The sequence below is a fragment of the Erpetoichthys calabaricus genome, chromosome 2 (genome assembly GCF_900747795.2).
Source record: "Erpetoichthys calabaricus chromosome 2, fErpCal1.3, whole genome shotgun sequence".
In the NCBI taxonomy this organism is placed as follows: domain Eukaryota; kingdom Metazoa; phylum Chordata; class Cladistia; order Polypteriformes; family Polypteridae; genus Erpetoichthys; species Erpetoichthys calabaricus.
The window spans coordinates 45,219,584-45,275,282 of NC_041395.2; the positions used below are offsets into that span (position 1 = coordinate 45,219,584).

The 55,699-nt window shown below is 39.8% G+C and overlaps 1 protein-coding gene across 1 annotated transcript; it reads left to right on the forward strand.

Moving 5' to 3' along the window:
* The first annotated feature begins 2,540 nt into the window (after positions 1-2,540).
* fen1 (flap structure-specific endonuclease 1) lies at positions 2,541-54,950 on the forward strand. The gene is made up of 11 exons (XM_028793696.2): positions 2,541-2,942; positions 20,055-20,157; positions 22,271-22,373; positions 22,453-22,516; positions 22,587-22,696; positions 29,939-30,075; positions 32,164-32,230; positions 36,370-36,501; positions 46,226-46,377; positions 48,854-48,971; positions 54,770-54,950. The coding sequence occupies exons 1-11, from the start codon at positions 2,861-2,863 to the stop codon at positions 54,845-54,847; spliced, it is 1,146 nt and encodes a 381-aa protein (XP_028649529.1). The 5' UTR covers positions 2,541-2,860; the 3' UTR covers positions 54,848-54,950.
* The last annotated feature ends 749 nt before the right edge of the window (positions 54,951-55,699 follow it).

The following is a 55,699-nucleotide window of genomic DNA, read 5'->3' on the forward strand; positions in this document are numbered from 1 at the left end:
TTGGTACAGGGAGACTTATAATACATTACAATTGCAACTAAGCTGCTCTCTGGGAGCCTCTGACTGAAAAATCTAAAAAAACATAAAAAAAAACATCAGTAGAATTGTTAATAATGAATTTTTTTCTGTTAATCAAATGAAGTGTAACTTGCTGAATAAAATGGTTCAGTCTGTATAATTAGAAACATAACATATAAACCTCACAAGCTTCAGTTAGATATGTTCTCTACCACAATCAAGCTCAGGTTTTTGTTTTTTAAAATTTATTTAAATATTGTTTAACAGGACTGATGTGCACAATACCAGAACGGAAAAAGATAAAGTTGCTCTGTTGGTTGTTGTCATTACTGTTTGACCACAAGAGGCTGACAACACTGTTCCAGTCTCTTAAGAATAAAAGAATTCTTAAAATGAAGAGAAAATGAATAAGAAAAGGAGTCCAAATCTTTTATTATACAAAAACAATACATTAGCAATTTTTATACCTTCTAATCATAATCCAAGATACCATGCAACAAAAATAACTCTACATGTCTTATACAGATTAATAAATCAATGTTGATTGTTTCACATTGGTGGTGTGTAAGCAGAAACGCAGAAATCTAGTTAAATAAAGGTAAAGAGTATATTGGGAGGTGGGGGATTGACTTGTAAATTAGTAAATAATGTGCTGGAAGATCAGCACGCGCTCGCTAAAATCGACAAGGTTACTGGTTTTTACTTGCTAAAATTGATAAAGTACTGTGACGACAGCAGCAATCATAATCATCAAGTCTGACACACCCTACGACTAGAAGTCAAATACTGTGACACCAGCTTTACATATTTATTATACAAAGTCAATCGGTCATTTAAGTCTTTTTAATATTTTTAAGGACTTTTGTAGGGGGAATGGCTCAAAGGCATTAAAAGTTTCTCTCTTTTCAACAACAGGTTTGCATAAAAACTAAACGTGTATCTGCTCTTTTGAGTGCAGAATTCAAACTTGAGAATAATAGAAACAATGCAAAAATAACATGAACCACTTAAGTGAATGTTAAAAGTATATTGTATTTTTCAGGTTTTCTTTTCTTCATGCTCCTATAACATATTTACATTATAGTGGCGCAGTGGGTTGTGATGCCAGCCCATTGAAGAAGTTCGGATAATGAACTGATAGAGCAGGTCGCTACACCAACCACGTGACGAACCACCTCAGGATCCCCAAATTAGGACCCGAGCGAAGCCGAGAAACAGGTGATACCTCAACGCCACACTATATCGAATGGAACGGAACAATGTGAGGCGTTTTACAGTGGCTGGAGTGCCAATCCTGCCACCAACCCATTGATTTATTGAAAAACCAAGCATCAATAAAGACGTACGCATTGCAGCCTAATGGATAAAGCTTGAACTTCTCACATGTAGAAATGCAAAGGCAAGTGTACTGTAGATATATGATCTGCAAATAAAGTAACAATTGAAATGCTAACTTCATGAGGGTGGCGCGATGGTGTAGCGGTAAGCAATGGTGTCTCAAAATCCCAAAGTCTCGGATTCAAGTCGCAGGACCAACCGTTGTCCGGGTGAACTCTGCACGTTTTCGTCCCATATTTCCAAATACGTGAGTGGGAGACTAATCGGCAATTGTAAATTAGTCATGTATAAATGTGGGTGATACAATTCTCGTTTTCCGAGACGCTCCTTAAAACATATCATACAAATATCTGCAGCTTCGCACACACGGGCTTACTGTCTACAGGCAGAATTATAAAATATGTAAACATATAGCTACACACAGATATTTACCCCCTTTTCACGCGTCGTCATTTTGTGCAAGATGCATTATGGGACACAATTTCTATAGCAATCCCAATTAACAAATGAGCTGACTCCGCAAGCGTTCTCGCAAGCGAGCGCACGTGATTCTGCCGAATATGAATGTTTCAATGGCGTGTCTTCACATATGCTTAATTTTCGCATCAACTACCCACCACATTATATCGGGACAGGCTCCAGTCCCCTAAATTAGATTACTGTATGTTGTGTCACATTGGGGACGATGCCTACTCCGTTGGTTCACGTCACAGACCTGCAATCAGTAACATTAATCAGAACAAATTCAGATTGTCTCCTTGAAAATCATTTAAATCGTCAAAAAATCCAAATAGATCAATTTTCTTTCTGAATTGCCACCAAATTCGACAAAATGTAAAAAAAATAGTTTCCAGTCCTTTTCAAAATACTGTATCTTTTCCAGCAATTCCATAAAATATGACACAATTTACAAAAAAAAGAAATGTAATTGTTAGGTAACAGTTTACCTTGTAGGATGTAAAAAAACGACATAAAACAGGAAATTAACATTTTCAGGTAGTATACGAAAAATCTAGAAAATAGTACGCCGATTCCATGAACACTGCCCCATTTAGTCACACAATCTAGACAGTACCAATCAACAACTATCCATTCACAGCCGTGCAGTAAATGGGCAACACGAACATTTTCATTGCGCCTGGGCTCTCCCAGACACGAGTAATAGAACAAGCATTGTCGTAGGTTCTTGCATAAGCAGAACACTTTGGCAGATTGATTAATTTAGTCTACCCGAGAAATTTCGCGCCGATTTTTTTGAGGCATGGGTGATAGCAAAACAAGCATATTTACTGTGCAACAACATATAGGGAAACGAACGCTTTAAAGTAACAAAAAAGTTACATGCATTTGAGTATTTATAACAGCAATTTAGTAAAAATATCACACAATATATTTATTTCCAAAAATTCATAGGCTTCAGGGAATATTTAACACCGGTGCTGCGTAGGAAGGTATTACAGGACACAGGCCATTTTCAGTGCTGCTTTCGAGTGTCTTATCTGCAATGGGAATCCACGGTTTGGCAAAGCTGATCGCTGATCAGGCTCCTGGTGCGATTAAGGAAAATGACATTAAGAGTTACTTTGGTAAGTATGTATTATAAAAAGAAAAAGTGTGCCGAAATAATGATGGCAAAACTGCTGTAGTTTGCCTTTTGGAAAGTGTAATGCATTATAATAGCAGCAATCTTGCAATTGGAGTGCCCGGTTTTTACGTATTTTAAGCATGTTTACTATTACAGTAGAGCTGTGCAAGTGGACTTTTGCAGGAGGTTTCAGCAACAGATATATATTAGGTAAATGTTAAGCTTAATATCCACGACCATGAACTCGATTAAGTAGGTTCGATATTGGACGGATATAAAATGAATTAAATACATTCTGAAGAAGTGCTATTCTCCGAAGACGGTCTCGCAGACCTTACCAACATCAATTGATAAAAATACACAAAATCGTCAGTGTTTGGCATAGCTGTGCACATGTGTTTTGAGTATTGTAAGATGATAATAGAATTAATAATTGATATTATTTGTACAGAATGTTCTTAAAGGGAAATTTAGGCAGTGTTCTTTCATTTTTTTTAACCACCGTATCCTGTCAGTACTGGGCACAAACCTACACACTTGAGTACCCATCCGTGTGCCGGACATTTTCACTTTAACCAGTCAGTCAGCCTGCCTTCACAATTGCAATGAAAACTGAGGACAGGGAGAGAATGTAAAGTCTCCACACAGACAGTGGTCCGGCTCGGGATTTGAACCCAGAATCCTTAACCTGTTATACAGCACTAATATAGTGGCACTTGATTAAGAGATGTCTTGAAATTAAATAAGATCGAAAGGATTATAAACAGTGCCTAGGGAAGTGAGTGATCATTAATCAGAACAGTTCTTTGCTTTTTCTTTTATCATATAATGCATTTCATGTTAACAAAATGGTTTGTATGCCTATTGCATTACAATAATACTTTCAACATATGTTTATATGTTTACAGTATATAATTAAAAAATAATAAGTTATTTTTGGTGCCATGATCAGTAAGTATTACTACCTTACCTCAAAACTTCGGTCTTCCTTATCTGAGAACAATGTGTTGCTACTTACATGTGGCATCAGATATTGGCACAGTTATACAAAAATGATTTTAAATGAAGATTTTCAAGGTGCTTTTTCACAGATATAATTTTTTAGAAACGGGGAATTCAATAATTGTAATAAATTACTCTGCTCTTTATTCTTCAGTTAAATGCTGGTATTGGACCATGTTATCTCATGGTTTAACTATCACGTCAAAGTTTTATAAAGTTTTATTTGACAACTTAGAAAATCCTTAATTTTAAAAATATGCTTAATTGATAAAAGGACACATTTTGTTTGTGACACGCATTATAACACTAAATTTTTCCAACTTAAAATACAGGAATATTAAGACTGTGAAGCATACATCAATGTAAATTTATGCAATTATTTTGGGCAGAAATGTCTATGGCTGTTCAAATAATTGCATTTTTAGCTTTCATTTAATTTCAAAATGCTGCTGGCAAGAATCATTATTAGAACTAAGGGGTCCAACCACAACTCCTGTTTTTAAGTCTTTATGCTGGCTTCACATTAAGTTTAGGGCTGATTTCAAAATCCTTTTTTTTTATATTGACACCTTTAAATGGCCTGGGTTTGTCACTTCACTTGTAGTAAGAACCCGCTGGAGAGGTAAACACAAGGAGGCAACACCGTATTAGAAAAATGTTCTAACATAAGTTGTTTATTTTTAGGGGGACTATTCCGTAATTTCTGAAAATATCCAAAAGAAAGGAAACAAAAGGTCACAAAAGTAAAATCTTTTTAATTTTGGGCCAGCTGTCGGAGAGTGTAACATCTTCCTCAGTCTGGCTTTGTTTCCCTTTTTGGACAAAGAAATTCTTGATAAAAAGTAAGTTAATAAGTAAGAACTCTACATGTAAAAATAAAAATTGTAATTCCCTTAGACCCCAAAAGGTCAGAATACTTTTATAGGCTGTGATGGGCTGCCATTGCCATTTCTTGAGCTGTGACACTAGGTGAATGGAAGGACCGGGGGAGAGAGCATCTACAAGACACTACTTCCCCCGTGACTCTAGAGGGCAGCCCTCCTGGGCGGCTGTGGCACCATGGATTCCCACAGGGCTTGTTGGGAATTGGAGTGTGGCACAGCCCTAAATGAGGCTTTCACCACACCTGGAAGTAATTCCAGATCTAAGTAATGAGGCACCTGGAATATTCCCAGGGTCTGCTTAAAAGGAGCTGCCACACTCCATTCGGGAAGCCAGTGTCGGGAGGAAGAAGGGCGAAACTTGTGAGGAGGAGTGGAGGCGGAAGGACTGACAATAGGAAAGAAAGAAAAGGACTGTCTTAGTCTATTTAGTGCTACAGTGCATCTGGAAAGTATTCACAGCGCATCACTTTTTCCACATTTTGTTATGTTACAGCCTTATTCCAAAATGGATTAAATTTAATTTTTTTCCTCAGAATTCTGCACACAACACCCCATAATGACAACGTGAAACAAGTTTACTTGAGGTTTTTGCAAATTTATTAAAAATAAACAAACTGAGAAATCACATGTACATAAGTATTCACAGCCTTTTCTCAATACTTTGTCGATGCACCTTTGGCAGCAATTACAGCCTCAACTCTTGTTGAATATGATGCCACAAGCTTGGCACACCTATCCTTGGCCAGTTTCGCCCATTCCTCTTTGCAGCACCTCTCAAGCTCCATCAGGTTGGATGGGAAGCATCGGTGCACAGCCATTTTAAGATCTCTCCAGAGATGTTCAATCAGATTCAAGTCTGGGCTCTGGCTGGGCCACTCAAGGACATTCACAAAGTTTTCCTGAAGCCATTCCTTAGATATCTTAACTGTGTGCTTAGGGTTGTTGTCCTGCTGAAAGATGAACCGTCACCCCAGTCTGAGGTCAAGAGCGCCCTGGAGCAGGTTTTCATCCAGGATGTCTCTGTACTAGTGCTGGGCGGTATACCGGTTCATACCGAAAACCGTTTTTTATTTTTTTTATGATATGGATTTTTCTTATACCGCAACACCGGTTTAAATTGCCTAAACGACGTTCGGAACGTGGCGCAGCGGGAAACTGTTCAAGTGGGGACCTTTTTCACTGCTACACCGCTAAACACAGATTTGTTGCACTAGGGCTCTTTTTCACTGCTACACCACCAAATAGTGGGCGGTAGCATAGGTATGCCGCGCGGGTGAAAATGGACAGAGAGCATTCCGAAACTGAACTAAAAGTTGAACATGATGAACAGAAGAACTTTTGCCAAAAAAAAGGAGTCGCGTCCGTCGCCTGGAAATACTTTAGTTTTAAAAGGTCAGATGTGTAAATACTGTTTCTATACTACTGGATAATACTGCAAGCCAAGTTGTACTTGTTTTTGTACTTGCTAGTGTATGTTTTGCTTGTATTTATCCTGTGCTGGCGACTCGTTCAGAGATGGGCGCAACTCTGAATGGATGGCATAATTAAACATGTATAACGAAGATATTTTTAAAGTTCTGAACACTCCGTCGGCTAAGTTAATAACTAGTTTTAATTTCACAAAGACGTTTATCGTGTGGTGATTGGTAATGTGGAGAAAGAAAAAGGAAAGATAGGAACTGGGGTTTTGGTAGCAGGAATATCATGAAGTGAATGGATTCTGTGCGGTGATTGCTGCAGGCGCCTGCTCTTAGTGAGGAGGAAGTCAGTTTAAGAAGCGTAGTGATTAACGACTGGGTCGGGGAACACTTAACACAAAATATTTGATGTGCTACATTAACTTGTGACGGGGTTTGAGAAAATCTAGTAAATTAAACATTGATTTTAGGATGAAGTTTAGTTTACAACATTCTACTTTAATTATAAAATAAAATATGAGAATAAAGTGGAAATGTCGACTTTAATCTTGACATAGTCAACATGTCGAATTTATTCTCGACATATAGTTTGTTTTTTTCTCCCGTGTCCATATTTTTTTTTCTTCACAGTGGCCCTAATGCGCTTCCATAGGGCTATACCACAAACAGCATTATAAATGCAAGTTGCAGTTTTTATTATTTATGTATATAGCTTAGCTTGAAGCAAGGTACATATTAATGCGGTTTGCCTAAATGATGGTACAGTTGGTAAGATGTCATCACCAAGTTGCACTTGTTTTTTTTTTATTTTAATTTGGTGAATACTGTGTAATGCACCTGGGCTTGAAGCTTTGAAGTAATGGTGCAACTATCAGTAATACTATTATGTATTTTATTGTTATTATTTATTAGTTTAAATATTATGCATTTTAATGATGGTAAAATTGTTTAAAAAGTCACTTTAACGTGTCAGTGGACAGAGATTGTTAACATTAACAGAAAATGTAGTTGGTTTACAAAAAATATTTACTATTTATTCCTTTTCTAAGACGTGTTCAGTGCAATCCAACTTTTGACAAACACCTGTGGATATTTTACTAAGTCTAAATGCCTCTTTGGATGGTTGAAAATATGTTGTCAAAATCATAGTTTAAGCTTTTGCAAAATCTGTGCAATTAAAGGTTCTATATTTTAACTGCATCTGTCATGCAATGTGCTTCCTTCTCTTTGGTGCCACCCCCTTGAAAACTATCACTTTATGGGGCCTTGCAAACCTGGATTAATACTTGTGTGCACATTAAAATGTCTTTTTGTACAATGTACAATTCTCATAACAGTCTAATAGGTTATTCTTAGCCAGTCTACTGCAGTAATTGCAGTGGAAAATGTGGTTAACATCCACTCATGCATGGGGAAAAAAATACTGTCTAATACCGTGAAACCAGCAGAATTTAGAAAAATACCGTGATATAGAATTTTGGTCATACCGCCCACCTCTACTCTGTACATTGCTGCAGTCATCTTTCCCTTTATCCTGACTAGTCTCCCATTCCCTGCCGCTGAAAAACATCCCCACAGCATGATGCTGCCACCACCATGCTTCACTGTAGGGATGGTATTGGCCTGGTGATGAGCCTGGTGATGGCGTCCAAACGTGACGCCTGGCATTCACACCAAAGAGTTCAATCTTTGTCTCCTCAGACCAGAGAAGTTTCTTTCTCATGGTCTGAGAGTCCTTCAGGTGCCTTTTGGCAAACTCCAGGCGGGCTGCCATGTGCCTTTTACTAAGGAGTGGCTTCCGTCTGGCCACTCTACCATACAGGCCTGATTGGTGGATTGCTGCAGAGATGGGTGTCCTTCTGGAAGGTTCTCCTCTCTCCACAGAGGACCTCTGGAGCTCTGACAGAGTGACCATCGGGTTCTTGGTCACCTCCCTGACTAAGGCCCTTCTCCCCCAATCGCTCAGTTTAGATGGCCGGCCAGCTCTAGGAAGAATCCTGGTGGTTTCGAACTTCTTCCACTTACGGATGATGGAGGCCACTGTGCTCATTGGGACCTTCAAATCAGCAGAAATTTTTCTGTAACCTTCCCCTGATATGTGCCTCGAGACAATCCTGTCTCGGAGGTCAACAGACCATTCCTTTGACTTCATGCTTGGTTTGTGCTCTGACATGAACTGTGAACTGTGGGACCTTATATAGGCCGGTGTGTGCCTTTCCAAATCATGTCCAATCAACTGAATTTACCACAGGTGGACTCCAATGAAGCTGCAGAAACATCTCAGGGATGATCAGGGGAAACAGGATGCACCTGAGCTCAATTTTGAGCTTCATGGCAAATGCTGTGAATACTTATGTACATGTGCTTTCTCAATTTTTTTATTTTTAATAAATTTCAAAAAATCTCAAGTAAACCTTTTTCACGTTGTCATTATGGGGTGTTGTGTGTAGAATTCTGAGGAAAAAAATGAATTTAATCCATTTTGGAATAAGGCTGTAACATAACAAAACTAGGGGGCTCCGCCCCCTGCTCGCTTCGCTCGCCAACCCCTGGTGTTGGGAAATGACAAAGAGCGTGATGTATGAATGAGATATAGAATAGTGTGAAGGTGTAGATGATGCAATTAGAAAGCAAACAATAAAGTGTGTGTGCACAGTGTAAAGGGTTATTGGAAAATTTGTTTGTACACGCCTTTTAAGTGTAAAAGGTAATTTCAGGTCAGAACTTGTAAGGTCAATGAAGATGGTCATTGTCGTGATCAGAGTCAACTTTGTCAGAGCTTAGAAAGAGTTGTGTCTGTCCAGGAAGTAATGAAATGACTTGGGCATTTATGTTTTTCACATTAATATTGTTTGGACATAATATAGCGCGTTGTGTTAAAAGGGGCATTTGGTCTAATGAGATTGCTGTTCCAAATATCTCTGTAACTAAGTCGTCGCAGATAAAGGCTTGAGGAATTGTACTAATATCTGGGTGAAGTCTATCTGTATTGGTGAGTGTACCATCTCCCAGATGTAATAACCAATTGTTATGATCTGGATCATGTTTTATACTAACTGTATCTTTTGAAAGCAATGCCAATTTTCTGCGCATTTTAAGGTGCACTGAACAATAGCTGAGCGCATGGCATGTGGAACAATAGCTAAGCACTGTCTAAAATCTCCTCCTAATAAAAGTACCTTTCCTCCAAAGGGAATATTATTATTCATCAACGTTTGTAGAAGTTTATGAATGGTGTTGAGTAAGTGACTGGATGCCATTGTACATTCATCAATAATTAACAGTTTCTTGTTATTGGACTTCTGTGCTCGTCACGGATTGTCCATAACGAACACCATGTTCAAGCATAGGGGTGTTCATATGTGCACTTGGCACCAGGACACCCTAGGCCTCAGTTCGATGATCGACTTTGTGGTCGTGTCGTCGGACTTGCGGCCACATGTCTTGGACACTCGGGTGAAGAGAGGGGCGGAGCTGTCAACTGATCACCACCTGGTGGTGAGTTGGCTTCGATGGTGGGGGAGGATGCCAGTCAGGCGTGGTAGGCCTAAACGTGTTGTGAGGGTCTGCTGGGAACGTCTGGCAGAGCCCCCTATTAGAAGTAGCTTCAACTCCCACCTCCGGCAGAACTTCGACCACATCCCGAGGGAGGTGGGGGACATTGAGTCCGAATGGGCCATGTTCCGTGCCTCTATTGTTGAGGCAGCTGACCGGAGCTGTGGCCGTAAGGTGGTCGGTGCCTGTCGTGGCGGCAATCCCCGAACCCGTTGGTGGACACCGGCGGTGAAGGATGCCGTCAAGCTGAAGAAGGAGTCCTACAGGACCCTTTTGTCCTGTGGGACCCTGGAGGCAGCTGATAGGTACCGGCAGGCCAAGCGGAATGCGGCTTTGGTGGTTGCTGAGGCAAAAACTCGGGCGTGGGAGGAGTTTGGGGAGGCCATGGAGAACGACTTTTGGATGGCTTCGAGGAGATTCTGATCCACCATCCGGCGTCTCAGGAAGGGGAAGCAGTGCAGTGTCAACACTGTATATGGTGGGGATGGTGCGCTGCTGACCTCGACTCGGGACGTTGTGGGTCGGTGGGGGGAGTACTTCGAAGACCTCCTCAATCCCATTAACATGCCTTGCAATGAGGAAGCAGAGCCTGGGGACTCAGAGGTGGGCTCCCCCATGTCTGGGACTGAGGTCACCGAGGTGGTCAAAAAACTCCTTGGTGGCAGGGCCCCGGGGGTGGATGAGATACGCCCGGAGTTCCTCAAGGCTCTGGATGTTGTAGGACTGTCTTGGTTGACACGCCTCTGCAACATCGCATGGACATCAGGGACAGTGCCTCTGGATTGGCAGACCGGGGTGGTAGTCCCCCTCTTTAAGAAGGGGGATCGGAGGGTGTGTTCCAACTACAGAGGGATCACACTCCTCAGCCTCCCTGGAAAAGTCTATTCAGGGGTCCTGGAGAGGAGGGTCCGTCGGATAGTCGAGCCTCGGATTCAGGAGGAACAGTGTGGTTTTCGTCCTGGTCGCGGAACAGTGGACCAGCTCTACACCCTTAGCAGGGTCCTGGAGGGTGCATGGGAGTTTGCCCAACCAGTCTACATGTGTTTTGTGGACTTGGAAAAGGCATTCGACCGTGTCCCTCGGGGAATCCTGTGGGGGGTACTCCGAGAGTATGGGGTAGCGGCCCCCCTGATAAGGGCTGTTCGGTCCCTGTACGATCGGTGCCAGAGCTTGGTCCGCATTGCCGGCAGTAAGTCGAACCCGTTTCCAGTGAGAGTTGGACTCCGCCAGGACTGCCCTTTGTCACCGATTCTGTTCATAACTTTTATGGACAGAATTTCTAGGCGCAGCCAGGGCGTTGAGGGGGTCCGGTTTGGTGGGCTCAGGATTGGGTCACTGCTTTTTGCAGATGATGTTGTCCTGTTTGCTTCATCAGGCCGTGATCTTCAGCTCTCTCTGGATCGGTTCGCAGCCGAGTGTGAAGCGGCTGGGATGAGAATCAGCACCTCCAAATCCGAGACCATGGTCCTCAGCCAGAAAAGGGTGGAGTGCCCTCTCAGGGCTGGGAGCGAGATCCTGCCCCAAGTGGAGGAGTTCAAGTATCTCGGGGTCTTGTTCACGAGTGAGGGAAGAATGGAGCGTGAGATCGACAGGCGGATCGGTGCGGCATCCGCAGTAATGCGGGCGCTGCATCGGTCAGTCGTGGTGAAAAAGGAGCTGAGCCGCAAGGCGAAGCTCTCAATTTACCAGTCGATCTATGTTCCTACCCTCACCTATGGTCATGAATTTGTGAATTTCCCATTGGGATTAATAAAGTATCTATCTATCTATCTATCTATCTATCTATGAACTATGGGCAGTGACCGAAAGAACGAGATCGCGAATACAAGCGGCTGAAATGAGTTTCCTCCGCAGAGTGTCTGGGCTTTCCCTTAAAGATAGGGTGAGAAGCTCAGTCATCCGGGAGGGGCTCAGAGTAGAGCCACTGCTCCTCCGCATCGAGAGGAGTCAGATGAGGTGGCTCGGGCATCTGATCAGGATGCCTCCTGGACGCCTCCCTGGTGAGGTGTTCCGGGCACGTCTAACCGGGAGGAGGCCCCGGGGAAGACCCAGGACACGTTGGAGGGACTATGTCTCTCGACTGGCCTGGGAACGCCTTGGGATTCTCCCGGAAGAGCTAGAAGAAGTGGCCGGGGAGAGGGAAGTCTGGGCATCTCTGCTCAAGCTGCTGCCCCCGCGACCCGACCTCGGATAAGCGGGAGACAATGGATGGATGGATGGATGTAATGCAGTTCATAAAGTTTTCACTTTCAGGTACATCGTTAGTTAGAAGGTTCTGTAGATATTCAGGATATGAATGTAAAGGAGGCAGTCTAATTTGACCCTTTTGACAACAACGTGTAAATTCATTACTTGTATTGTGAGTTGTTTCTTCAGGGAAGTTAAGTGAATGACAATGATTGCAAATGATATTCATTAATCCCAATGAATTTTCCTGAATAGTGGACTCATTATTGAACGCGTTGTCAGCTAACTGGCGCAAGTGTTTAGCAGGTGTCTGTCGTTGATGTCCGTGACGTGTATCTTTTGCTTGTGCCGTTTGAGAGGTGCGTTGTTGTATGTGCAATATTTGGGACGTGTTGTTTTGGAGCTGTAATCGATTTGCCTGTGCTGTGTGAGAAGCCCGTTGTAGTCTACTGCGTGCATTGTTTGTATTGAGCCTTGCTCGTTTTTGTATGTCGGTCAGTTGAGCTTTCTCTTTTTGGAGCCTTGCCTGCTTGTTTTCCGGTATTGCAGATGCGCGGTGTAGATGTCTGTGTTTATTTATTTTGTCCCTTCGCTGCCGTTTCTGTATGTCTGAGAAGGGAGGTGTTTCGTTTTGAATCCGTGCCTGTTTCGATGCAGCACTTTGAGATGCGTGCTGTATGCGTGTACGTTCATTGTGTTTGTCCATATGCGCTCGTTTCTGTTAATGTGTTAGTTGAGCTTTGCGTTTTTGGAGCCGAGACATTTTTTCTTCCGGAGTTTCAGAAGAGCGTTGTAGCCGACGTGTATTGTTTTTTTTCATGCAGGTTCGTGTGTTTGGTCCCGTCACTCGAGCCGTATTGTTTTGTACCTGTGATCGTGAATTCATTACTTGTTTGTTCTTCAGCGTTAGAGATATGGATAAGTAATAAGGAGGATCGCACTCACTGTTAATATGGAGCCTTTTCTGTGGTTAAACGGTTAATAGTGGATCAGTATAATGAGATCGACCTATGCTGCCTAATTTGAATGTGTTGAGATGACGTATGTTTAATACGGACGGTTCGTTCAGTAATGGGCAGGGTTGCCACCCGTCTTGTAAAATACGGAATCGTCCCGTATTGGAGAATGAAATTGCGCGTCCCGTTTTGAATCAATACGGGACAGGTTTTGTCCCGTATTTTTTTTATCATTTTTTTTAAAGCAGCGTCTCATGCAAATCATCCCACACGCATTTTATGAAGATGCCTCCTTTCCTACTTTTGATTGGGTAATACTTGATGTCATCGTTAGTTTGATTGGTCATTTTAACTGTCCAGTGAGGAGGGCGGGTCTTTTAAGTAGAGTCTGCAAAGTGTTGGCACTGGGATGTGGCCCCCGCTGCAGTATGCGTCCCTTATTTTTTTTGTATTAAAAGTGGTAACCCTAGTGGGGCTTTGTGTCTCATTTCTTATTTATGTTAGTGTGGTCGTGGGTCCGAATCCTCCTTTTTGTGTATGTTTCGTGTGCTATGTCCGTAGTCTGTCCCATTTTGTGTCCAATGGGTTTGTGTGGCGCTCGCGTCTGACTTCTTTTTTTTTTTGTGTGCTAGGGGCGCGTTGCCTCACTTTTTTATCTCTGTTAGTGGAGGGGGTGTTTGTTTGTAGTGGGTCTGAATCCTCTTCTTTGTGTGCGTAGCGTTTCGTGTGCTATGTGGCGCTTGCGTCTGACTCCTTTCTTTTTGGTGTTCTAGGGGCGCGTCGCCTCATTTCTTATTTCAGTTACTGCAGGGGGGCTTTGTGTGTTGTGGGTCTCAATACTCTTCTTTGTGTGTGTTCCGTTTCGTGTGCCATGGGCTTTGTGCGGCGCCGGCGTCTGACTCCTTTTTTCTGTGTGCTATGGGCGCCTCATTTTTAATTTTACGTTGCTTTCCATCCGGTTTCCGTTGCTTGGAAGGGGGGTTTTATGGGAGCGCCTACGCAGTACGTCTTTTGCGTCCACGGCCCATGGCCGGATGTCCCTGCGTCCATCCGGTTTACCATTCTCAGTTAGTAATATGGATGTGGAAAAAGTGATGAAGTGTGAATACTTTCCGGATGCACTGTACATTGTGCTGTGCTCTAGGGAGCGAAGAAAAGCATTTCCCATCTCAAAATAAAGTGTTATTTGTTGCACCTGCATCTCTGCCTGTCTGTGTCGGGGTTTATGTGGCTGTACGCCCCCTGTGTTTCCACAAGGCATATACTGTAGATGAGTAAAGCAAAATCCATTGATCCTTTTGGTTAACTATTCTCACTCTGACTGGTGCCCTGACCAGGGTTTGTTCCCTGCGTTGCAGTGTTATGCTAGCTGGGATAGGCTCCAGCAGACCCCCATGACCCTGTTCAGAACAAAGCAGGTTAGAAAATGACTGACTGACTCTGGATAAGGAGAGAGAGGCTTTTATATATTCAAATGGCCTCTATAGCATTGACATTTAAAAGAGTACTCCCTGAGAGGGTCATTTCATAAAGGGTGAAAAATTATTTAAAAAGTGCCTGTATATTTAACAGACCTGTTCTGAAAGTAATTTTTCTCTTTATATAGGCAATAATACTTTTAAATATATCATATATTTTACTATGAATGTTCAGTAATACATGGTTAGAGGATTTATATAATTTAAAATATGTTTTTGAGAGGTTAAAAAGCACTGTGTTATGTCCTGGCTAAACAGGACGTACAATGTATAGGATATGTTCTTGGAAGAGGGCTCCTTAAATGACAATTGAAAAGAATAGAGGTAAAATTTTCTTTGGTTTTCTCAAAGAAGGCTATATCGCTATATAAGGCCGTATCTAATCAGTTTAAATTGTGTTCTAAATGTGAAGAAAAGAAAAGAAAAACTGAATAGCTCTGCCTTAGAATAGGTGGTCCACTGGCTCTACTTGCAGTTGTGCTAAAAATATGAATATAATATTCGATCATTTTCCTTAATAAATAAATTACCAAGTATAATATTTCTGTTTCATTTGTTTAACTGGTTTCTTTATCTACTTTTAGGACTTGGGTGAAAATCTGATGATGTTTTAGGTCCTATTTATGCAGAAATATAGAAAATTCTAAAGGGTTCACAAACTTTCAAGCACAACTGTACCTTATACAGTAGAGTCCCGCTAATCCGAACTAATTGGGACCGAACCCTGTTCGGATTAGCGAAAATTCGGATTAGGCGGAGTTTTGTCATATAATGCCATATATTGACTTTATGAGGCGTATTAAGCGTCTGATGTGTCAAGAATTAAAGGTAAGAAATTGCGTATTCTAGTACACTGCAATTTAAACTGCATTGTAGTGTGACTGTGATCGGAGGTAAAATCGATATGACGGGCGGTAGGTGAGTAGTAGCGGAAGGGCAGTGACCTAGATCCCCCGCCTAGAACTATGCATTCCTCTTGATTTCCGTTCCCAAACTATGAGTCACTGAGTCAGTGTGCCACCTGCTACTGCTGAGTGATGTGTTTTGTGCAATGTTATTGTTCGTGTGCGCGCACTTGCCCTGTGTTTTGTGAGTCCTTGTGAGTGGTGTGTAGTGTGGTTTCTTTACATTCTGTGCTTGTCCCTGCTGTTAATCATCATGGCAAGCAAACGTAAACATAAGTCGTGTACATTAAAAGAAAAACTGGAAGTGTTGAAAAGACTTCACAAAGGTGAAAGTGCCACTCAGTTATCGAAGGAATTTGGTGTCGGGAAAGCAACAATTTCTGATTGGAAAAAGAACAGAGGTAAAATTGAGCAGTTTTGCACTACCACAAGTGAAAAAACGATTGAAAAACGTAGCAAGACGACAGTGTCTTCTTACGAAAAATTGGACGAAGCACTTTTCTTATGGTTTACACAAGAAAGACAGAAAGGAATCTCTATCACTGGCCCTCTAATTCAAGAAAAGGCGCTTCAATTGAACAAGCTCATGGACGGTGACGTATCATTTACGGCTAGTTGTGGTTTCTTAGACCGATGGAAGAAAAGACACGGAATCAGGCAGCTTACAATAACTGGGGAGAAATTGTCAGCGGACAACGAAGCAGCTGTTGAATACCTTGAGGAGTTCAAATGCATCATTTCTTCCTACTCGCCCCAGCAAGTTTACAACGCAGATGAGAGAGGACTTAACTTTAAAGCATTGCCTACCAAAAGTCTTGCATCACAAGAGGAACGATCTGCACCAGGGTTTAAAATGGATAAACAGCACCTAACTGTGTTGGCCTGCAGCAATGCTTCTGCCACAAATTAAGCTTCCACTGATGGTTATCGGCAAATCGGCAAAACCACGATGTTTTAAGAACATGAACATGAACTCTCTCCCTGTTTTTTACAGAAATCAAAAGAAAGCTTGGATGGATCGTGCCTTGTTCAAAGAATGGTTTGACAAGCAATTTGTGCCAAAAGTAAAGACGTTTAACAAAGAAAATGGATTGCCTCCTCGTGCTTTGTTACTTATAGACAATGCTCCGTCACATCCAGAAGAAATGCAACTTGTTTGCGATGATATCAAGGCCATTTTTCTCCCACCAAATGTCACATCAATTTTGCAGCCAATGGACCAAGGGGTTTTGCAGGCTTTGAAACAGAATTATAGAAAAATGCTTCTTCGTAGCCTACTTGAAGATAATGAAGAGCTAACAATTTTGGATAAACTCATGAAAATGAACATCAAAGATGTTATTTACTGGGTTGCTGAAGCTTGGGAAAACACATGCAAGGAATCCTTACAGAAGTCTTGGAAAAATCTCTGGCCTGAGCTAGAGTTTGTCCAAACAGTTTTCCCCCCCGACAAAAGAAAATTGCGAACTTCTTCAATTGGTGAAAAGAATGCCAGGTTGTGAAAATGCAGAAGAGTGCGTGGAAGAGTGGACGGCCGTTGACGACTGTGGCCATGAAGAATACACAGATGAGGACATTGTGGCAGCTGTGCAGGGAACGTCAGCTGATCTCAACGCAGACGACAGTGAGGAGGAAGGGGACGCGCCGACTGATGTTTTTCCACACACTGCCGCAGCCAGTGCCCTTGATCTCGCTTTGCGCTACGTTGAGCAACATGCCGATGCAACCCCAACAGATGTTATGTTTATGCGGCGTTGGCGAAACATTGCTTCTTCAAGCCGTTTTAGGTCGTTGCGTCAGAAGGTGATCACTGACTTTATCTCTTAGATAATGGTTTGCTTTTTACGTTTTGTGTAAATCTGTACAGAACATGGATTCTACATATGTGAGTAAATTCGAACTTGTTTCAATTTTAAGTAAGGCTGTATTTTGGATTTTTAGTTAGACAGCGAAATTGAAAAATTACAAGTTTCTTAAATGTACATTAAACGTACGACATAACTTGAAAAAACTTGTTTTCTTTACTTTTTTTTCCCTAGTCCTGTTCGGATTAGCGGGACTCTACTGTATAAGCTTATCAATGCATACATTACAACTTTGAGATGACTGTCTACAAAGTATTTGAAAGTTTAACAAAACAGAAGCTGGGGAATCCATTTTCTTACGACTGGGCCTCAAAGCTGTGGGTTGATCTTGAAGGTTGCATAAGAATTTGGCCTCCGCATTTAAATCCAGGCTGAAGACTCCCAACTTTAATATAGCATACCCGGACTTGAACGGCTGATTAGTTGTGCAAATTGCACCTCTCGCTGTTTGTTAGTTCTTTGCAAAAAATAAATAAACATCAAAGTTATTATAAATTTTTACTGACCCCGTATTCTGATTCTAATTTAGTGTCTAGTGCCACAGTTGCAGTATATTTTGTCCAACCTCTACTCTTGCCCGTGAAAATGACACAGCCTTGGAATCCAGTGATACAGGTCTGCCCTGGGCACAGACGCATAATATTGTAGAATTCCGAGGATGGGCCGGGTGGTCACTAGAACTGTTATTTAATCTAAATTTAGTTGAACTTTATCTCTTATAAATGATAGTAGACTGAGATATTTATTTTCTTTGGGAATTCTGTTACCTGGAGTTTTTGTTTTCTTTCCCTCCAGTCAAAAGCGGCTATATTAAAGAGTATTTTAACAATCTTATGTTGGTGTAATTTTTGTTAATCAGATTGAAATTTGAGTTGTTCATCCACAGGTCTACCTTAATTTGTGTGTCCTGGTATGTAAATGTTGTCTCATTATAGCATTAAGTTTACCAAAGATCAAATATAATATCAATATTAGGAATCATTAAACAAAGCAATTAGCTTTAATTCACAAGACTATGACATTGTCTTTCCAGTCAATTTTAAAAAGACCTGTGATCAAATTTTTGTAGTTTCTTTTTACAGCTTGTATTTATCAATTTATGCTAAAAAGAAGTAGTTTTAAATTCAGAAGTACAAATGCCAACTTTAAATATGTAATTTGGCTTTTCATATAATGTATCACACATAAACTAAGCTGATAATATACTTTGGAGATTGAAGGGTGGGATATTAAAGAAATTAAAATGACAGGGTTGTAATTTAGCTTAATTAAAAGTATAGATTGCTAACGTACACACAGATGTCTCCTCTTGACATTCCTAGGAGAAAAATGGTGGGGTTACATGCATTAATGATGAAAAATATATAGAATAGAATATAAATAGAAGCCCTCTCTCTTTCTGCATAGGTTCATGCACATATTTATCAGATACAGTTAACTAGCTGAAAGTTCAAATAAAATTAGCAAGTCATATTAAAGTGAGTCTTTGGTTTGATACATTAATTACATCCACAACATGATAATATGTTGTAATTATAACTTTTAAGCTAAAATGCTATTAGTATTTATGTAAATATATTGCTTGTATGAAATTCTGTTTTTTGTTTTTATAAACTTTTTTTTTTTTAATGAAGAAAGCTGAAAATCAAGCATCACGCAGCCTTGTATCCTCCTTTTGTGTTATGTTATGAGCCAAAAACATTGAGTTTTTTCAACAAAAATGTTATGTGTAACACAGGTAAATATTAAAAGGTCAACATAAATGCAGTTGAGAAGGTATGTCTAGTGTGTACTGCTGTACTGATGCAGATTTAGTACACGTCCTTTAAGAAACATATCGCACCAACACACAACCCAAAGCCACAATTGGGACTGTATATGTGTGTTTCTTTGTGCGCCTTTCTTATAATGTTTTTCTGTTGCTTGCATATTAGAGGGTAGAATGTCTGTGCCTGAACTGCACAGCCAACCTGCCCCTTGTGTTATTGTAAGCCACCAAAGCGCAAGGTTTAGTGTCTCACATTTTCGCTGAAGCAAATGTTGATAGTTGCAGCATTATGAACAGTGCTTACGGGGCTAACATCTGTCTTGTCCTTCTTCTTGATTGCAGTCATTTTCCCTTTTTTGCACCATGGTTAGGCTTCACAGGGCCAAATTCACCACGCATATCACAGTGGTTCGGTCATCTGTATACATCAGTTTTGCTATCCGTGTGAATGTCTGGTGACTATTTTACACTGTTATCACTATTGTTTGATTCAACTAATGGTTTCTTCTAAAATTGACTTTACACTTTCTCATTTACACACCATTGTGTTTTGGTTGATGGTTCCACCCCATTTATGAAAATTGATGAGTTACCATAGAGTGGCAAAACACATTTAAAAAATTCTTTTTTTTGCAGCATAATGTCATTTCACCCACTTGATGGCAGAAGAATACTGTCTTAAGAGTTATTCAGACCTTACACTGTAAACCTAGTTTTGTTAAACTTGACTTGTTTGTATGGAATTTTATTTGATTTTAATAAAATGCTTAAAAAAAAAAAAGACTTTACGCTGTAAAGCAGATCATTAAATGCCACCCTGGGTCTGACTCGGGTTAACGGTAATAAGATTGAATTCCAAACCCAAGTCACATTCAAGGTTAACTCCAAGGAGTTGAAGCCAAGACATATTGTATCCTAATTTTAAACTATTAGAAAAGGAAACTTGTAGGGACACGAAATATATTTCATAGCTAAGAGTAGAACTATATGATCCTTAAGATTTGAAGAAATGAATAACAAATCATAACACTGAAATTTATTGTCTTTATTCCACCTAAATGCATATTTGTTTTTCTGTCCTTTTCTTATATTTAGGTCGAAAAATTGCTATTGATGCATCAATGAGCATTTATCAGTTTCTAATTGCTGTTAGGCAGGATGGTAATGTGCTGCAGAATGAAGACGGTGAAACAACCAGGTATGCTTGTGTTTTCCTTTCATTAGATACAAAGTCTCCAATTTCAAATGTTTTATTCTGTGCATATTGGGAAAAATGCTCCAGTTTTAGCTCTTGGAATAGTTAAATAATGATGGCAATGTAAAAGCCACCATTTACATAAAAAATGTTTTCTGCAGTTAAAAAAAATACCTTTCCAACAGACTTTGTGACATTGAGAGTTATGATATTGAATTATTTATTTTTTGTATGATTAGTGCTACCAATTCACAAATTGAGCATCCTTGAATCCTTCACCCTGTGGAATCTGCACTTTCTGGCTGGATTGACCTCTGGGTGCTCTGGTTTTTCTCCTACATCCTCAAGATGTGTTGCATAGGTTAGCTTGTGATTGCAGACTGGCCCTTGCTTGACTCTTAATGGGTCCTGTGATGGACTAACATCCTCTTCATGGCTGTTTGCTGCCTTGTGTTCATGGCTGACAGGATAGGCTCTACCTATCTACGGCCTTGAATTGTATTAAATGCATTTTAGAATATTATGTTGTTCTATTGTTATGCTATATTCCTCACACATAAAAACTCATATTCAACATTACAGTTCTTTACTAGTGTGTTTAAAATATTTATATTGTTTTATATTATATTGCCATGGCATCATTTAATCATTTTTTATTTTATGTAAAAGTAAATCAATGTAGATTGCAAATAAATTTCATAAATGTGAAACATTATTAACACAATTCCAATTAACATGTTATTGAACCAGACAAAACAGTGTCATAGTGGGTAGATTTGCTGCATCATAGTATTTGAACTCCAGTTTGATTTCTGACTGACATAACGTCTATCTGGAATTTGCTTATTCCTCCTGTGTTTGTGTAGATATTCAGCAGATGATATGGCTGGCCTCAACAGTCCAAAAAATGCGGTTAGGGTTGTTGGTAAATATAATTTGTTCTGGTACATTTAACTCTGGAGTTATACCGGACTTGTTCCTGCCTTGTGCATGTAGCTGTTGCAATGGGCTGTAGTCCTTGAGACACTGTTCACAGTCAGAGGATTAGAACATCATCTAGACAGTGTTTTTAGCCCTCACTATCTTCGAATGCTGAGCACATATCTTTCCTAGAAATCCAGAAGAATGTGGTGGACTAAGGTCACTGCATTGAAAGAGAAGCTGCACTTGACCTTATCCAAAGAAATGCCTTTCGAATACCATATATACATATTTTAGGAACTGAATATTTAGGATATCCTCCATAATGCATCTCGTTATTGTTGTGGGGAAGAGAGAAAGGGTACCTCTGTAATGGCAAACTGCATTGGTGGTTCCCTTTTCTGTCTGACCATGCCAGGATATCTGAGGGATCATGAAAGTTATTTAGTGGACTTATCTATCTATCTATCTATTGTACGTAAAGTTTACTTAGGAATGGGGTTCACTATACAAATGTTATTTATAAACTATTTTTTATTGATTGCTTAAGAATATAATCTCATGCTTTGTAGTCCAGACTTTTTAGCTACACATCCTGAAACAGACAAAAAATGAAGCAAAAGTCTTTCTAAAAAATTGTAAATTTTTCATTTTTGGAGATATTTTTTTAATCCTATTAGGTTCAATCTTTTTTGTAGCATGGAATTAAAATAATTTTATTTTTGATGTAAACTATTGTCTTTCATTTTGCCTTCAAAGTGATTTCAGATGCTACAAATTAAAATGTTCATATGTGTACATCAGCGTTGTGTCGTGATATTATTTTTTTATATGAATTATGCACCAACAATTCACTTCTTCATATACAGTATACATTTTTGTTTGATTCTAATATCAAATTGAATTAATGCAGCAGTCCTACTGTCCTTAAAAGTACCATTAATCCTGAATTCCTTTTCACATTTTCGATAGTCTTGAGCATTTCTTGGGTTGAGACGTGCTCTCCTCATGTCACCCAACAACATCCACATCCTTTTCAACCTCCATTTAAGTATCATCCTCAACACTTCCATCACAGGGCAACTCTTTACCCTTTTTTAACTCTTTCTTCTTCCTCTGTCCACCTTATACTTGCTTGTTATCTTTCAGACAGAGTTGAGTTTTGTATTTTTATAGGCAACTGTTTGTTTTGCAGTCATCTTATGGGCATGTTTTATCGCACAATCCGTATGTTGGAGAATGGCATTAAACCTGTGTATGTGTTTGATGGCAAGCCACCACAGCTAAAGTCTGGAGAGGTGAGTCTAAGTTATAGTGTGTAAGGTAAATAATGGTTTACATAAGTGAATTAAATCAATAAATCTTTCTGTCTATCAGCTGGAAAAGAGAAGCGAACGAAGAGCAGAGGCAGAGAAGCAACTGGCACAAGCCCAGGAAGCTGGTAAGTAAAACTAGGATGTACGTGACATATTTTCTTTTATATCATAGATAACAAAAATTTATTATTACAGGAGAGGCAGAGAACATTGAGAAATTCAACAAACGTCTTGTGAAGGTTACCAAGCAGCACAATGATGAATGCAAGAGGTTACTGACTCTTATGGGTGTGCCTTATGTAGAGGTGAGCCATTTATTTCGCTGTAAGAAGCCACTTTGTGAATATTTGTTTGTTTTAAATGCCTCGTTTTTTTGGTATTATTCTTCTATTTGAGCAGCTTATATTTTTATGGGTAGTAATTCATTCATTTTTCTAGTAGAATGTTTAACACAGTGATCATGATAGTGGATATATAAAAAATGAAAGCAGGAGAAATCCTGTCAGAATTTATTCCACCTTTATTGCAAAATTGAGATCTATACAAAGAAGGTGAATACAAATCAAAAACTGTTTAGTGAAAAAAGGAAAAAATAAAATCATATAAAAACCTAGCTGCATTAGTGTGCAAACCCATAAGCTAATACTAAGTTGGTAAACCTTTTGATTTTCTTACAGCAGTCATTTTGGTTAAGAGTCTTATCAGTTTGGCACACCTGGACTTGGTGTTTTTTTTTTTTTTTTTTTTTTTGTCCCCGAATCCCCCCTCCCAACTCCTCCTTTCAAAAAAAAAATCCAGATCTGTCATATTACGAGGTCACAGCTCCCTTCAGGTCACCATACAGATTTTCAGTTGGATCAGGGTCTGAGCTCTGGCTGGGCCATTCCAGAATATTGATCTTCCTTTGAGGCCATTGATTTGTTGATTTTCTCTTGAAGGTTTTGTGCCAAAATAGACTAGTATGCATCTAAGACTGCCAGTAGGCAACTGCTTAAAAAAATGGCATTTGCTAGCTATTGAACTTTTCATCTTCCTTGAGCTTCACCGAACTTTCTTATTTTACAAAGTGATCACATTAATACTGCAGTGGGTTGGCACCCTGCCCAGGATTGGTTCCTGCCTTGTGCCCTGTGTTGGCTGGGATTGGCTCCAGCAGACCCCCGTGACCCTGTGTTCGGATGCAGCGGGTTGGGAAATGAATGGATGGATCACATTAATAATATTAATAAATATTGACAAATTCAATTTTATTTCATTTTTTTTAAAAAATGTCTCCAAATTTCAATTAGATCTGTCAGGGAATTTTTGAGATTTTGGGGTATTTATTGTTTCTGTTGTGGGGGAGAGGGATTAGCCCTAAATATTGATATATCGAAATGTCCTTTCTTAATTGGTACCTAGTGCCCTAGATGCACCATTCTGCCAAATTTCAGCTTTTTAAAGTGAGAGAGTGAGTCAGTCAATCAGTCGACTTTGCATTATATAGAGATTTAATAGTAACAAAAATGCCTTGCATGTATTTTGGTGTTTTATCATCACTGTTTTCTGTTTACATATTGCTTATAAAATAAAATAAAAAGTTAAAAAAAAAATTTTGTCTTGTGTACCTAAAGGTACCAATTATTCCTTTTCACAAAATACAAGATAGCAAGTCTATTAGTCTTGGAATTAGTGGGGTTTGTTACATAAGATGTCAATATAAACATTGAATATTAATGCTAAATGAGCCAAATCTCATTGTTACTTGGAAACAATTTATACTGGAGTGCTAAAAGCACTTAGAGTGGAAGATTAAATACATGTACTATACTCTGGGAAGGTTGCCATACTCATTAGAGTCCCACTGGAAAGTTGACAAAAGGAGTGATAGAAATGTTAGCATAATATTTCTTATATTTAATTCTTTCCAGAACATTGTACACAAAATAGCCTTTTGGAGGGCAAAAAGAGTTGACACTGGCTGGTCAGCTAGTATTAACTAGAAATCAAGAAAAGCGGTGTACCGATGAATCCTCATAATCTGTTTCTCCCACCAATCCACCATTAGTAATCAGTCAATGAAGACTTTAGTATAGTCCCAACAGAACATGGGCAGGTATTGGCACTCCACTTATTTTTAAAAATTCATGTGTCTGTGCTGGATACCCTTCTGCATCTCACCTGACTTATTGTGCAACAGTAAAGATTTTCCCTCGTTCATCAGCAGCAGGTCTCCTTTCAGTTCTATTAAGGCAGTATAATTCCACTGAGACATATTTATAGTATATTTTACATTTGGGTGCTTTACCGGTTCTGTGTTCAGAGCATCTGAATAATTGATGCCACACATGAGTGTGGAACATTTGGCTGTACTCTCAAACCAGCCTTGTGCAAAGAAATGGCATGACTTATCACTTGGTGTGCAATAGTTAACTCTAATTTCATCAGACAGCTGTTCTACATCGCCCTCTTAGGCCATCTCTTTGAGCAGGTACACTTTTGCTCTTCTTTTTTTGTCCTCCACGTCCTCTCTGTCATAGGAGTTGTTGTTGTTGTTGTCTGTATTGTTCCATTGTACATTAAAAATCAAATTACATCACCTACCCCTTTTATGTGATGTATTATATGTTGGTTGCCTTAGAGACTGATTTTCATTAAGTATGTCATTAGTTTCAAGACCAGGCCAGTTTGAGTCAGTTTATTTGAAGAAGGGCCTTAGAAGCTGAGGCCATTTTACTGTAATTTGTTTGACTGGAGACTTTCATGTGATTTTGGTCTTGTCAAATAATCACAGTGCCTAGTATTTTGCAAAACAATCATTGTTGTGCAAAAACGTTTTCTGTTTTGCTCCTGTGTCTTTAGATTTGACAAAATACACTAATGGCTTGGAAAAAGGTTATAATTAACAAAGAAAAATGTTAATAGTATAGGGCAGTATGTAATGCATTTTGAATATTGATAAAGTGGGCTGTTTTAAAAAGATCCCTGGGCCATGACCAGTCTGCAGGCCTTAAATCTGACACATATGCTGTAGCTTGACTTTTAGTGATTTCATTATTTTGCTTCTGTTTTATCATTTTTAGTCATCTTGCAGTTCCCTTGGAAGTTTATTGTAGTTGAGGACCACAACTTTAAAGAACTTCCGCACAGCAGATATATTGTAGCGTCTGGGGGTTTTGTTGGATTTTTCAGTCCTTCACATTTGTCTACTAGCTGCATTTGTGTTTAGATCTCTCCGTTTGTAAGTCAGGGACGATTAACATTCCTCTTACATGCATAACTGGTTCAAACATCCTCTGACAGTGGCCACTTATTACACTATGTATATATTTTTTTATTTTGATGTACCTACATAAAGGAAAGCCAGGAAGTACAACAAACCTTACACTTTGGTTTTTTTTTTTTTGTTTGTTTGTTTTTTTTCTTCATCAAAAATGACTAGCTTTTGGGAAATTATATAAACGATCTGTTAATCATGTGTTATGAGTAAAAATACAAAAAAACAATCTTTCCCTAAAATGATTGCTATTAATTACAACCAAAGGCCAAGAAATGTTTGTCAATTGCAATTACGTGGTTGCCCAAGGCAACCTAGAAACCATTAAGATAATTTCTCTCTCTCTCTCTTTTTATATATATATAATATATACAGTGCATCCGGAAAGTATTCACAGCGCATCACTTTTTCCACATTTTGTTATGTTACAGCCTTATTCCAAAATGGATTAAATTCATTTATTTCCTCAGACAACACACACAACACCCCATAATGACAACATGAAAAAAGTTTACTTGAGGTTTTTGCAAATTTATTAAAAATAAAAAAATTGAGAAAGCACATGTACATAAGTATTCACAGCCTTTGCTGTGAAGCTCGAAGTTGAGCTCAGGTGCATCCTGTTTCCCCTGATCATCCTTGAGATGTTTCTGAGCTTAATTGGAGTCAACCTGTGGTAAATTCAGTTGACTGGACATGATTTGGAAAGGCACACACCTGTCTATATAAGGTCCCACACTTGACAGTTCATGTCAGAGCACAAACCAAGCATGAAGTCAAAGGAATTTGTCTGTAGACCTCCGAGACAGGATTGTCTCAAGGCACAAATCTGGGGAAGGTTACAGAAAAATTTCTGCTTCTTTGAAGGTCCCAATGAGCACAGTGGCCTCCATCATCCGTAAGTGGAAGAAGTTCGAAACCACCAAGACTCTTCCTAGTGCTCGCCAGCCATCTAAACTGAGCGCTCGGGGGAGAAGGGCCTTAGTCAGGGAGGTGACCAAGAACCCGATGGTCACTCTGTCAGAGCTCCAGAGGTCCTCTGTGGAGAGAGGAGAACCTTCCAGAAGAACAACCATCTCTGCAGCAATCCACCAATCTGGCCTGTATGGTAGAGTGGCCAGACGGAAGCCTCTCCTAAGTAAAAGGCACATGGCAGCCCGCCTGGAGTTTGTCGAAAGGCACCTGAAGGACTCTCAGACCATGAGAAAGAAAATTCTCTGGTCTGATGAGACAAAGATTGAACTCTTTGGTGTGAATGCCAGGCGTCACGTTTGGAGGAAACCTGGCACCATCCCTACAGTGAAGCATGGTGGTGGCAGCATCATGCTGTGGGGATGTTTTTCAGCGGCAGGAACTGGGAGACTAGTCAGGATAAAGGGAAAGATGACTGCAGCAATGTACAGAGACATCCTGGATGAAAACCTGCTCCAGAGCACTCTTGACCTCAGACTGGGGCGATGGTTCATCTTTCAGCAGGACAACGACCCTAAGCACACAGCCAAGATATTAAAGGAGTGGCTTCAGGACAACTCTGTGAATGTCCTTGAGTGGCCCAGACTTGAATCCGATTGAACATCTCTGGAGAGATCTTATAATGGCTGTGCACAGACGCTTCCCATCCAACCTGATGGAGCTTGAGAGGTGCTGCAAAGAGGAATGGGCGAAACTGGCCAAGGATAGGTGTGCCAAGCTTGTGGCATCATATTCAAAAAGACTTGAGGCTGTAATTGCTGCCAAAGGTGCATCAACAAAGTATTGAGCAAAGGCTGTGAATACTTATGTACATGTGATTTCTCAGTTTTTTTTTTATTTTTAATAAATTTGCAAAAGCCTCAAGTAAACTTTTTTCATTTTGTCATTATGGGGTGTTGTGTGTAGAATTCTGAGGAAAAAAATGAATTTAATCCATTTTGGAATAAGGCTGTAACATAACAAAAGGTAGAAAAAGTGATGCGCTGTGAATACTTTCTGGATGCACTGTAGATATATAATACCAACATTTGTGTGTGTGTGTGTCCATCTGCTTTTCATGAGAGAACTACTTAACAGATTTAGATCGGGTATTTTCCTATAATTTGCTTGAACATTCTGATTAATTTTGAGACCTCTCTCATTGCGCTAAGTATCATAGTTTGATTGCGGTACCAATTTACTTGCTCAAATCCAAGAGAGATACGCAGCAGGCCTGGGGGAAGGGAGCAGGGCCCTCATCTCTCACGTGCCAGCCTTGGGGCATATCATACATTCGCTTAGCTAGCAAACGAGAGAACTACTTAACGGGTTTAGATCAGGTTTTTTGTAGAACTTAGCTTGAATATTTCGGTTGATTTTGCTAATCTCATTGCACTAAGAATCATAGTTCGCTTGCAGGAGCGATTATTTTCGGGCTAATCCAAGACAGAGGCTGCAGACCGCGGGGAAGGGGAATCGTGACGTCAGGAGTGGGGAGCCGAGCAGGGCCCTCCTCATTCACACGCCGGCCTCCGTTCAAGTCAGTCTACCTCTGTGTTTTGGAGTGTACCTTGCCTCTGCTCAGCTAGCGATACCTTTTTGTTAATTTATAAGGTTTGTCTTGTTTCACTACTACACGGGCAGAGCTGTGGGGAACGGCTAGTACTGTATATACGTTAATGTTATTATAGTTCCAGAGTTTATACTCACACTGTACTTGGCAAAATAAATATTTTGTGCATTACAATACCTAAATCACTGAAAAAAGCTTATGTACAGTATGTACTTTGCACCTGCTTTAGTAATTTGTGATCTGCATTAGAATAATCTTCATCTTTGATTACATCAGTAGGAAAGCCAATTCTTTCATGTTCTGTGTTTCATTAAGTTGTTTTTTTTTTCTTCTCTGTCCTTTGTTTTATTATGACATATCAGTCAGTAGCAAGGGTTTCCTTCAGCCTTTTATTTCCTAGCATTAACAAAGATTGTGTTACATGTGCTTTAATAACCCAGTTACTCACAGAAACACAGTTTCTAAACTGCCATACAAACCCTTATTTCAGATTGAAAAACCAGGATATTAGTCTCTGAGAAACCAGGTTAACACAAGTCGATTTCAACACGATTAACCTGTTTATTTGGTCATGTAAACCCTTAACCAGCATACAGTTAAGGATTTTGTAGTCTACAATGTCTGCTGCACTCTGTTAGCCTATTCATTTCTTTGCTTTGTACTCGTATCCAGCAGCCATAGGTAGAAAATGGGCAATCGCTTTATTCCTTCTTCTGATGGAAATGATGTGTGTTAATATTTTAAAAGTCACTACTTTTATGTTGATGAGCTGAACATACAGTTCTAAACCGAGCATCACAGTTCTGGGAGCTGTGTTTGGACTAATAAGTTAAAAGTAACTTTTTACTGTTAAGTAGAGTCATTACTTTTTTTAAAGTAACGAGTGACCTAATGCAATACTTTTTATTGAAGTAAAAATAATTGCATCATTAGTGGGTGGTAAGGCAAGAAGCAATTGTGGTATGCTGCTCCTTTGCATGGCTCAATTACACAGCCAAGCAGAAAAGAGTGTGCTGTTTGCAATGTAGTAATGGACACATACAAATAAAGTGTCAGTCTAGTTTTAATCAAGCAGTTTGTTATAGATTTGTTGAAACTGTGTGATCAGGTGATGCAGAGGCCACTGTTTATACTGCAAATCTTTTGGGGGCTCCTGTTGAGGATGGAAGAAGGTGATAAATGTTATCTACTGCACATCATATGAAAGAGAAGAAAACAATTAACAGGCCCCATGCTTGTTTTTGGATTCACAGGGGGTGATAATGATGTTTAACTCTTTTACTGTATATGCGGTTTAATGACGTCCGAGTGTTTGCTAAAGGAGAAATGCATAAGTGGACTTGTGCATGTAAACAAAGGTTTTTTAAGAAACCATGTTTCTGCTGTAATTAGGTTACTCATCCCGATGTTGTATGTGCTTATAAACACCCTAAATGTAAGCTTTAATGATCAAAAACAAACAATAAAGTTAAAAAAAAAATTTACAATGTCTTCAGTTACCTTTTTGAGATATTGATAATACTAATACAGCTCACTGTTTTTCAGTTTAATTACTACTTCTAAAATTATTTTTATTTCTAACAAATATATATTTTGCACTTTTTTTAATTAAAAGTTAATTATTTGTTGAGTTTAATCTTAATGTCCTTCCTTTGCATTTGAACTCTTCCAGACTTGAATTAATTATTTACAAACTTTGATTGCCCTTTCTTAGTGTCGTAAATGATTTGCTGCTTTCTTTTTGATTTTCCCATTATTATTTTCTAGGCCCCTTGTGAAGCGGAGGCAAGTTGTGCTGCACTAGTTAAAGCTGGAAAGGTCTATGCTGCTGCCACTGAAGACATGGATGGCTTGACATTTGGAAGCCCCATTCTTATGAGACACCTGACTGCTAGTGAAGCCAAGTAGGTGCACACCACACCCTACATGACACCTGCAGTATATTAGTATTGTATTCTGCTAGACTTTCCACTGCACTAAAAAGTTAATTAACACATTGCAAAAGTAGCTTTTATTATGAAGAATGCTACATATCCCCTCTCTGACACCATATCACTGAGTACCTTTAGCCAGAAAATTATTCCACAGAAATGTGTCAAGAAACACCACTGAAGCTCCTTCGTACCTATGGCAGTATGCCTTTATAATGCCTCACTGTGACTGTTCTCTTATTATTTATAAAAGCTTCAGCTTTTTTTTTTTTCTTGTCTGGCACCCCTTGACTCACAAATGATATACTGTTCAATGTATGTTGATGTCTAGCTATGCAAGACATTGAACTTTTTAGGGTTTCCCTCTATTTTTGGACCACTAGCCCAGAGAAATACTAAAGTTTAGGCTATTTTTGGATCATATTTTGTGCTGGAAATTATACACTTATGATAAAGAGTAAAATATTAGATGTCTTCGGCAGCAGTGATCAGAAGGACTTGAATTTGTGCATATTACATCAACCGACCCCAGGGTTTTACCCCGTAATTGTATACAAAGGGTCCAAGATATTCCTTTTGACAAAACTTTGAATGTTTATTGGTTTGAGTTTAATCCTTTTATTAGGAATCCAGCCTTCTATGGATCTCTATCAGATGACGAAAATTACAAATTTCTGTTGCAATCAAGAATATTTACACATTTTTCATATTTATTTCACATTTAATATTTATACACATTTCAATTGAAGCACACTTTTCAGTATTTCAAATATTTGACACAATTATTCTTGGTTATTATATACTCATTACACTTTTTGTGATCACCCTGAGTTAAGGTAACTTGTGCTTTTGTATAATTCTTCATGTATATTTATTGGGTTGTTCTTGTTTGTATTGTAACTCTTGAGTCTTAAAGACTTTTTTGAGAGTCTAGCTATGAGCATTACTAAGCATTGCTTTTCCTTGCTATATTCCATGTATGTACAAATTGTCTTGACAAATTTCTTTGCCAGGGCCTTTTCATTCTAATTCCATTCTGGTGGTAGTTGTTGAGTTTACCCTGTATATACTGTAACAGTAAGAACATTATAAACAATTCCTAAAGGATCATTTGTTAATTGATAAGTGTTTCCCAAAATTCATGGTAACTAAGATAGAGTGTTAAATCCTTTGTAATGTATGTATGTTTTTTTTTTTTTTTTTGACATATTTGGATGGTGTTTCCTGAGGTGCCTAATTTGTGCAACTTTGTTAGCACAGACAGAGCACATTAAATTCATATCCTAATATTTATCTGTAATTTTAGAATATTAAGATTTACACTTTTCTAAACATGCACTTAACAGTGACATGCACTAACACATATGTAGGATTACATCACTAAAATAATATCCATAGCAGCAGAGTCTTGTACCGTGTTAGCCATAGATCGATACAGGAGAAAGTAGGGTGAAATGACACCTTATAAGGCCTCGAAAGCTTGCATTTGTAATCTGTTTAGTTAGCCAATAAAAGGTGTCATTTCACCCTACTTTCTCCTGTATCACTAAACTAAGTTCACTTAACTATTTTGACTATTACAAATTTCATTCAAATTTCTTGTAGGAGGTCATCTTTCAGTTTTTGCTTAGTTTGTACACTAATTAAATAAATGGGGAAAGGTAATGGTCCAATTGCAAAGAAATAGAAATTACATATGTTCTAGAGTCATTGACACAATGTTTTAAATATTATTAAAATACATACAGCTCCATTAATCATATATTGATGCATGTTCACTTTAATACGCACAGAGGCATTATATGAGGCATTGCTCATGAAAGTCTGCTTTATTTTTTTTTTTTTTTTATTAGAATGGTATTAGTATGATCTGCTTTCTCAAAAGTTTTATATAATTAGAAATACATTTACATTAATTAAATATTGTTCTGTAATATATTATTAAAGAAATACACTTAATATTTAAATGTGTTTAGATTAAGAAAAAGCAACTTGTAAAGTTTTTTTTTTTTTTTTTTTTTAATTTCTTTTTTTAAATAAGAATGTTTGTATTTCTTGCAGGAAATTACCGATTCAGGAGTTCCATTTTAGCCGAATTATACAAGAAATGAAACTTACTCAGGAACAGGTTAGTTTGTTTTCTTTTAAACAGTTTCAGTAGTAGCTTTTTTCTATTCTACTGCATGGTGTCTGCTTAGCTATACAAATTGTGGGCAGCCTCCTGAACCAAAAATAAGCATTATCGCGGTAATGAGTAGCTGGCTTCTCTTTGTTAACTCCATACATTGTATGAAATAAAAAAAAAGAAGAAAAAGAGGGACAGAGATTGTTACAGAACAACATACCTTGGCTATAGTTATGTCTTGAATGATGAAATTGAGGGTCTATTTCAAGTCTTACATTATGAAACTGAATTTTATGCCATGTACACTGTTATTGTCATTCTTAAATACATTAATCTGCAGTACTTTAAATTATGCTTCAGTGAACGTGTGGCTACATATCCAGTAAATTTCATGCAACTATGTTGTACATAACTGAATATTTTGCTCCCTGTTTCTGTGATTTGTCTTTTTCCTGTTCCTGCATTAGACTACAAAAGCTTGCTTGACTCGTAATATGAAAGCAGTGCTTATTAAAAATAGACTTGGAGCAATCAATCGTATTGGACCTTAATCTATAAAGGAGAAAAAAATATATATTTTCTAAATTTTTAAAAGGAAAATTATTGTGATAACCTTGAGTCCACTGTTTACTTTTAAACTCTTAGTGAGTTATTAGTATTCCACAGCACACTAATTTGGGAGATTTTTTTGCTTCCAATACCATATACCAGGGGACCCACAAAGTAAGAATACCACACCAAAGGGTGCTAAGTAGAATGGTCTTTTCTGAGTACTGCAAATACGCCCAATTAGCTGCAGCCAAGAGATGCCTCTGGCAAGTGGCTTGACATTTCTGGCTTTGATGTTCTTTTGAAGTTGCTAATCATTCCCCTTCATGGAGTGTCTTGCTCCAGGCATGACAGTAACAATTGCATGCAGCTTTTCAGGACATCTGTGAGTATGGTCTTATTTGCCTAGTGTCTATACGAGTGCTTTATACATTTATACCAACAAAGCGTCTTCATTAGAAGTTGTTTTCATCTCTCTGACTGGTTAATGAACTTTTATGTACTGCTTGTAAGTACAGTCTTTGGGTGTTTTTGCAGCAGTCTTTCCTGGTCGAGGTTCAACCAAACTTAAAAATGAAATGCAGTCACTCTGTCAATACAGAAGCAAGACTGAGCAGCATATATCAGTGGCTGACAGTCTACATCCTTTGTGCTCATGGAAATATTTTGGCTGAGTATAAGAGTTCACTTGCACAGTTGAAAAATGAAGTTTGATTCTCTGAATCATTTCACAGCTGAAGTGCCATTGTGCGAGTTTTGCTCATTCTGTGTTTGGCATTTTCTTCACCGTCTGGTTTACTACACCTTGGACTGAGTAAAGACTTGTGCTCTCCTATTTATTAGAAACTCTGAGTTGTCCTAGTGTACATGCTTTACATTGTAAAGGTGTCTCTTTATGGTTGGATCCTATTATGCTACAGGGGTTTGTGGAAGGGAATATGAAATCTGTCTTTTACTAGAAACCGCAGGTTCAAAAATTTATGGACAGATTATCTATCCATCCATCCATATAAGTTCAAGCAGTATTTGAGGAACACATGTAGTAAACCTCTGATTTCAATAACACAGTTATACCTAGTTAATGTTGTTGTTTTCACACATGATGCATGTAAACTACAGCTTAAAGTGTAATTTTATTGTGAATATTAAAAACCACTTTACAAGATGCTGGGAAAACCTCTTTCAAATACGCTGTTGGTGCTTACTACTACATACATGAAAGTAAAATTTGTGCAAGTGCTTTATCCAACATTTATCCAGCATTTGTGAGTGAGTGAGTGAGTACACTAATGAATATTTTATTTTAAGAAATTTCAAATGGACGCATTGAAAGCCTAAAATTAAAGTGCTGTGTTTGGGGAATGTTCTAACTTCAAAAAGAAAACGGTTTTATAAAGGCCCTAAAAACCATTCACCTTTCTGCCAATTTTAAGATTTGTTTAAATGTATCTGCTTTTCGGTGTCCATTAATTTTGTTTTTGAATTGCTAGCATTTTAAATTATTATAAATTATTATAAATTGTGTGGTGGTTTTGTCTCAAAATTTCACTATGACTTTGAATTCAAAGTCCTCCCTCCTCCACTCTCTAATTGGTCCTGTCCAGTAAAAGCTCATTCATTGGCTACCTTGCTCTTCACACCGTATCAATATTGCAGAGTACGGTTGGAGAGAGAGGAGTAAGATTTGGAAAGAAAAGCAAGTGAAAACATCAGGTGGAAAGCATACCTCATATTATGCATGACAAGGTGCTTCGAGAAGAACGTCGATTCTGTAATGCAGTTTCACAAACTGCTATTAAAACCTAGAAATATGGTGGCATGTCTTTATGACAAACAAATGAAGGGAGAAGCAGATCTTGAATTCAAAGGCCCAATTCCATTTGAACACACTCCCAAGCTGTTCGCAAGAGGATTTTCAGAAGTGGTTCAGCTTTTCCATGGAAGTTTTTGATATTGTTTGCTGTTTGTTCAGCTCCGGTACCCTGTGAAACCTATTGTGTCAGGAACTTGATTATCTCTGTTTATCACAAAAACATGAATTGCACTAAAGGATGAACTAGGACAAGAATTTTGCCTACCCCAGGGTAGGACATGAGTTATTTATGAAGCGTCTCACTCTTATTCTCAGCTAAGAGTAGGAGTTTGTGTTTGAGAATGAGTGTCGTAACGATTTTATGGCAGCCCATTCCGCAAAGCAGAACTCATGATAATGTCGTGTAGTTTCCTTGGAAATTATGATGATGCTTTGTAGTTTTCTGAAACTAGCGCAATGGCTTCACAATAATGACAACGATGATGATGATGATGATAATAACAGAAGAAAGAAAACATAAGGTAGGATATCTGTGCTAAGTGGCACATAGTTTTTTCCACTTTGCAACATAAATAATGATGTAATGAACACTGAGATGTAAAGACAAGGACGGACAAACTGAATAAGAGTACTGTAAAGCAAAATTATGATGTCCTTTATTTAACAATAAATGATATACAGCTGTACTTTCAGAAGAATTGCCTTCCCGCTGTTAAGGCACACAGGAATTGCATTGTAAAGTAACAGTTACAATGAAATTAGCCATGTCTATAAGTCGCATTCATTCTTCTAGTGTAATGTGATGTGCCATGCCTCTCTCTGTTAACCCCCTTTATCTTCTGTATTTATCCAACGTCCCAAGAGTCTGCCTTCTCAAGCCTTCCTGTTCTCATAAACAATAAGGTAAATGTTCCAGGGGTCCATGGAATGCAATGCTCAGCATGTCTGTGCAACATTTCACTGTCAATCACCGATCCTGCCCTGGTAATCTTTAGGCTAATACAACACATTTTCCATCCATGATCACCTGTGTGTTAATATTGAGCTATTACTCGCGATTCTCATATGTGTGCTTTCCACACCTGGGGCAATTTATTTTTAGGTGTGTGCCTATTTACAGGAATGCAGCATTGCTTTTACATTACCTCGTGTTGAGTGGTGGGATAATGCATGAGCCTATGTATTACCTCACAGATTGTAAGGGTGTTTAACGTTTGGTGTAAAATTCAAGGACTACCAGTTTGTGAAATACCCAAATCGTCACTATTGCAAAGCTGTATTTTACATGTAGCATTACCAACATTATCATTTCAGCAAACAATTCATGGAATAGGAATAATTTCCTAAATTAAGGAAATTGATAAAATGCTTTTAACTCCTAAGAGCAGACCCCAATTTGCATCACTCTGAGATATCTGAGCCAGTTAGCCCCCTTTTATTATTCTGAGATGCCTAATAAATACAGGCACATATCCACACACAGTACTCTAGACGAGGCCTTTGTTAGTGTGTTCTATAGCTTAAGCACAACTTCCTTTGACTTACACTCCACACATTGTGCTGTTTAAACTAACATTATATTAGCCTTCTTAATGGCTTCTGAACACTGTCTGAATGTAGATAGTAATGAGCCCACTGCTAATTCTAGGTCCTTCTCTTAAGCTGTATTCTCAAGTTTTTGAATCTCTCATTGTGTCTTTGGATCTATCATTTTTACTTCCTATGTGTAAAACCTTACATTTACTTAACAGACAACTTTTGTCACTCTTTTATTTTTCAGTTTATAGATTTGTGTATTCTACTTGGATGTGATTACTGTGAAACAATAAGGGGCATTGGGCCTAAGAGAGCAACAGACCTTGTCAAACAGCATGGCTGCATCGAGGAGATCATTGAAAACATAGATACCACAGTAAGAAAAGTCATATGCTTTACACCTGCCTAAACAAAAGGAAGTTTGTTTGTTTTATTTGTTCTTTTTAATAAGTAAAGATAAGCGACAAAAATTCAACGTACAGGCAATACGTAGCAAAACTGGCTGCAGTTGTTGCAAACAGTTGGTATATGTGTGTTGCATGTAATGGTATAATGGGTCTGTGCATAACAGCAGGCGTTTGGCTGCTCACACATGTTCAGAAAGTGGTGATATTGAAAGGGTATGCATAGTGCTTTAGCTAAGCAAGAAATCAACATCAGGTTTTGATAAATTCTCTGCAAATTGGCACAGAACGCAGAAAGAGAGAATTTCATGGCAATAACAATGGAAGTGATTGTCTAATGACTTATGGAGTAAAGAGAAAATCCAGGAAGTATGACGGATTGTGCTTGAAAGATGTTCATAATTGGTTGATAGCATTGCTGTGCATCTTAATGTGAATTATAATAATAATAATTCTTTGGATTTATATAGCGCTTTTCTCACTACTCAAAGCGCTCAGCAATTGCAGGTTAAGGGCCTTGCTCAAGGGCCCAACAGAGCAGAGTCCCTATTGGCATTTACGGGATTCGAACCGGCAACCTTCTGATTGCCAGTGCAGATCCCTAGCTTCAGAGCCACCACTCCGCCTATTATAGAAGCTGCCATTTAAATTTTTACACAAGACCTTAGCTGCAGCTTTCTTCTGTAGTAGTTGACATGTTAAGTGTTTGATCACCATACATCTCCTGTATGATGCTGACTTCTTGTTCTAAAGTGTACTGTTTTGTGTTCCTTTGCACTATAAATAACAGGCTTGCAAAAACAGCAGTGCAACAAGGCTGCTAGTATTAAAATGTATTGACTGTACCCCATATAAGAATAAAACATACCTTGAAATTGGAAAAACTGCTAGATATTCATTTAATAAAAATGGCGATAAACAAATGAATATATAATTGTGCACAGTGTAGGTATACTACTCTCTCTGCCATAATCTCTTGTAAATACAGTATGTCAGCAGATTCTTCATCTTTTAAGTGTTATGTAATTATTTCAAACCAATAACAGCACACTGCACGTTAGTGTGCAGTGAACACACTTGACTTGAGCAATTCATATTCTTTCTCTGTACGTTTAGCATTCGTTTGCTCAGAGGCTGATGCGCTTGCTGCTTCCTGAGCAGCTCTTCTTTTCTCCACCCTAAAGCCCTGCTTCTTCTCTTCTTTCGTCAGCATCTTTTCACGTTAAAACTGATTAAGTTAGTGTTTGTGTTGCAATTACTTAGTACGTTTCCTTCATTTTTCACTTAAGCTGGCACTTAAGTCTTCAATCTGCCTCAAGAATGATTTAAGATATAAAGAGGCAGGGGAAGTGACGACGAAGGTGATAGGGAATGAGAATGGCACCCGTACTCATGCGCCACCCTGCTGGCCGCTGCCGAGAGTTGATTCTACAATAAAAGAATAATAACTTTGGCAGTCAATCATCACCCGAATGCGTATAGTAGACGTCACGTAGTATATGTGTACCAAATTTCAAGTCAATGTTTTGCGAGCTACAGATGATTTAAAATCCTGGACAGACAAACAGACAGCATTTTATATATAAAGATATGCCTTGCTATTATTTGTGTGACAGTAACCTGTCTTAGCTGTCATTGACAACACAAGTGGCCTGTTGAGATCCCGTGGTAAAGTCAGGTGTAGTTTGGTATTTTGATCCTTGTTTATAGTTTCCTGGATTGTTGTGATGTCATATGATTTCTTTTGTGTATTCCTTTTGTTTTTGGAGTACATTTATTTTGCGTATAAATCAAGATATACCAGAAATGACACTGTCTATTGTTCATAGATGTTTTTTTCCCCATTCTACATTTTCCAGACACTTCCTTATTTCAGAGAAGTTCTTATTTATTTGTAAAAAGCATTGGAGTGAGATACTGAGGAATCTTAGCTGTTAAAGGGTCTTGTCTTGTTTGTCAAACTTCTTAAGTACTTTTGCTTTAAGAATTTTATTTTTTACAGGTTTTTACTTTATCATGAACCTGCCCTAGTTGCTATCTGTATTGTATTTGTTGTACTCCTGATGCCTGTGTAAGCAATTCACCAGCTACTGTGGCTTTCCATCTACTTTACATTTCCGAGATGTGTGTATTAGATTAGTTAGGGCCTCAAAACTGGACTAGTATGAATCAGTATGTGATTGTTTTCTTAGTGGATTAGCACACTGTTCACAGATGGTTCCTTCCCAGTGCCCAAACTATATAGGTACCAGGCACCAGCCTTGATTACTGATGAACCAAAACTGGAATAAGCTGGTTTATAAATGGATGGATGAATTCACATTTTGGCCTGCATTTTTGTATTTTCAAAAAGTAATTTCAGACATATCTCTACTGCAATCGCTGTTTTTTCGTTTTTTTTGTTTTTTTTGGAAAAAAGTGCATAATGGTGACAAGTTCCCATTTTCAATAAAAAAGTTGGCACTGTCCACTCCATATTCTAAACGATAAAAGAAAATGTGTTGCTAGAACTGCACTGTTTTTCTGCTTCACTTTAGGCAGCTCAAAATAATTGATTGGGAACCTCGAATTGGGTAATACAGAAAGTTTGTCAGAAGAACAATAGTTTAACTTATCAGCTGACCAGCTGTAAAGAGTATCCACAAATTGACTACTAAAACTAGTGCTGAATTCGTCACTAGAAATTATATATATATATATATATATATATATATATATATATATATATATATATATATATATATATGGACATTACTTAGTATTGGTCTTGAGAGGACTTGACGATTCTAGTCACTGTAAGACATTATACAGGTGCATTTCCATCTGTATAAAGCAGCCCCAGCAGCATTCCCTGTCACACTACTGATGAATAATTTCTTGGCTGAAAGTACTTGGTATTAGTGTGTCTGGTAGAGGATGAGCAGCATTGTTCATAATGGCACTCAGTTTAGTCTTCATTCTCTTCTTCGCACTACCTCCAGGGGTAGAGCCTGCCATTTTCATTAGCTTTTGATTTAGACGGCCTCTCTTGAAGTGTTGTTACCAGCCCAGCACTCCACAGTGTAGAAAATCACACTGGCCATCAAAGCGTTGTAGAAAATGTGAAGAATTTTTACTACCCACATAAAAAGAACAGTCTCCTAAGAGAAAAGAGTCTGCTCTGCCCTTTCTTTTATAGTTGCTCTGTTTTACAAGACCAGTCCAACCTGTCATTAATGTGGACCCCCAAGTATTTACAGGAATGTACCACATCTACATCCATCCATCCATCCATTGTCTCCCGCTTATCCGAGGTCGGGTCGCGGGGGCAGCAGCTTGAGCAGAGATGCCCAGACTTCCCTCTCCCCGGCCACTTCTTCTAGCTCTTCCGGGAGAATCCCAAGGCGTTCCCAGGCCAGTCGAGAGACATAGTCCCTCCAGCGTGTCCTGGGTCTTCCCCGGGGCCTCCTCCCGGTTGGACGTGCCTGGAACACCTCACCAGGGAGGCGTCCAGGAGGCATCCTGATCAGATGCCCGAGCCACCTCATCTGACTCCTCTCGATGCGGAGGAGCAGCGGCTCTACTCTGAGCCCCTCCCGGATGACTGAGCTTCTCACCCTATCTTTAAGGGAAAGCCCAGACACCCTGCGGAGGAAACTCATTTCAGCCGCTTGTATTCGCGATCTCGTTCTTTCGGTCACTACCCATAGCTCATGACCATAGGTAAGGGTAGGAACATAGATCGACTGGTAAATTGAGAGCTTCGCCTTGCGGCTCAGCTCCTTTTTCACCACGACAGACCGATGCAGAGCCCGCATTACTGCGGATGCCGCACCGATCCGCCTGTCGATCTCGCGCTCCATTCTTCCCTCACTCGTGAACAAGACCCCGAGATACTTGAACTCCTCCACTTGGGGCAGGATCTCGCTACCAACCCTGAGAGGGCACTCCACCTTTTTCCGGCTGAGGACCATGGTCTCGGATTTGGAGGTGCTGATTCTCATCCCAGCCGCTTCACACTCGGCTGCGAACCGATCCAGAGAGAGCTGAAGATCACGGCCTGATGAAGCAAACAGGACAACATCATTTGCAAAAAGCAGTGACCCAAGCCTGAGCCCACCACACCGGACCCCCTCAACGCCCTGGCTGCGCCTAGAAATTCTGTCCATAAAAGTTATGAACAGAATCGGTGACAAAGGGCAGCCCTGGCGGAGTCCAACTCTCACTGGAAACGGGTTCGACTTACTGCCGGCAATGCGGACCAGGCTCTGGCAACGATCGTACAGGGACCGAACAGCCCTTATCAGGGGGGCCGGTACCCCATACTCTCGGAGTACCCCCCACAGGATTCCCGAGGGACACGGTCGAATGCCTTTTCCAAGTCCACAAAACACATGTAGACTGGTTGGGCAAACTCCCATGCACCCTCCAGGACCCTGCTAAGGGTATAGAGCTGGTCCACTGTTCCGCGACCAGGACGAAAACCACACTGTTCCTCCTGAATCCGAGGCTCGACTATCCGACGGACCCTCCTCTCCAGGACCCCTGAATAGACTTTTCCAGGGAGGCTGAGGAGTGTGATCCCTCTGTAGTTGGAACACACCCTCCGATCCCCCTTCTTAAAGAGGGGGACCACCACCCCGGTCTGCCAATCCAGAGGCACTGTCCCTGATGTCCATGCGATGTTGCAGAGGCGTGTCAGCCAAGACAGTCCTACAACATCCAGAGCCTTGAGGAACTCCGGGCGTATCTCATCCACCCCCGGGGCCCTGCCACCAAGGAGTTTTTTGACCACCTCGGTGACCTCAGTCCCAGAGATGGGGGAGCCCACCTCGGAGTCCCCAGGCTCTGCTTCTTCATTGGAAGGCATGTTAATGGGATTGAGGAGGTCTTCGAAGTACTCCCCCCACCGACCCACAACGTCCCGAGTCGAGGTCAGCAGCGCACCATCTCCACCATATACAGTGTTGACACTGCACTGCTTCCCCTTCCTGAGACACCGGATGGTGGACCAGAATCTCCTCGAAGCCGTCCAAAAGTCGTTCTCCATGGCCTCCCCAAACTCCTCCCACGCCCGAGTTTTTGCCTCAGCAACCACCAAAGCCGCATTCCGCTTGGCCTGCCGGTACCTATCAGCTGCCTCCAGGGTCCCACAGGACAAAAGGGTCCTGTAGGACTCCTTCTTCAGCTTGACGGCATCCTTCACCGCCGGTGTCCACCAACGGGTTCGGGGATTGCCACCACGACAGGCACCGACCACCTTACGGCCACAGCTCCGGTCAGCTGCCTCAACAATAGAGGCACGGAACATGGCCCATTCGGACTCAATGTCCCCCACCTCTCTCGGGATGCAGTCGAAGTTCTGCCGGAGGTGGGAGTTGAAGCTACTTCTGACAGGGGGCTCTGCCAGACGTTCCCAGCAGACCCTCACAACACGTTTGGGCCTACCACGCCTGACCGGCATCCTCCCCCACCATCGAAGCCAATAACAAAACACCGCTCGGGTTCAGATCGGGGGGGCCATTCCTCCCAATCACGCCCTTCCAGGTCTCACTGTCATTGCCCACGTGAGCATTGAAGTCTCCCAGCAGAACGAGGGAGTCCCCAGAAGGTATGCCCTCTAGCACACCCTCCAGGGACTCCAAAAAGGGTGGGTACTCCGAACTGCTGTTCGGTGCATACGCAGAAACAACAGTTAGGACCCGTCCTCCACCTGAAAGCGAAGGGAGGCTACCCTCTCATCCACCGGGGTAAACCTCAATGTACAGGCTCCAAGTTGGGGGGCAATAAGTATACCCACACCTGCTCGGCGCCTCTCATCGGGGGCAACTCCAGAGTGGTACAGAGTCCAGCCCCTCTCAAGGAGATTGGTTCCAGAGTCCAAGCTGTGCGTCGAGGTGAGTCCGACTGTATCTAGCCGGAACCTCTCAACTTCGCGCACTAGCTCAGGCTCCTTCCCCTTCAGAGAGGTGACATTCCACGTCCCAAGAGCCAGCTTCTGTAGCCGAGGATCGGACCGCCAAGGTCCCCGCCTTCGGCCACCACCCAACTCACGCTGCACCCGACCTCCTTGGCCCCTCCCATAGGTGGTGAGCCCATGGGAAGGGGGACCCACGTTGCCTCTTCGGGCTGTGCCCGGCCGAGCCCCATGGGTGCAGGCCCGGCCACCAGGCGCTCGCCATCGAGCCCCACCTCCAGGCCTGGCTCCAGAGTGGGGCCCCGGTGACCCGCGTCCGGGCAAGGGAAAACGCCGTCCAAAATTGTTTTTCTTCATAGGAGGTTTGTTTAACCGCTCTTTGTCTCATCCCTCACCTAGGACCAGTTTGCCTTGGGTGGCCCTACCAGGGGCATAAAGCCCTGGACAACAGAACTCCTACGATCATTGGGACACGCAAACCCCTCCACCACGATAAGGTGGCGGTTAAAGGAGGGGACCACATCTACATATACAGAGTTATAGAATATGAATAGGATGCCACTGCCCTAATTAAAGGAACACAGTGTCCTAAGACAAAAAGAGTCTGCTCTGCCCTGTCTTATATAATTAATCTGTGTTCTGAGACTAGTCCATTGATTTGGATCCTCAAGTACTTGTAGTAGTGCACCATCTCTACATCCACTCCCTGAATAGTTTAGCAATGTGTTTTAGGGCAAAAGTCCTGATCTGAACTCAGCCAAAATTTTGTGCCAAGAATTGAAGCAGGAAAAACCTGCTGATCCAGATGTGCTAGTGCAAAACTACCAACGAATCTCGATCAGAACGATGAGAAAAACTGCTCCACAAACCTCTGAGAAGCTGTTTAGTAGCACTGGAAACATTTAATTGCTGTTATGGTGGCTAAAGATGTATTATCACATAAATATCAATGTATCGTTTACTTTTCCACGTAAACTTCTTCATAGCTTCCTAATCATTATGTTTACCCTTGAAAAAACAAGGCATAAGCTAGTTAAGTTAAATGCAGAAAGTAAGCTGTGTCTAGCGTCCACGTCTGTACTGATGCCGATTTAGTACATGGCTTTCTTGTGATGTTTTGAGACAATTGCCAAAGTATAGCCCAACATTGCAATTGGATCAGTAGAAGCGTGTTATTTCTCACACTTTGTTTCTGCAATTTTCTGTTGCTTGCACATTAGAGGTTAGAATGCCAGTGCCTGATCTACACAATCAACACCCCCCTTGTGTTGCTGTAGGCTACCAAAGTGCACAGCTTAGTGACTTCCACTTTTTCTCTGGCACTTTGACAGTTGCTTCACTGTGAACTGTGCTTTGGAGGCTAATGTCTTTTTTCACTTTCTACTGATCAATCACTTTGCTGTGTAGTTACTGCACCTGGCTGCAGGTTTATACAACTGAAGTCAGGAGGGATACAATGGCGACTCGGTCATACAGTGCTGTATGCATCAGTTCTGCTATCTGTGACAATGTCTGATGACCAATTCACATTGCCATCACTGTCATTTGATTTAACTAACGGTTCGGCTTCAGTTTGTTCTAAAACTGGCTTTACAGCTTTTCGTTTATGCACCATTGTGCATTTTGGTTGAAGGCTCCACCACCACTCATGAATATTGATGAGTTAACATATATTGACAAAATGCATAGAAATATTCATGATAGTTTTTACTAGGGATGCACCGATACCGAAACGGGTATCTGGTATCGGCCTCAATACCACATTTTCTAAAGTACTCGTACTCATTAAAAGTCCCCCGATACCGGGGACCGATACCACGGTCTGAGAAATGTCTATGTTTGAGAGGCGTGTAAGGGGTTAATCACAGGCGCCGAGTGCCCGCCCCCAGGCCCCGGCTGCAGCTCAGAGCGGGGAGAAGGCGAGGCGAGAGATGTCAGCCGTGTGGAACTATTTCAGAGTGAATGAAGACGACAAAACAAAGGCGGACTGCAAATTGTGCTCAGCGAAATTGTCCAGAGGAGGCTCAAAAGGTAGCGCATTTAACACAAGTAATTTAATCAAGCACCTAAAATCCCAACACGACAACGAGTACAAAGAGTTTACCCACGCTTCTAAACCAACACAACCCACGCTGCAGCAAACTCTTGCAAGACGAGAGAAAATGTCCAGAGACAATCCACGTGCTGTGAAAATAACACAGGCAATTATCGAGTACATTGCATTGAGTGACCAGCCACTCTCGGAGGTAGAAAATGTGGGATTCCTGCGTCTCCTCCATGTTCTGGAGCCCAGATATGATGTCCCAAGCCGTCGCTACATGACTGACACGGAGCTGCCTAAACTACACGACTCCGTGAAAAAACATATCCACAGCCTACTGCAAGCCTCCTCTGCGTTTAGTTTCACCACGGATATTTGGACAAGCAGTGTTAGCCCCGTGTCGCTAATTAGCCTAACCTCCCAGTGGATAGACGAGAGTTTCTTGGTTTTTTTTTGTTAAGTTATATGACTAAAGCTGTTACCTGTAAATTTAAATCATGTTTTTATTAAGTATTCGGTATCGGCAAGTACTCGGTATCGGCGAGTACTGAAATGCAAGTACTCGTACTCGTACTCGTTTTCCAAAAAGGTGGTATCGGTGCATCCCTAGTTTTTACAGCATGATGCTATTTTATCCATTAAATGGCAGATGAGTACTGTCCCAAGTGTTGTTCAATCTTAATAGTTTACATTGTATCATAACGGCTTATTCTGACAGACATCAAGCTTAGCTATTTTTACACAGAATTCCTAGTCTGAGTGATGCTCAGGGTTAACACCACAGAGGTTAATCAGTTATTTTTCTAGTGTTTGTATTAATTCAAGTTGCAAAGATTTCATAATAAAAGATATTATTATAAGTAAAAAGTTCAATAGGGGTTTGCGTACATTTTTTTTTTTAAACTACAATATATGATGTAAAGTTTTGTACTGCGATAGCTAGCAGAGTTCTAGCAATCTGGGCTTCACTCGCAGCGTTTGTATAGTGTTTGCATGTTTTTCTGAGTTTGCAATCCTTGGCTACTCCATCCATCCATCCATTTTCCAACCCGCTGAATCCAAACACAGGGTCACGGGGGGTCTGCTGGAGCCAATCCCAGCCAACACAGGGCACAAGGCAGGAACCAATTCCGGGCAGGGTGCCAACCCACCGCAGGACACACACAAACACACCCACACACCAAGCACACACTAGGGCCAATTTAGAATCGCCAATCCACCTAACCTGCATGTCTTTGGACTGTGGGAGGAAACCCACGCAGACACGGGGAGAACATGCAAACTCCAAGCAGGGAGGAATGGGGAAGCAAACCCAGGTCTCCTAACTGCGAGGCAGCAGCGCTACCACCGTACCGCCCCCTTGGCTACTCCTCACCACCAAATAGTTAGTTCTTTAGTGTCTGCACACATGCTAAAAACTGCATATTATGTTAAATTGTGATTCTGGTTTAGTCCACTTTGGGTGGGACTGTTCCCAGCAGTAGAATGACACCCATTTCAGGGTTGGTTTTCATGCTGCTGGGTTAAAGTGCAGGCCTGCCTGGCCCCATAATGTCAAACTAAATAAATTATTGATGGTGTGACTTTAAAAGGCCGAAGTATAAATGTTGTGCAGGTCTACCTTTGTGTGTTCAGATCACATATCTTAATACCAAATGGTGTTATGGTACCTAGAACTTAACAAAATGTTAATAATATGACTCTTGTTTTCCACACCATCATTTTTCACAAAAGTTGAATTTAACTCTGTTCTCACCAGAAATATCCAGTCCCAGAAGGTTGGCTGTATAAAGAAGCTCGACAGTTGTTTTTGTCCCCAGAAGTTGTGGATATTGATTCAGTTGACTTAAAGTGGAATGAGCCAGATGAAGCTGGGCTGGTGGAATTCATGTGTGGAGAGAAACAATTCAAGTAAGTAAATGGCACAGCATTGTTATGGGTTTGTCATCATTAATCAGAAGTTCAGAGTAACCCGGCATATTTTAGCCTATATGAATTAGAATTGACATGTCTTGGTTTCAGTATGGGTTTTTTTTATGTACTTTTTTTGATCAAATGAATGCAGTTTAGTTCCCATGTGCCACATTCACTTGTGATATTTTAACTAACTATATGTAGTTCGATGACATTAGGAGTGGGCGGCACGGTGGCACAGTGGTAGCGCTGCTGCCTCACAGTTAGAAGACCCGGGTTCGCTTCCCGGGTCCTCCCTGCGTGGAGTTTGCATGTTCTCCCCGTGTTTGTGTGGGTTTCCTCCGGGCGCTCCGGTTCCCTCCTACAATCCAAAAACATGCAGGTTAGGTGGATTGGCAATTCTAAATTGGCTCTAGTGTGTGTGTCCTGCAGTGGGTTGGCGCCCTGCCCAGGACTGGTTCCTGCCTTGCGCCCTGTGTTGGCTGGGATTGGCTCCAGCAGACCCCCGTGACCCTGTGTTCCGATTCAGCGGGTTGGAAAATGGATGGATGGACATTAGGAGTTGATATTAGCCATTAATTTAAGCAGCTAGCAGACTTGATAAATGCTTGATTTACTGTTCTGTCGTGGTCTCTCAAGTGGATTCAGCTACTATTTACCTGTGGTAGACGTTAAGTGGATTTTTATGAATGTACACCATCCTGTACTTTTTTTTTTTTTTTTTTTTTGCAAGAATGCAGGTCATCCAGTGTTTATTTTTGGATCACTCCTACATAGAGAACTGACAAAATGAGCTTTCTCATGTAATTAATGTCTGAGTAGATATGATAAATAAAGATTAACTCACTGTAAATGAATGTGGTTTTATATGGAGGAGGGAATAGTTGTCAAAATATTCACATTACATTTAGGAATTACATCATATATCTATTTAAAACATTACAATGAAAACATGATTATGTACATACTGTAGCACTCCTCCTCAAACTAGAAAATGCAAACACAACTATGAATTCTCAAACAAGGTGTTTTTTGTATGTGATGTAAATTATCTAAATGTAATGACAGCTCGTCAGCTACTGTGTTTGCTGTAAAGATGGTAAAGCACACCAGTCTGAACAAGCAAAACTATATGAGCCAAAATTCAAATCCACTTTGTTTCATTTAAAACATTTGCAATGCCCTTCCACTTACTCTTCCATTTGTTCTGACTGTTCAGTATTTGAGTGGTTCTATTCAGATCTACACACTTTGCTTTAATGGCTTATTTTAAAATTGCAGCTAAAGCCCGCTAGTTTGTGATTTTGAAACGCCAGGGAGTCTGTCTCTTCGATTAATAATTTTCATGTTGCAGTTGTTCTCATCCTCAGTTTATGCATGTAATGACTTGAGATGTATCTAACAATTTAGTGGGATCTGTTGAGATGCAAGTATTTTGCTCTATATACCCTTTAAAACTGCATGCTTACATTTTAATGCTCATGAGTAAACAAATATTCAAAATAAAATTAAAGTTCTTATGTAACAAATATATTATGTACTTTTAACATTACAGACTTAATTGTTGCCAAGTATATTGAAAGAATTCCAGTTGCCTAATAAGTAACAAGCTAAATGTACTTGGAAATGCTCATTTTTATTTGTAACTACAGGGCTTTGCCCCCTGCTCGCTTCACTTTGTCGTATGTTTTCTTTAGTCGCATTGGGTGTAGCTGAGGTTAGAGAGTTTATCCCAGTTGCAAAACACTTGACTGATCATCCTGTCAGAACAGGATTTGCTATTTGTTATTATTTTTTGTCTTTTAAAACCCCTTAAATGACAGGTTTGCAGTTGTAAAATAGTGAGATTGGTTTGTCTGCAAATTAGGCATGCATAACAAAGACTGGATGTACTTTAAATGTAAGATTTCATTGCACAGTACAGTGTGATCTCACTTCTTTTTCATTTTAAATATCTTCTGTCAATTACAGTACATCTTACTTTTCCCAGATGTAACAGTTAATTTTAAAATGATACAATATAAAAGTGATCAGATAGCAGTTCTGAGATTCACATTAAAAGATTACTCTTAGCTCCACATGAATGGGTTAAAAATCAAATTAAATAGTATTTTAAACAGAGTACAGTATGAGCACATGTAGTAATGATGAAGCGTCTCCATACGTTAGTATTCCTTATTGTCAAGCAATTTATTACAGGAATACTAAAAAGAAATGCTGTTAGAAAGTGTGTCTATAATCCTTACCAAGAAAGGAAAGTGATGAAACTGAATGGATGGATAGCTAAACTGCTGATACACAGCAGGATCAAAGTGCACTAACCAGTCAGCATCTTTATTAAACACAGGATAATGTGTACAGTGTCCTGGGCTGCAGCAATATCATCTTTACAGTGCTTGGCTTAGGGCTGTTTGGTTGTAAAGATAAGTCATTATTATGAGTTGAGTGTTACTCTTTTTAATGATTTATTTAGCGAGGATCGGATTCGGAATGGCACTAAGAAAATTAACAAGAGTCGCCAAGGAAGTACACAGGGCCGACTGGATAATTTCTTCAAGGTTACAGGATCTCTGTCATCGGTAAAACGGAAGGTAGGATTCCATCCTTTTATGTGCATTTATTTTATTTTTACATTGTAAAAGATTGCAAATAATTTTTAATTAATGCTGATATATACTGGAGGAATTATATTACCATATAGTAATACTGTACACCTGATACTCATCTATACCATTATACTTAATTTAGTTTCCTTTCCTGTGCCGTGTTTTTCTTTATCAAACAAACTGGTCTGAACCAGGTGCCAGTTCTGTTTTGATTGTTTTTGAAAGTCATTCACTAATTTTATTTATTTTTTGTCATTCTAAACGCTCATTTCATGAATAGAGACTGAGCACCTGAATATGCCAGTGTATGGAACATTTGATTGTTTTTATCTTGAAAGTTATCTTCAGTACCAGAAATAAAATAACACCATGTCCTTCTCCCACTCAACTCATTGTGATGCTAAATAGAAACTGATTAAACATGTTTGTTCTTTGTATACATTTCGTGAAGAATGTTAGAAGTGTTACCAGTTGAAAGAACTTAGTGACATGTTTGTGTTTAAAAATTAATACAAACACAGAAGTGATAATTTAATATTCAAATGGTTTTTCTTCCTTATGTTAGAATTTAAGCAGATGCATAAAAAAATTGTAAATGCACTGCAAAAGTTGTTTTAAGTTAATTTTCGTAATTTTTATTCTGTTTTTAGTCTGGGGTGGTACAGTAACTATTATTTTGGCTTCACCTGTATGGAGTTTGCTTGTTCTCCCTGTTTTCCCATCTAGGATTTTGTTTCTTCTTACACCATTTTCCTGATTATGTACACATAATGTATATTTTAGTAATTTTAAGGACTCGCTAGCTATATGGCTTGCACACAGTCATATCCATGGACGTTGATAACGCATCACATTTTAAGACTAACAATTTCATAATACAGTATTCACAATATTCATACATGTTCACTTCTCTAATTTAGAATTGCTAGCCTGACCACCCTAACAAGCATGTCTTTGGCATTTGGGAAGTGAACCAGAAGATCCTGAGAAAAGGCCATGCAGGCACAAGGACTTCCAGATTTCCTACAGCCAAGATACACTGTTTGGTTTGCAGGCTGCATTCTCAATTACAGTGTGTGGCTTGAAATGGCACAATCGTTCTAAAACTCTGTTTCAGGGTGAAAAATACACATTTGACAGTTTGATATGCTGTTCTAAACACTTTTATATTTGCCAGCTCAAGCAATCTGAAACGAGAAGTGGCGTTCAGACTTACTATTAGCAGCTATGTTTGTTGTGGATAGAGAGTAAAATCTGACAGACCGCACATCCCATTAGGATAATAAAATGAAACATAATATGTCACAGACGTGTGTAGGAATGCAGCAGTGAGTGAACCATCAGTATGGATTTACTACAGCGTGACTGCACAGGAATACAAGCTATTATGTTCTTGAATAAGGGAAAAAATACTACATATTCATTTAGTAAATGTAACATTTAGAAGGTGTTTGATCCAGTCACTGATTCCATTTATTTAAAAAAAGGTCCATTTTGAAACCGTTCCCTTCCTGATAGTCTTTTTTTTTTTTTTTTTGCTTATTTTGAAATATATCTCTTTCATCTCAAATGTCCTTTCTGTTACACTTCCATGATATCTTGTGAAATAAAATGACATTTAATTTAGAACAGAATTGTATGTGTCTTTTTATCCCTACACAAAGTTGTGCTCCACGGTGTATCATCAAAGTGAGCGTTTACTCTTAAGTGCAAACTAATGTTTCGTTTAAGAAAAGTGTGTATTTGTGTGTGTATTTGCATATTTTGAAAAAAATATATATATTACAAAAAATATTTTCCATCTGTAAAATCTCGGGATAGTCTTATCACTTATTTATCCAAAGTTGTTATTAAACTTTGTATTATTACTCAGCCATATGTGACTTACTGGTGCCTGTGTTTTATACAGTGTACACTTATTTTATAGTTTTTCTTTAACAAAGAACAATTCCCACCAAATAAAGTGGAATTGGCAACAGCAGGGAAAGTTAAGCAAGTATTGGCATACAAGTAGCTGTTCTAAGGTGCAGGAGAGAGAAAAATTAGGTTACAGTTTACAAATTAGCACTGACCGAGCTTGATGGACCAAGGGAAGCCTCAAGGACATAGGGAAAATGCCACAAAGCTTTTAAAAAAAAAAAAAAAAAAAATCAAAGTATCTATCCAAGCATATATAATTGAATAAAACTTTCCTTAGATTTTTTTGTTGCACGCATAGGAATATATTCCATATATTTTAGTAATGTTTTATGATTATGTACCAGTAGAATAAAAAAATGAATAAACAAATACAGTGGAACCTCGAGATACGATCACCTCTGTATACGAGAAATTCAAAATACGAGGAAAGTATGAGCGAAAAATTCAGATCTATATGCGAGCATTGGCTCGCGTAACGAGCCACGAGCCAGGCTGTGGGTATAGCTCGCGGCTTAGCAAGGGGGCGTGGTAGCAGTTGCGAGCCGCGATCTGCGGTGTCTGCGTTTCTCACTTAAGTGCACAGGTGGGAAACTGCCCACATCCATGATTGTTCCTGTGGCTGATGGGCTGCAGCTGCCATGTCCTCCCCGCATATATAGAGAAGCGCGAGCCGGTTAAGGGGGAGAAGAAGTAAAAGAAGAGAGGGGGGGGGGCAGGCAGGCGGTGCGGGAGAGCGAGCGAGTGCAGGCTCGCGTATGCAGGCTCGCGTGTAGCTGAACAGTGAGCTGAACAGGCGAGCCAAACAGCTGAAGCAGGATGTTGTAGAGAAGGTCAGCTGCATTAAGAGTGTCTCGCCTGTTGCAGAGCCCGCAGGTGAGACGCTAACAGAGAAGAAGCACCGGGGATTGTCATCTGTTTTTTAAAGATTGCATCCTTTTGACGTTTTAACCTCGTGTTAAAGGATTGTTATTCTTGTGTATTTTAAACCTCCACTTCACAACTGTTTTAAGGATTATTTATTTAAAGATTTATTGAATGCTCTACTGCACTTTGGACACCTGTTTTGATTCTTTTAATAATCAGTTATATTATTTACCAGTGTTATTTATTAAAGGTAGACTACAGTATATATAATTTATCAGTGTTATTTGTTAGGAAAATTGATTTTTATGTTAATATATTTGGGGTGCGGAACGGATTAACTGGATTTCCATTTTTTTCAATGGGGAAGTTTGTTCTAGATACGAGAAATTTGCTATACAAGCTCAGTGCTGGAACGAATTAAACTCGTATCTAGAGGTTCCACTGTATACTGTATGTGCTGTGGACCATATGGAGTGCATTTGAGCCATCCCTGACCTCAAATACAAACACAGAAGACCAAGGTAAAAACAAAATGGTGTGTTTTATAAACAAAAGAAATAATTACAACAGAGTGACAAAATTACAAACAAGAAGGGAACACAACAAGTGCCTATGTCTTCAGGGCTTACCGTACCTCCTGATGTGAGGTCCCTGACTACCTTATGAAGTGGCTAACTAACCCACTTTTCCACAGTGCAAATCAGTCAACCTGTCTCACCACTGCAGATCATCCACCCATCCATTATCCAACCCACTATATCCTAACTACAGGGTCACGAGGGTCTGCTGGAGCCAATCCAAGCCAACACAGGGCGCAAGGCAGGAAACACCCCGGGCAGGGCGCACACACACACACACACACACACCAAGGACAATTTTAGGATTGCCAATGCACCTAACCTGCATGTCTTTGGTCTGTGGGAGGAAACCGGAGCACCTGGAGGAAACCCACGTAGACACGGAGAGAACATACAAACTCCACGTAGGGAGGACTGCAGATCATCATATTCTAATATGATCTGCGCCTTACTTCCTCCTGCCGGCTGAGCCCTCCTTGTCTGAAACCCACCTCCCAACTCCATGATCACCTGAATAGAAGGGACTTTTAAACACTGGTCAAAAATTCCCTTCTGCATCTCCTACTGTTACTACTTCCAGGATCCCAGGTGATGCCATATTTACAACAGAATAGATATTTCATGGGCAAGATGAGCTGTCCTCCCCAGTATGCATATGGTGGTACTTTTTTGACTATACAGAACCCCTCAGAACTCTGAATAAATGAATCAGAGCTCCTATATCTAAACTGGGGCCCTTTATAGCCAGTTTCTCTGTAAGTAACACACTCTGTGGGTGATAAGTGGTAGCGAAAATTGGCTTATTTCAGGAGTATACCTGATTATAATGCTGCTAGAATAAATGGCATGTGCACAGCTTCTGGGTCACTGGGGCATGATGCCAACATTATCCTTACATTTTAAACCATAAAAATGTATATGCATTATACTAAGAAATCTATATTTATCAAAATCACTGCCATCTTCACTAGTTTCTTTAAAATGCAGTTGTGAAGAAATCAAACTCCAAGTTAGAAAATAAGCAGAAAATAGAAGCACAATGTTGTTAATACTTGCCTTATTTAATTTGTGAATTTAAGTGAATCACAACTGGATGTTTGTCCATCTCACTGATTAGTATGGTGCATCAGCTGCAGGCTTTTTACCAAATAGTAGAAATGTTCTTAAGATTATGTTCTTATACTGCTAGTGTATAATAGCAACAAGGAATGTGGTTCTGATGAAAAACAGTAATGATTCAGTTTACTCCGAGTAACTGGCAGTGCGTCCTTTATTACAATCATGCTTTTTTTTTTAATCTTAGAATGCATTTTTTTGTTAATCCTACATGTACAGAGTGCACATCTCTTCTGTGTTGTTCATGCATTTAGCTACTAAATTCACAGCTTCCTTAATTCGATGTCGCAAATCTTGATGATCAGTGGGGATAGGTGGAACAAACACTTTCTTTAATGTACCCCCATAGATAAAAATCGCAGGGGGTAAGGTCCAGAGACCTGGGAGGCCATAGACGATGAGCAAGATGTTGTTGTCTAGCTCTTCTAATCCATCGTCCTGGAATGGTGTTGTTCAGGTAACGTCGGACCTCCAAGTGGAAATGAGGCTGGGCACCATCTTGCATGAAAATTAAGTCATTTGAATCTTCTTAAAGTTGGAGAAACAACCAGTTTTGTAGCATGTCCAGGTATGAAAATCCAGTCACAGTTTTCTCCACAAAAAAGAAAGGTCCATAAACTTTGCTTGCAGAAATGGCGCAAAACACATTTACCTTTGGTGTGTCTGTCTTGTTTGATGACTATGCAAGGATTTTCATACCCCCAAATTCTAACATTGTGGAAATTAACCTTACCAGAGAGATGGAAAGTTGATTCATCCAAAAAAATTAGTTGTTTGGGGGAAATTGTCCTCTTCCTTATCCTCCAGAATTGCAGTGCAAAATTCAAACCTTTTTTCATGGTCGTCGGGGATGCAATGCTTGCACTAATTGCAACTTGTAAGGCTTCATATACAGACGCGGTCTAAGAACACGACATACCGTTTGAGGAATTCCAAGTTCAGTGCTTGCCCGTGATGTGGATTTCCTAGGGCTCCTTTCAAACAGATTTTTGAAATCTGCTCTTTCATTTTGAATAGCCCTGTATATATCTATATTTATTTATTTATTTATATATATATATATATATATATATATATATATATATATATATATATATATATATATATATATAATAATCTATCCTCTCCAATTATGTTTGATATAGCTCCTTTTTATACACATCACTGTCTGCACTGTCGGGCGTCTCTGGATACTGAAGGAAGCATGTTGGCTTTTTTTATTGTTCATTTTGCTATTCTTACAGGAAAATAACTAACTACTTTTTATATAGTTAAATAATTCCAGTTTGTACTTTTCGTTCATAGGAACCCGAAACCAAGGGCTCTGCAAAGAAAAAGCAGAAGACTGGAGCAACACCTGGGAAATTTAAAAAGGGCAAATAAATTTTTTTGTAAGGAGAAACTGCATGTCTGCTGTGTAGTCAAGAGTTTTACTTTTTTATTATAATGTAAAAAGTTTTGCAATAAATGTTTTTTGTTTATTTTATATAGCTTACTTATAATCTTGTTTTACAAGTATAGATTATCATTTCATGGATACTTCACAGTTCAATAAAGGAGACCCAAGAAGAGAAGTAAAAGTCAAGGAAATGTGTTTATTTATTCATTTATAGGGTTTCTTACATGCACAGACAAAAAAAAAAAAAAGTAGCCATTAGGGGGTCTCTATGCTTAAATTGGTAGAGCTTGCCCATCCAGTTTTTCCAACAAACAGTGCAGTACTTGCTTTCTCTTCTCAACGTCTGTCTGTGCCATCTGTTGCATTCCCAAACTCTCTCTTCCGAGGCTTTGCTTTCTGTTGAGCGATGCCCTATTAAATGATGGTGTACCAAATCTTTTTTAAAAAGATTTCCACTATCTATAAATGCAAGTATACTTGAATGCTACAGCACCAGATAACATTTTATCACCACTTCTTAAAGTGGGCACTCCATACACATGTGTGTATGTAAAAAAAAATTTTTGGACTGAGTTAGATGAAGTGATAGACAGTGTACCCAAGGGACAGAAAGTGGTGATTGAAGTAGATTTCAATGGGCATGTTGGTGAAGGGAACAGAAGAGACGAGGAGGTGATGGGTGTATGGATGTATGGTGTCAAGGAGAGGAATGAAAAAGGTCAGAGGATAGTGGATTTTGCCAAAAGATGGACATGGCTGTGGTAAATACGTATTTTAAGAAGAGGGAGGAACATAGGGTTACATACAAAAGTGGAGGAAGATGCACACAGGTAGAT

Coding starts and splice junctions, on each gene's coding strand:
- fen1 (XM_028793696.2), top strand. CDS start 2,861: ATGGGAATCCACGGTTTGGCAAAGCTGATCGCTGATCAGGCTCCTGGT. Junction 22,517..22,586: donor GGCACAAGCCCAGGAAGCTG/GTAAGTAAAACT, acceptor TTATTATTACAG/GAGAGGCAGAGAACATTGAG. Junction 30,076..32,163: donor CTGACTGCTAGTGAAGCCAA/GTAGGTGCACAC, acceptor TATTTCTTGCAG/GAAATTACCGATTCAGGAGT.